General features: G+C 38.0%; 1 protein-coding gene across 1 annotated transcript; it reads right to left on the bottom strand.

The window, feature by feature from the left end:
- Nucleotides 1-1,985: 1,985 nt before the first annotated feature.
- LOC149259413 (uncharacterized) lies at nt 1,986-53,537 on the bottom strand. The gene is made up of 5 exons (XM_089454125.1): nt 51,017-53,537; nt 49,218-49,580; nt 42,959-43,055; nt 42,519-42,611; nt 1,986-4,257 (listed from the first exon to the last, which is right to left on the bottom strand). Exons 1-5 carry the CDS (start codon nt 53,024-53,026, stop codon nt 2,216-2,218), a joined length of 4,605 nt encoding a protein of 1,534 aa, XP_089310251.1. The 5' UTR covers nt 53,027-53,537; the 3' UTR covers nt 1,986-2,215.
- Between the last annotated feature and the right edge of the window lie 18,552 nt (nt 53,538-72,089).

The following is a 72,089-nucleotide window of genomic DNA, read 5'->3' on the forward strand; positions in this document are numbered from 1 at the left end:
ACTTTATATATATATATATTTTTTTTTTTGAAGAAAAGCAAGTATGCGATCTAAATTCATTTTAATCCAAATGTATTAGACACCAAGATGCATCGAATCCATCAAAATATTTTAATTTAATCGTGTAAAGAGTTAAGGGTTGATATTATTATTTTTTTTTTTATAAAATTAACATGATTTTTTTGGTAACTCTTTTTAGCTGCCATAAACTTTATACAATCTCCCCCATTCTGTGCTCTACAAATCGACGAACAGACATTACAATCTCCCCCACACCGGGACATAAAACGTGCCTCTCGGTGAAATAAGAAGTTTGAGACAGGGTGGATTGTGAAGAGAATTGTGCCATGGATCACATTCACTAGTGTCCTCACTCGTAGAGGCTCTAGAATCACTGAAAAATAACGCCTTCTTATTTCTTCCCATCAGACATCTGGTCGAAATTTTCCATAAAATGGACATAAAGACTAATGATCTCAACATTTGAAGCAGGCGGGGGACAGCCGCGAATTTTGTGGGAATTCCTTGGTTATGAAATACGACTGCAAGCGGACAATAGATTTAATTAATCTAATCAATCAATCATTGTGTGAATAGAACTTTTCTACACAAACAATGTAGGCAACATTTTAATTCAAATAACTAAACAAAGAGACTAACCTACGAAACATCCTACAAACAAAAATGAATAGCAATTATGATAAAAGAATAGTGATACAACATTTGACATGTAAGTAAACACAAAAAATAGCTGAATAAACCCCAAAAATTGGTTGTCAAACCAACGTAAATTTATACTAAGAAAATATCATTTAAATCAGCATATACAACAAAGCATTACATTCTTGGCATCCCTCATAATTTTCCCAAACTAAAGATGATAAATAGTGGATAAATAAGGAATATAATAAGTGCCATCTAAGCAATAACTAAAGATGATAAATAGTGGATAAATAAGGAATATAATAAGTGCCATCTAAGCAATATGGTAATAGTGAAAATACTAGTCTGTAATGTATCCTCGGTCAACATATAATCCAAGCTACCATGGTTCATCTAGCTGGAACCATAAGAAAAAGCCTATTTGCTTCAAATATTAAAAAGGAAAAATTTTGTATACCTGCATTATCATAATATCACTAAATGTTTGGAGAATATAATATATATCAAATTAAATGTATTTTTTTAATCAACATGTTATTTGTCAAGCTAATGGGACTGCCACTGTACTCCTAAATATAGAACACTGTACTCCTGAGCATAGAACAACCGCCTACAAACCCCACTAGACAAGTAAACCAATTTTCAAACCTGTATAGAGCCCCTATATTGGTTGGCAAATGCCCATTGCGGATATCCACCGTTCAACCAAACCCGACGGACTTTCAAACCAAATGCACTTATCCTATAATGGGGAGGTGGACTAGAGGCACTAAATATGTTTCTATGGTAGGTGTTATTATTATTTTGGTACCTTCTGCAATTTGGTGGCTAAGTGGTGGTGTTGTGTATTGTGCAACTACCTACATGGTACCTGAGACTTAACATTTTGCGATTCCTTTACTCCGAAGAACTGCTATTCCACTGTAATTTTGTACACTACTTCGTAGAATTAGGAGAAATAAGGTTGTCACTAAAAGGTGGTGTTATATGATGGAAATGGCAACTCTAGAATATACTAATATCATCCCCAGGGTTGATTCTTCCAATAATTTCAAAAGCATACACGAGATCTCTGGTTACTGCGCCATCCAAAACTATCAACATGATGCAGCCCCTTGCCAACAATACAAGGATGAACAAATGCCTAAGCTGATAGTAATATAAGCTTGTGCTTGGAGTTTCTTTTATTTAGCATAGCCAACAATGCTCAACAATACTCAAAGAGGGCCATCAACTGTTGACATGACACTAATGGTTGCCATCCCTCGCAACAATGTCTTGTCCAATATCCTTGAAGATTAACTTACCTTTCAAAGGACAGATTACCAGAGACTTTGATGTTCTGGATTATCGATATGTATTCTAAGGCAGGTAATTAATAACTGAAGGTAATTTCCATTTTCTCACATTGGGAACAAAGAATTTGTTCTTTAATCTCTTCCACACCACACCACACCATTCGCCATGAAATTTCATGCTGGAATATCCCAAGACACCTTCATCTCCCAAGACGGTCTGTTCAACTTTGTACAGAATTTTGCATCTACACACATCAGTTGTCTCCCACCAAAAAAACATGCACTTCTTTATTGACCTCAATCCAACTGCATCCAGGTATCTTTATTAGTTCTCTCTCTTTCATCAATTTTCTTACCTTCTCAAAGTCACCCCACCTGCCAGTTGCCGCATAGATGTTTGAGAGAAGCACATATGGGGTAGCATTATTAGGGTTCAGCTCAAAAATGCGTTCGGCAACATGTTCTCCTAACTCTACATTGTTGTGCAATCTACAAGCACCAAGCAAAGAATTCCATACAGATACATCAGGTTTTATTGGCATTTTCTTGATGAATTCTTCCGCTTCATCAAGATGTCCAGCTCGGCCAAGAAGGTCAACCATGCAACTATAGTGATCCATTGTGGGTGTGATGTGATAATGTTCACTCATGCAATTGAAGTGTCGTTGGCCCTCATCCACTAAACCGGCATGGCAGCATGCAGACAAAACACAAATTAAGGTGACCCAATTTGGGCTTATGCTAAACTCTTTCATTTGTTTGAACAGTTCAAGGGCCTCCTTGCCAAAGCCGTGCATGGCATATCCTGCAATCATTGATGTCCAAGACACAACATCTTCATGAGGCCTTCTGTTAAATAGTTCCCGAGCCTTTTCTAGGTTCCCACATTTTGCATACATGTCTATAAGGGCACTCACCACAAACACATCATATTCATACCCTCTTTTAATTATTTCTTCATGTATTTCCATACCCTGTTCCAGAGCTCCCAAGTTAGCACATGCAGGGAGAATGCTAGCAAAGCTTTTTTCATCGGGTTTCACCCCTGTGAGTTGCATTTGTTTGAAAAGCTCCAGAGCTTCCTCTGCAGACTCATTGCGCACATATCCTGCAATCATTGTTGTCCAGGAAAATACATCCGGTTCAGGCATTTTGTCAAACACATCACGAGCAGTCTCTATACTGCCACATTTTACATACATGTCTATGAGGGCATTTGCAACCAAGACATTAATATGAAACCCCCTTCTTGCTATTTCTTTGTGGATTTCAGCACCTTGTTCCAAAGATGCCAAGTTGCCACAAGCCGTGAGAACACCTGCAAAGGTGAACTGATTGGGTTGGATACCCTTTTGTTGCATTTGGTGGAAGAGAGTCAATGCCTCAGTTGGAAATCCATGCTTTGCATAACCTGCAATCATCACAGTCCAAGACCATACATCTCTTTCAGGCATTTTGGCAAAGATCTCCGAGGCATCAGCAATATGCCCTGCCTGTGCATATCCTGTTATCAACGCTGTCCATGACACCACATCTGGTTGCGAAATTTTGTCAAACACTTCGCGTGCCTTCTCTATATTCCCACATTTGGCATACATGTCTACAAGTGCATTTCCCACAAAGAGATCAGATTCATATCCGGTTCTTATTATCTCATCGTGGATCGCCATGCCCTCTTCCAGAGATCCCAAGCTCGAACATGCCGGAAGAACACTGGCAAAGGTGAACTGATTGGGTTGAACACCCATTCGTTGCATTTGATGAAAGACTATCAGTGCGTCCTGGGGAAACCCATTCTTTGCATAAGCTGAAATCATGAGAGTCCATGAACACATATCTCGCTCTGGCATTTGGTCGAATACTCTGCGAGCGTCTACCAGACTTCCGGACTTAGCATACATTTTGAGAAGCGTGTTTCCCAACACTCTTTCGAGAGCAAACCCAAATCCTCTCTCATTGATGTGGGCGTGGATTATTTTGCCGAGGGTTAAGGCTTTCTTCTTAATGCAAGCCTGCAAGAGGAACACATATGTGAAGGAGTCCACATGTTCATTTGCAATATGCAACAGCGCATCGTTCAAATGCCCTTGTTTACAGAGTGCTCGCACATAATCAAAACAGATGCCAGTGGCATGATCGGCAGTCGCATCTATTACATAGTGAATGTGGAACATTGAGTTAAGGAACAGGATCATCGTCTTCTTTTTCACATTAACGTTTGCAGCATTTCCATGGCTGAAAGCAAAGCTAAACATCAGTAGCAACAACTCAATGGAGATATGAAAGGTCGATAGCCCTTACTGAAGGTTGATTCTGACTGCAGCCATGGCCGACACTTGATTCGGTATATTTTGGTTGGAGATTTCTCCGACAACTTGGTACTTTTTGGAACACGGTGACTACTTGTAAATCATTCTAAACACTAAAATTTGGAGATTGTAAATCATTCTAAACACTAAAATTTGGAGATGGAAATTAGTGATGCGATTTGCTTTTAAAATTTCAAAAATCAAAATTGGTGATGAAACTTGCTTTCATATTGCTTATGTCTTGTTTATGTCTTCCTACACTATGGACTTATGGGTAAGATTTGAACAACAAAGGTGAGACTACTTGCAAATGGATTCCAAACACCAAAACTCAAGCTAAAACAACAAAGAGAAAACCTAAACTTCCCAATTTTTTTTTTTTTAACTTTTCCCTTTTTCCTTATCATTGTAACATAATATAGCTAGATAATCTTCAAGTTGTCTTTAGTGAGATTTTTTGGAAGTTTTCTCGTGGGGCTTTCGTGTTGAATTTCTTTAAAATTTGGCAAGAATTTATTGAAATCACAAGTTTGATGGTTAACTCGTGCACAATCAAAGTGCCCTATAAAATTTTCAGGTGCCGAATCCATATATAAAATAAAAAAACTAGGTTAAATAATAGAAATCAAGATTTATTTTCAACTGAATTCTAGCACCAGAAAATCCAAAAAATCACACTAAAAACAATTCCAATTCCAATAATCTTGATTATAATTTTAAATATAAAAATAAATTCCATTTTCTTCCCTGTATATTTGTTGCTATAATTAGGTTAACCAGAAGTGCAATGTTAATTTCTAATATTGCGATGTTAAATTCGACATTTTATATGGGTGTGTTTTTAATAATCCATGATTGAGGTTTAAATGGTTTGCATGAGACTTCACCTTTGAAATCCATGCACGCTTGGCGTTTTCCGGTCTTAGGTTTGATCATGACACTAATGGAGACCAATGCCAACTTGGGAAGAATAAAAATGTGATATATAATTAACTATGTTACTTTCAAGACATGATCCAAAAAGACTTGGTTCATATGAGGTTTAAATGGGTTGCATGAGACTTCACCTTTGAAATCTATGCACACTTGGCATTTTCCGGTCTTAGGTTTGATCATGACACTAATGGAGACCAATGCCAATTTGGGAAGAATAAAATGTGATATATAATTAACTATGTTACTTTCAAGACAATCCAAAAAGACTTGGGTCATATGATCCAAGGTAGATGAAAACTAATGACATTGGAAAGGTCATAATTTAGAGCTTCTATTAGAAGGGTGGTCTATATGATTCAAGGTAGATGAAAACTAATGACATGGCATTATAACGATATCTTTAGCGGAAATGTTACAATTTCGAGTTTCTATTAGGTTGGTGGTTTATTATTGTTCGAGTTGAAACTCGTCAATATAAGTTGCAAAGTTTAAAGTAGATTAAAACTAATGAAATGTCACTGCAAGGATATTTTTGGAAGAAAGGTCACAATCTAGGGCATTTACTACAAAGGTGGTACACTATTGGTCTTAGTTGTAAAGTTCAAGAAATTTAAAGATACAAATTTTAGACTCTCCAAAATACAACCATAAAAAACAATAATGGTTGAGGGCATTTCTGACTTTATATGAAGAGCTTCAAGATAGAGTAACCATGAAGAAAGTGGACAAGGCCAACCAATATATTTAAGTCCAACTGCAAGAGTGTGTGGACCCACCTTCTTGACATCATAGACTCTCCAAAATAAGACCATAAATAACAATAAAGGTTGAGGGGAATTTTGACTTTATATGAAGAGCTTCCAGATAGAGTAACCATGAAGAAAGTGGACAAAACCAACCAATATATTTAACTCCCACTGCAAGAGTGTGTGGCCCCACCTTCTTGACATCATGCTATATGACCCCTCAGACATTTGATTTCTATAAGATATAGGGGTTAAACCATTAAACATTGAAGAGCCATAGTGCCACCAAACACAAGACAATTATCCAACGCTCACAACATTGTTGTATGTAATGGACTTAAGAGGTTGAAAAGATTAAGGCCATGTGTCACACACACAATGGAAAAAACATGGTTGATTACGTAATGATATTGAAAACTAGGATAGTGTTATGAACCACGCCTCTTTAAAATAATAAGAAGTCAATAGTTCATTAATTCTGCTTTTCTAGCTTATGAGTATGCTTCTTGTTTACATAGATTTTTGGGAATTATACATGTTTTATGCAGAGCAAGTGCTTCAAGAGGAGACAAAGACTTCATAGCCAACAACCACCTTCCACTTCATCCACCATAGTCATTTTTTGTTTTCGCCATTACCTTCACTAGTTTTCATCATTTTTCATAGAAATTCTTCCAAGCACATAGAGCGAATCCAACCATCCTCTATCTTTGTTGTTGACTTTTGAGTGATCCTAGAACTTTCATCACTTCATTCCACCCATCTACCACCTTCCCTAAGCCTTTCATCACTCCCAACACCTTCCATTTTTCTCTCGGCTGTATCTTGTAGGTTTACAAGGAATCATGTAGGTTTTCTTGAAATGGCTTGTTTTAAGGTCGAATTGAGGGAAAACCTTTAGGAAGTCACCAAAAGCCTCCCAAGGGTCTCTCATACCATCCAACCATCTCCTAACCCTTCCAACCATCCTCCAACATCCTTAATTCACCTGCGACATCACCAAAAGAAATTAGTTTGCATACTTGATTTTGCATGAAAAGGAAAAAAGACAAAAACATATTTATTTCAGTCCCTTTACTTGCACATTAGTGATGTTTGATGCTTCTTACTTCCATGCCTAGATAGTAACATTTGGTTCATGTTAATTGAACATTATTGCAAAGCATAGTTTCTTGGCAGTTAATTAGGAAATTGTGTGATTTAGCATTGAATTTCGGTCTTTTTCATTATTGCAGTAGAGTAGCTCTCCCTTAGAGTAGATTTCTCTGTCTTCCATCAAGAAACCAAGCTTCTTCTGACTCCATAGAAGTCTGGCTTGAAAACCCCAGTGTTCTCTCGCTAGCTGAACTGTGACAAAAGACAAAACCATCACTTTTACTTGTGTATACAACACTGTCACCTCCAAGTTTGTATGAAACCCGGGTCAACAAAGACAAAACAATTTGTTCTCTCACACGTGGTAGCAGTCAACTCAGAAACAGAAAGGAGAAAGAAAAAAGCAGTTAAGGCTATGGAAGCATGAAGTGGGAGTTGATTACGAAGAAGTGGAGAATGATGAGGTGGTAGTGGGGACCAATGTTCCAAAAAAGGAAACCGTACATCGGCTACCAACACATCACCTCACCCCAAATGACAATAAGAGGAAATAATCATCGTCCCCATGCATTTATGCATTCACTTCCTTGAGGCTTGCTCTCACAAGTCACTCTCATACCCAGGCAACTTACAGTAAGGAAGACACCATCATTTTTCTGCATAGGAATTCCTACAGGATTGCACAGAAAATCCTACAGGATTGCACACAAGATTCTTACAGGATACACAGAGACAGTCTACAGGATACTCGGAGAGGAGTTTAAGAAGGGAAAACACGGGGATTGACCACAACAAACACTATGAAGAGGTAGGCTCTGTAATCACATCCCTCTTTCTAAGTAAATTGAACAAAAAATCCACTAGTTTGAGTGAATTTGGCAACCGTGCAAGAGAATTCTCCACACAGTCATCTCAATTTTTTTACTTCTGCATTTGAAAATTGTATCAACCATCTCATCTCATCAAACCTCACCAACCAAGATAACCGGAGGGTTTAATAGAAGGGAGCCCACTAACACTGTGAGAATCCAACAACACCCTCAGGTACTAGAAATCTTCACAAGGCATAATTAGGTGGGGTTTTTCGAAAAATTAAGGGGGTATGATGATGAGGTGGCTCGAGATTTTGCTCTCTCCCTCGTTCCACTTACCAGAGTCCATGTCACTGTTGTGGTAAGAGGCCTCTCCATAGAACTCACCCCTGAACTTATCATTAGAGTTACCACACTTCCCCTAGGAGTACCATGGAGGAAGGAAGACAAAGGATATAACCATGTTGCCAAAAGGAAATTCTTTTTAGAAGGGGAGGAACCCACTGAGGACAAAAATGGAGTAAGGAGAGCAAGTCTGCCATATCCCAGAAATGAAGTGAGCTACCAACTTATCAAATACATTTCATATGAGGGTAGGTATAATGTGGTCTATGGCTATCATTTTAGGCTCCTTGAAGAGTAGAGATTTGGAGTAGAAACACACCCTCACCATAGGCTCAGCATACCATACTTCCTGCTGCAATCACTGATAGACACAAGCATCAAGGTGCAAGAGGGAAATTCCCAACAGTTAGCTCACCATGGGTTAATTAGAATCCTTATAGAAGATTCCCTCCAAAACCTCAGAATTCCTATACAATGGTCAGTTTTCAGAGACATGTAGGTAGAGGAAGACATCAAAGCTCTCACATATGATGTTAGTCCTACTGTGAGTGGAGAGGAAGAGGAAGAGACTAAAGCAGAGGAAGAAGAAGAAACATAAGGAGATGAAGATGACATGGATGAAGAAGAAGATGAAACATAAGAAAATGAGGAAGATGAAGAAGAAGAGGAGAAAGAGAAGGATGATGATGAAGAAACAGAGGAGGATGTTAAGGAGGAAACTGATAAAGAAGATGAGGATCTACAAGAGGAAGAGACTGAAGCAGAGGAAGACGAAGTAAAGCAGGAAGAAGAAGAAACAGAAGGAGATGAAGATGAGATGGATGAAGAAGAAGATGAAACAAAAGAAAATGAGGAAGATGAAGAAGAAGAGGAGAAAGAGAAGGAGGATGATGAAGAAACAGAGAAGGATGTTAAGGAGGAAACTGATAAAGAGGATGAGGATCTACAAGAGGAAGAGACTGAAGCAGAGGAAGAAGAAGTAAAGCAAGAAGAAGAAGAAACAGAGGGAGATGAAGATGATATGGATGAAGAAGAAGATGAAATAGAAGAAAATTAGGAAGATGAAGAAGAAGAGGAGAAAGAGAAGGAGGATGATGAAGAAATAGAGGAGGATGTTAAGGAGGAAATTGATAAATAAGATGAGGATCTACAAGAGGAAGAAGAAAGGAAAGGCATAGGTGAAGAAATAAATGGAAAAGAAGGGGTAGAAGACAAGGAGGAGTCACCTAGGGTGTCTCCAGAACCCATTGAGAGAGAGGCAGTAGCTGCCCTCATTGCTCTTAGCACCCCCATCAAGAAAAAAGGAAAAAGACAGAGGCAAACCCCCTTATATTTCAAGACAAGGAAAAGCACAAGAATAAGGTAGGGGAAACCCCAAACACCAACCAAAATTCCCATTGTGATTGAAGACTCACCTAAGAAAAAGGAGAAAATGCCTTCCCCTAAGTCTCTTATCACCTATGTGAGAAGGCCTATGACTAGATCCACCTCCTCCAAGGGAAAATCAATCCTACAGGATACACAACAGAATCTACAAGAAGCAGAAGCAGTCCTACAGGATACTCTGTTGAACCTACAGGAGACACAAAAATTGGAAAAGGAGGTAGGCCAACAACAAGAAACTAAAGAAGAGGACCTAGAGTCAATAGAACCTAGCCCCCAACCTAACCTTGACTCCTACTAAAGGTTTATTGAAGGAGGCAAGGTCATTCCTCAAAAATTTGATATTCCATTGTTCTTCGAGCTTGAGAAGGAAAGAGCCAGAACTCACCGATGGATGCAGATCGACAAATCCAAAGGGGTGGAAGACATTGGGTACATGGAGGAGAAGCTCAAGGAGATGGGTAGAGAGCTAAGTAGCTTGAGAGACAAAGAGGCTATAATGAAAAATCAACTAGAAACAGAAAATGCATGGTTGAGAGGACAATTGCAAGAAAGAGAGAATCAATTGGCATGTATGGCCATTCTTTCTTTGGAAGCAATCCAGTTTAGGATGCCAGCTAAATCTTATGCCCTATACCTCAAGAAATAGTGGCTAGAGTGCCAGATCAAGACCCTGGCACAAAGAGGCACCATGCCATTTCAGGACTACAGGTAGTTCATTGATCTTTGTGATCATAGCACACTAGAAGATAGGGCCAAGATGTCTAAGTTTTATTTCCACAACATGGCCTTAATAGACATGAATGTATGGGACCCTAATGCTAAGCTAGGAGATTTACAGTTGATGGCTTTGGTATCATGGATGAACCATGAGGAATCAAGGAAGAGAGAAAACTGAACCTCTTATGATCAGAGCTGAATAGTCAGATCCTATGGCCCTCATCAGTACCCATAATTTGATTGCAAATGAACCTCATCTTGCACATAGATATCTTGTTGCCCAAGAGCGAGCAATTTCACATTTTGAGGACATGTTCAGGCTATTAGGGGATGATAGCATACATTCTTGCCTGAGGAGATGGAACACATTGCCATACATCTTAAAGATAAGAGAGTACCACTCTCCTTAAAGATTGAGAGAAGCACTAAACAGGACACCCATGCACAAGCAATTTATGCAAAGGCTGAAAGTCAATTGGATTGGCCTGAATCTCATTCCACCACTACTCTTAGGAACGCTAGAAGGAAGGAAGGAAGAATAAGAAAATAGGCAGTGGGAGGAGGTAGATAGGAAAGCAGGCTTCTATGAACAAGAAGAGGAAACCACAACAGAGGCATGGGATGTCAGGGAGGCCACTAGAGTTATGAAGGATATGGATATTGATTGAATTGCTTAGAGGATGAGCAACACTTTCAGTAGGGGGGTGATGATGAGCCTCATCATTGGGTAATTATATGGGCCTTAATTCACCTCCTAGCTTAGTCAAACCAATGTTTCTCACAACTTATTACATGTTTTTTATTTTATTTTGTTTATGAGATGAGTTAGAATTGGATATTATGCCTAGTGGACTAATATGCATTGAATGCAGGATTGAAGGACAAAATCAAGGAATTTTGGCAAATACTAAGGTTAAAACTTGAATGGGACAAGGGAGAGGGATTGTAGGAGGTAAATCCTCCTCATTTACTTCTCCCCCATTCGAATATTCCTCCATCCATCACACCAACTCAGAGTGAAAGTAGCCAAGCCATGAGGATTAGAAGGCAACCAAGCAAGTGAGAGACAAGGAGCTAGTTTATATTGAGTTTGGGAGACGAGACTCCCTAATTTTAAGGAAGTTGTTGGAAACTTCAGTTGCATAAGTAGAGAGGCCTAAAGCCTCATTAGGATTCGAATTTTTGTTGTAAAACTCTGTTGCACAAAATATTGTCACCATGACATTCTGCAATCGGTGTGAGTCTATCACCATTCATACTTTCCTCCTTTGCAAGTCTTAAACCTCAGTTCTTTATGTCAAGTCTTGAAAAATAAGAGAAAGCCCTTAAAAGTCTCTAAAACTCTGGTTCCTCACTTTCTCTTAGCATTACCTACGGTCCCGCACCTACTGGTCATGTCCCCTGCATACCTGACCGCTCTGTCTCTGTGTAATGGATGCGGACCCCTATAAAAGTCAAAAAGGCGCAAGTAAATTCTTAAAAACTCACTTTGAGTCATTTTTGGAAGCTTCTAGAAGGAATCTTGAGGTGGCAAGTTCGCTCCTTTAAGGTTCATGCATCCCATACCTTAAGGAGCTAACCCCTTGATGTGAGGAGCTTATCCTTTTGAAGGGGGACTCTATCCCTTCATAGGTGGACCTGTAACCTCCTTCCTTTGCACTATAAAATGAAGCATTGGGCTGGTTACTGAGGGGGTTGAAAGCTGAATATTTTTGAAGTGAAATGCTGTTGGAATTTAGTCTTCTTAATTGAGCTTGAGAGGAGGGATTACATACCTTTTTTGATCTCCTTGGGAAGAGTGTGAGGCTTGTCAAAGTAGAGGAGATTCTTGCTTGGACCCTGGGAGGAGCTTGTACAACATCAAGGCACCAAAGGTTGTAAATTTCTTTTATTCTTAAAGTTAATACAATCAAGTTTATTTTTCTCAATAAGCTGTGTTTTATGGTTTATTTCATGGATTCCCTGATCACCATGATGAATATGATTTATTATATTAGCTATGTAGGTGTTATTTGATGTGTACTTGTTTGTGATTGCAGGTTCTCAAAAGGAAACTCTTTCGGACGGTCGAAGCGTGGCTGCCACAAACTAGCTTTGGACTTAAGGTAGGGTCTAAAACACCTCTTGGTTTTTATTTATAAATCACAATATTTAGAGAAATGTAGATTTGCTTGTTCTGCTTGTCGCTAGATATCTGTTAATACTAGGGAGATCGGTCTTGTCTGCAAGAACAATTTATTCGGCCGACAAACTCTAAGCTATTTTTGAACTCCAGACTTGTGAAAGTGTTATTGATGTAATTTTATGTTTTGGTAATAAGAATGAGTTTTGTGTTGAGCCAACATTGAGTTAACTTAGAGGGCTGAAGCTCTTGGGTTAGGGCCCAACCCTAGCCGCCAAGGCTCCTCTTTATTGTATCTGTATGTTTAAATGAGTATCATAGCTTCATTGCTAAATTGCTTTTAGATGTGTTTTCATTGCAAGTAGTGTAGATTGAATTGGTTTATTAGTTTGCTTCCATTTGTACCTTACTTCAGTAGTAGGTTAGTAGGGATAAAAGGAGTACCACAAGGTTGTAAGTGGGTTTCTTGGCCTCATTTCCTCCCTTTGGGATCATGATTTGAGGAAGGGACCCTTATGCAGCCCCAAAAACACATATTTCTATTTCTTGCATAAGCTCTAGAGTTTACTGTATTTAAGTTAGCATTTGATCAGTTTTGCAAAGTAGGATTTCATTGCCATCTCTTCTACCTTCACTCTTGTAGTAGATCTCATCCATGCTTTCATTCCTTTCAACAACTTTCCTCATGCATAATGTAGGCAGTTAGTTCATTAATTCTGTTTTTTCTAGCTTATGAGAATGCTTCTTGTTTACATAACTTTTTGGGAATTATACATGTTTTATGCAGAGCAAGTGCTTCAGGAGGAGACAAAGACTTCATAGCCAACAACCACCTTCCACTCCATCCACCATAGTCATTCCTTGTTTTCACCATTGGCTTCACTAGTTTTCATAATTTTTCATAGAAATTCTTCCAAGCACATTGATCGAATCCAACCATCCTCTATCTTTTTTGTTGACTTCTGAGTGATCCTAGACCTTTCCTCACTTCAGTCCACCCATCCAACCATCTCCTAACCCTTCCAGCGATCCTCTAACATCCTTAATTCCCTACCACATCATGAAAATAAATTGGTTTGCAGATTTGATTTTGCATGAAAAGACAAAAAGACAAAAACAAATTTATTTCAGTGCCTTTACTTGCACATTAGTGATGTTTGATGCTTCTTACTTCCATGCTTATATAGTAGCATTTGGTTCATGTTAATTTATCATTATTGCAAAGCATAGTTTCTTGGCAGTTAATTAGGAAATGGTGTGATTTAGCATTGAATTTCGGTCTTTTCCATTATTGCAGTAGAGTAGCTCTCCCTTAAAGCAGATTTCCCTTTCTTCCATCAAGAAACCAACTGGTGCAGGTACCTGGTGAATTATTCTTCCCCTTTTTTTGTTCTTTGATGATTTTTTTGTGGTGCAGGTACCTAGTGTTGAATATGATCGTGTTGTTGCTGCTTTGGAGTCCCTTCTGCTCTTGGATCATCATGCTAGAAGCTTGCTGTTCTCATGATTTGTATTATGTCAGATACACTGCTACAAGATGTCCTGTAGATGCTTCTCCCTTAGAACTCTTAATCATACCTTCTGCTGGAAGTTTGAGGATGGTGACATGGATGGAGAGGGAGACTAGGAGTGTGGAGAATAAGGAATACTCAGGTGATGCTCCCTATTGCTTTTTGTTTCCTTCTTTTTCGAAGACTGTGATTTTTTTTTTTTAACTGATATTTTTTTTTAAGGTGAATGCAGGGGTGATGAAAGTGGATGGTCATGGAATGATGATGAGCATGATGTATCGACACTATATGTGCGACATATGATGTGTCCTTCCTTTTCTGTCATGATGTAATGGAGTGCATGTACTGAAGCCAAATCCTAAACTAATTGCAAAAAAAGAAATGTTCGAAATGAGACCTTAACCTATTGTAAGAAAGAAAATACAAGGAAATAGACTGAAATCAAATGCTAAAACACACCATTTTCTAACTAATTCTAAGAGGCTTTGCTTCAAAAGAATGCTAAGTTAATAGGTATGCAGTCCTACTGTCCTAAGCATGCAGATTCAAACCATCAACCTTCTACTGTTGTGCATGTAAATGAATAAAATAAATTTGTTTTTCTTTTTGTCTTTTTTCATGTGAGAGTGTGAAAGCTAATCTCTTTTGGTGATGTGGCAGGTGGCTTGGAGATGATGGTGGATGGTTGGAAGGCTTGGGAGACCCTTAGGTGACCTTGTGTGGCTTCCTGGAGGTTTTCCCTCAATTCGGCCTCAAAACAGGCCACTACAGGAAAACCTACAGGATGTACTAAAAACCTACAAGATCCCCTGAAAACCTACAGAATACATCCGGAAGCAAAATGATGGATGTTGAAGGTGATGGAAATCTTAGGGAAGGTGGTTTGTGGATTGAATGAAGCAAGGGAGTGCCTAGGACCACTTCAGAACTCAAAACCAAAGTTGGGAGATGGATGGATTTGCTCAAAAAGCTTGGAGAAGTTTCCTTGTGAAATGATGAAATTGGTGAGGGTTTAATGACCAAGAAAATCAAATCCAAATTGGATGGGACAAATTTTTTTATTAACTAGGATGTCTTAGGTCCCTATTCCAAGTGGAACCACTCAGAAAAACCTCTGTTAACCCATACAAAAAAAATAAAAAACATTACTAATCGAAAATATATAAATTCGAGAACTAGTGAGCTAGTAAATCTAAAAAATGCCTAACCAACTCAAGTGCAAATGCAATGGGGTAATTTTTGTTATGGAATAGAATGTTTTTTTGATCTAATGCAAGTGGAACTAACTCAATTGAATCTTGTTAGCATGCTCTAAAAATAAGCAGAAATTTATTGTTCTTTGATAAAAAGGAGGTCCAACAATCTAGATTTTGGAATAACAAGATTAATCCAAGCAGTTCAATGATTACTATGAACTTCCAAAGCTTTTCCAAGGATGAAATAATGCTTGTGATCATGCAAAAGAGCTTACACCAACTATTTAACTCAATCCTACTACAAGAAATCATTAATACTAAATGCATAAATAGAAAGAAATAAAAACTAGAGATGCATGTGAATAAGCAGTGAAAAGAAGGAAAGTTGCTGAAAGAAATGAAAACATGGATGAGATCTACTGTAAGAGTGAAGGTAGAAGAGATGGAAATGAAATCCTACTTTGCAAAACTGATCAAATCCTAGCTTAAATACAGTAAACTCTAGAGCTTATGCAAGAAATAGAAATCTGTGTTTTTGGGGCTGCATAAGGGTCCCTTCTGAAATCATGATCTCAAAGGGAGGAAATGAGGCCAAGACACCCATTGAGAACCTTGTGGTACTCCTTTTATCCCTGCTAACCTGCTACTGAAATGAGGCACAAATGGAAGCAAACTAATAAACAACCAATCCAATCTACACTACTTGCAATGAAAACACATCTAAAAGCAATTTAACAATGAAGCTATGAGACTCATTTAAACATACAGATACAAGAAATAGGAGCCTTGGCTGCTAGGGTTGGGCCTTAACCCAAGAGCTTCAACCCTCTCAGTTAACTCAGTGCTGACTCAAAACAAAACTCATTCTTATTACCAAAATAGAAAATTACATCAATAAAACTTTCACAAGTCTGGAGCTCGAAAATTGCTTAGAGTTTTACAACAAAAATTTGAATCCTAATGAGGCTATAGGCCTATCTACTTATACAACCGAAGTCCCCAACGATTTCCTTAAAATTAGGGAGGCTCGACTCCCAAACTCGAGATAAACTAGCTCTTTTTCTTTCACTTGCTCGACCAGCCTTTTGATCCTCATGGCTTGGCTGCTTGCACTCCAAGCTGGTGTGATGAATGGAGGAATATTCGAATGGGGGAGAAGTAAATGAGGAGGATTTACCTCTTACAATCCGTCTCCCTTGTCCCATTCGAGTTTTAACCTTAGTATTTGCCAAAATTCCTTGATTTTCTCCTTCAATCCTGCATTTAATGCATATTAGTCCACTAGGCATAATATCCAACTCTAACTCATCTCATAAAAAAATATAATAAAAAACATGTGATAAGTTGTGAGAAAAGTTGGTTTGACTAAGCTAAGAGGTGAATTAAGGCCCATATAATTACCCAATGATGAGGCTCATCATCATCCCCCTACTGAAAGTGTCGCTTTTCCTCTGAGCAACTCAATCAATATCCATATCCTTCATAGCTCTAGTGGCCTCCCTGACATCCCATGCCTCTGCTGTGGTTTCCTCTTCTTGTTCATAGAAGCCTGCTTTCCTTTCTACCTCCTCCCACTGCCTCTTTTCTTCTTCTTCCTTCCTTCCTTCTAGCATTCCTAAGAGTAGTGGTGGACTGAGTTTCAGGCCAATCCAATTGACTTTTAGCCTTTGCATAGATTGCTTGTACATGGGTGTCCTGTTTAGTGCTTCTCTCAATCTTTGAGGAGAGTGGTACTCTCTTATCTTTAAGTTGTATGGCAATGTGTTCCATCTCCTCAGGCAAGCATGTATGCTATCATCCCCTAACAACCTGAACATGTCCTCAAAATGTGAAATTGCTTGCTCTTGGGCAGCAAGATATCTAGGTGCAAGCTGAGGATCATTTGCAATCAAATTATGGGTACTGATGAGGGCCATGGGATCTGACTGTTTAGCTCTGATCATAAGAGGTTCAGTTTGCTCTCTTGCCAATATCTTCTTCATCTCTGCAGCCCTTGATTCCTCATGGTTCATCCATGATGCCAAAGCCATCAACTGTAAATCTCCTAGCTTGGCATTAGGGTCCCATACATTCATGTCTGTTAAGGCCATGTTGTGAAAATAAAACTCAGACATCTTGGCCCTATCTTCTAGTGTGCTCTGATCACAAAGATCAATGAATTGCCTGTAGTCCTGAAATGGCATGGTGCCTCTCTGTGCTAGGGTCTTGATCTGGAACTGCAACCACTATTCCTTGAGGTATAGGGCATAGGATTTAGCTGGCATCCTACATTGGATTGCTTCCAAAGAGAGACTGGCCATACATGCCAATTGATTCTCTCTTTCTTGCAGCTGTCCTCTCAACCACACATTTTTTGTTTCTAGTTGATTTTTCATTATATCCTCTCTGTCTCTCAAGATACTTAACTCTCTGCCCATCTCCTTGAGCTTCTCCTCCATGTGCCCAATGTCTTTCACCCCATTGGATTTGGTGATCTACATCCATCAATGAGTTTTGGCTCTTTCCTTCTCAAGCTCGAAGAACTATGGAATAACAAATTTTTGAGGAATGACCCTGCCTCCTTTAATAAACCTGTAGTAGGAGTCAAGGTTAGGTTGGGTGCTAGGTTCTATTGACTCTGGGTCCTCTTCTTTAGTTTCTTGCTGTTGGCCTACCTTCTTCTCCAATTTTTGCATCTCTTGTAAGTTCAACAGAGTATCCTGTAGGACTGCTTCTACTCCCTGTAGATTCTATTGTGTATCCTTTAGGATTGCTTTTCCCTTGGAGGAGGTGGATCTAGTCATAGGCCTTCTCACATAGGTGATAGGAGACTTAGCGGAAGGCATTTTCTCCTTTTGTTTAGGTGAGTCTTCAACCACAATGGGAATTTTGGTTGGTGTTTGGGGTTTCCCCTACTTTATTCTTGTGATTTTCCTCGTCCTGAAATATAAGGGGGTCTTCCTCTGTATTTTTCCTTTTTGCTTTATGGGGTGCTAAGAACAGTGAGGGCAGCTGTTGCCTCTCTCTCAGTGGGTTCTAGAGACACCCTAGGTGACTCCTCCTTGTCTTCTACCCCCTCCTTCCCATTGATTTCTTCACCTATGTATTTCCTTTATTCTTCCTCTTGTAGGTCCTCATCTTCTTTATTAGTTTCCTCCTTAACATCCTCCTTTGTTTCTTGATCATCCTCCTTCTCTTTCTCCTCTTATTCTTCATTTTCCTCATTTTCTTACGTTTCATCTTCTTCTTCATCCATCTCATCTTCTTCTCCTTCTGTTTCTTCTTCTTCCTCTACTTCAGTCTCTTCCCCTTCCTCTCCACTTACAGTAGGACTAACATCATATGTGAGAGCTTTGATGTCTTCCTCTACTTGCATGTCTATGAAAACTGACCATTGTATAGGAATTCTGAGGTTTTGGACGGCATCTTCTATAAGGATTCTAATTAAGCCATGGTGAGCTAACTGTTGGGAATTTCCCTCTTGCACCTTGATGCTTGTGTCTATCAGTGATTGCAGTAGGAAGTATGGTATGTTGAGCCTGTGGTGAGGGGTTGTTTCTGCTCCAAATATCAACTCTTCAAGGAGCTTAAATGATAGCCACAGACCACACTATACCTACCCTCACATGAAATGTATTTGATAAGTTGATAGCTCACCTCATTCCAGGGATATGGCAGACTTTCTCTCCTTACTCCAGTTTTGTCCTCAGTGGGTTCCTCCTCTTCTAAAAAGAATTTCCTCTTGGCAACCTGGGTATCTCCTTTGTTTTCCTTCCTCCATGGTACTCCTAGGGGAAGTGTGGTAACTCTATTGATGAGTTCAGGGGTGAGTTCTATGGAGAGGCCTCTTACCACAATAGTGGCATGGAATCTGGTAAGTGGAATGAGGGAGAGAGAAAAATCTCGAGCCACCTCATCATCATACCCCCTTAATTTTTCGAAAAACCCCATCCAATTATGCCTTGTGAAGATTTATAGTACCTGAGGGTGTTGTTGGATTCTCACAATGTTAGTGGGCTCCCTTCTATTAAACCCTCCTATCATCTTGGTTGGTGAGGTTTGAGGAGATGAGATGGTTGATACAATTTTCAAATGCAGAAGTAAAAAAATTGAGATGACTGTGTGGACAATTCTCTTGCACAACTACCAAATTCACTCAAACTAGTGGATTTTTTGTTCAATTTACTTGGAAAGAGGGATGTAATTACAGAGCCTAACTCTTCATAGTGTTTTTTGTGGTCAACCCTCGTGTTTTCCCCTCTTAAAATCCTCTTGGCCTATCCTGTAGAATGTCTCTGTGTATCCTGTAGGAATCCTCTGTGCAATCCTGTAGGATTTCCTATGCAATCTTGTAGGAATCCCTGTGTAGAAAAACAATGGTGTCTTCCTTGTTGTAGGTTGCCTGGGTATGAGAGCGACTTGTGAGAGCGAGCCTCGAGGAAGTGAATGCATAAATGCATGGGGACGACGATTATTTCCTCTTATGGTCATTTGAGGTGAGCTGGTGTGTTGGAAACCAAGGTACGATTTCCATTTTTGGACTGTTGGTTCCCACTAGCACCTCATCATTCCCCACTACCTTGTAATCAACTACCACTTCATGCTTCCGTAGACTTAACTACTTTTGTCCTTCTCCTTTCTATTTCTAAGTTGACTGCTGCCACGTATGAGAGGACAAATTGTTTTGTCTTTGTTGATTGATTGAAGGTGACCAAGTTAACTGGCCACCTTTCGCTTACAAACCAACTTACTCGTAACCTTTACATCTTTTGACTACATTATGCACATGAGAGAGTGAGTGGGATACTTACCTGTGGTGCTTAATACCTTGCTCTAGTGGTTGAAGACTGAAGGTGCTTGTTGTGTGTATTGGCTGCATGCTATTCTTCTTCCCCTTTTTTGTTGTTATCTGATGATTTTTTTGTGGTGCAGGTACCTGGTGTTGAAGATGATGGTGTTGTTGTTGCTTTGGAGTCCCTTATGCTCTTGGATCATCATGCTGGAAGCTTGCTGTTCTCATGATTTGTATTTTGTGGGATACGCTGTACAGGATGTCCTCTAGCTACTTCTCCCTTAGAAATTTTAATCATACCTTCTGCTAGGAGTTTGAGGATGGTGACATGGATGGAGAGGAAGACTAGGAGTGTGGAGAATGAGGAATACTCAGGTGATGCTCCCTATCGCTCTTTGTTTCCTTCTTTTTCGAAGACTGTGAATATTTTTTATTTTTTATTTTTTTAAACTGATATTTTTTTTCAATGGTGAATGCAGGGGTGATGAAGTTGGACATAGGTATGGTCATGGAATGATGATGTAGGGGTGCTATTTTATTGACATAGAAGCTCATTTTTCCTTTAGGTTTGCTTCTTGTAGGATTTCTGGGTCACTGTGATTCCTACAGGATCATCCTGTTTTTCAGGGGATCTTGTGGGTTTACAGGGGATCCTGTGGGTTTACAAGGGATCTTGTAGAAAACACAGTCCCCTTGTAATCTAAAGGAAAGGAGTGGAAAAAATGAAAGAAATGGTAGAGTGGTGAATGAAAATGAGTGGAAAAATAAAATGTGAGTGAAATAGGTCTCTTGGTGATCCTCCTTTGCTCTCTGATCATCCTTCTTTCTGACCTGCAAAATAAAATTTTCATGAATTTTCTCTTCTTTTTTTTTTAAAACAACTAGGTTGCCGCTGAGAGGTTTTCATCCTAGTTGTTTGTCCTGGGCATCTCAAAAGAGGTTTTCACCCAGAGATCTTTTTATTCTCATATATATATATATATATATATATATATATATATATTTGACACCATTGGGCCATCCCAAGAGGTTTTCAAACCAATAGTGGGAGTCAGGTGCCTCATGGAGGTTTTCACCTAAGTCTCTCTCTCTCTTTTTTTTTTTTTTCAGTGATTTGATGAGGTAGGAGCTGAAACTTTCTCCACTACCATCACTGTTTTATTGATATCATCAATGAACTCTTGTTTTGACAATGCTCTCTTGTAAATTTTTAGTCGGTGTCCATTAAAAAGTAAATGAATGGTCTCTTCATCTATGGTTCTGATCTGTACTGAACCATTATCATGGCATCTTTCAACAACATAAGGTCTTAGCCATCTTGCCCTTAACTTGCCCTTGAAATCTTTATACCTAGAATCATAAAACAAAGTCCAATCACCTTCAAGAAATTTCTTTTCCTTGATGTTCTTATCATGCCAGATCTTCCTCTGAAGTTGAATTACCTTTGTATGTAGGAGGGCCTGCATTTTGAACTCATCCAAACCATTCAACTAGAGCAATCTCTCTTTTTGTGCACTGTTGAGATCTAGATCTAGTTGTACTGCCATCCTTAATGTGTTATACTCAAATTCAATGGACAACAGGGCCTTTTTCCCATAGACCAGCTCATAGGGTGTGAATTCAGTGGTGGTCTTCCAGGTGGTATTATAGGCCCAGGTGGCCTCAACTAGTCTATCTGCCCAATCCTTCCTGCTGCTGCTTACCACTTTGGTCAAGATGCCCTCCAACACTTTATTGGTCACCTCTACTTGTCCATTAGCTTGTGGATGATAGGGAGTGGAGGTTCTATGCTTGATCTTGTGCTGGTTGAGCATGTCTTCAATCATGTTGGAGTTAAACTAGCTACCTTGGTCTGTGACCAGCTCTCTAAGGTACCCAAATTTGTAAAATACATTCTCCCTTAGGAACTCAACTACCTTCTCTTTTGTTGTTGCCTTAATTGCCTTGGTTTCATCCCACTTAGTCAAATAGTCAGTGCACACAATGATGTACTGCTTTTGTTTGGAAGGAGGGTCAATAGGTCCAATGAAGTCCATGCCCCACTTGTCAAATGGCTCGACAGTTACCTAAGGCTGTAGAGGCATTTCATCTCTTGAAGTAGGCCTTCCCATCCTTTGTCACCGATCACACTGACTAGTATATCTTTTCACATCCTAATGAAGAGTGGGCCAATAATAGCATGCTTGTAACACTTTGAATGATGTCCTCTTCAGTAGCAGGTTAGCAGGGATAAAAGGAGTACCACAAGGTTGTCAGTGGGTGTCTTGGCCTCATTTCCTCCCTTTGGGATCATGTTTTGAGGAAGGGACCCTTATGCAGCCCCAAAAACACAAATTTCTATTTCTTGCATAAGCTCTAGAGTTTACTGTATATAAGTTAGCGTTTGATCAGTTTTGCAAAGTAGGATTTCATTACCATCTCTTCTACCTTCACTCTTGCAGTAGATCTCATCCATGCTTTCATTCCTTTCAGCAACTTTCCTCATGCATCATGTAGGCAGTTAGTTCATTAATTCTACTTTTCTAGCTTATGAGAATGCTTCTTGTTTACATAGCTTTTTGGGAATTATACATGTTTTATGCAGAGAAGGTGCTTCAGGAGGAGACAAAGACTTCATAGCCAACAACCACCTTCCACTCCATTCACCATAGTCGTTCCTTGTTTTCACCATTGATTTCACTAGTTTTCATCATTTTTCATAGAAATTCTTCCAAGCACATTGAGCGAATCCAACCATCCTCTATCTTTGCTGTTGACTTCTGAGTGATCCTAGACCTTTCCTCACTTCATTCCACCCATCTACCACCTTCCCTAAGCCTTCCATCACCCCCAACACCTTCCATTTTTCTCTCAGCTGTATCCTGTAGGTTTACAGGGAATCCTGTATGTTTCTAGTACATCCTTTAGGTTTTCTTGAATTGTCATGTTTTAAGGCCGAATTGAGAGAAAACCTCTAGGAAGTCACCAAAAGCCTCCAAAGGGTCTCCCACACCATACAACCATCTCCTAACCCTTCCACCCATCCTCCAACATCCTTAATTCACTTGCCACATCACCAAAATAAATTAGTTTGCATACTTGATTTTGCATGAAAAGACAAAAAGACAAAAACAGATTTATTTCAGTCCCTTTATTTGCACATTAGTGATGTTTGATGCTTCTTATTTCCATGCTTAGATAGTAACATTTCGTTCATGTTAATTTAACATTATTGCAAAGCATAGTTTTTTAGCAGTTAATTAAGAAATGGTGTGATTTAGAATTGAATTTCGGTATTTTCCATTATTGATGTAGAGTAGCTCTCCCTTAGAGATGATTTCCCTTTCCTCCATCTAGAAACCAAGCTTCTTCTAACTCCATAAAAGTTTGGCTTGAAAACCATGGTCTCTCGCCAGCTGAACTGTGACAAAACGTAGAACCATCACTTTTACTTGTGTACACAACACTGCCACCTCCAAGTTTGTACAAACCCCGGATTGACAAAGTAAAGCTGGTAGCCCAGGAGTTGTAACATTCTTGCTGCAATATTGGCACTCATCACTTTTTGGAGCTGTTGCTGGGGAGGTGTCTAAGTAATATGTGAATACTGCTTCTTTCTTCTATTTTCTTGTCTCTAATATTTTGCCATTAGTTTATTTCTGCAAAAGTAATTTAGTTTCTTTCTTTTTCATTCTACATTTTCTGCTTTCCTTTCCATTTTTCAAGCAAGCTTTCAATTCAACAAGTAGTTTTTTTCACTCAGTCAGTGGTTTTTATTTAATCAACAATTTCAATTCTACAAAGTACTTTCCAAGTTTGGAAAGAAAAACATAAAACCAACCCAAAAACATTTTCTTTCATGCCTCGTAGGAATAGGGATAACCTAGGAAATGTTTGCCAAATAAACACACTACATCAAACAACCAACCTTCCCTCTTCTTCGGTGGCTGTGAACTGGAGGAATCCTTAGGTGAGAAACCTGACATATTTTAAGAACCTACAGGGGAAGAAAAAGAATAAGAACCCGTTCCTACTAAACCAATAGCTGAAAAAATAAATGACAGAGGGAATAGAGAGAGAGTTTATGGTGCTTTCCCCATCAAGGAAACCAATGGGGAAGCTAAGATGAAAAATATAAGCCCCTCTGCCCTACCTCATTTCTATGGCTTGACCACAGAAGAACCTGACACCTATTTGAGTTTGTTGTTATATGCCGAACCTATGACTATTCAGATGATGAGTAGAAGTTAAAACTATTTCCATCTACCCTCAAGGATGCAACATTGCGCTGGTTCATGGGTTTACCTAGGGATAACATCACAACTTGGGCTCAGATGCAACAAGCCTTTAACAAGTATTGAGACTACTGTCGGTCAAAGGATACTAAAGAGGAAATTTGTGTGATGACCATAGGCAATGATGAATCCCTAGAGGATTACGAAGAAAGATTCTGGCTTAGTTACAAAAGGGCCAGGTGCACACTTGACCTATAGTCACTAAAGCTGGTCTTGCTTAGGGGAGTAAGGGAAGATCTTCTGGATACCCTACACTTTTTAGCAGGAGGAGACATCTACCAATTACCCTATGAGGATATCAAGACTGTCTTTAGAAACCATTCTAGGGCAGTTAGGAAAAAGGGTAGGGGTAGTCAACCTATGGTCAGTACATCCTCTTCCAACTCATCCATCAAGGGTGAAATTGGAAACATACTGGGAGATTTCAAGAGTGAGATGCTGCAAACCCTTGCCTTGCAAATGGACACTATGCACATTAAGAGAAAGCAGAAGGAAGCAAAGAGAGCCTTGGCCATTTTTTGTCTTAGATGCACCAGGGGGTATCCTAGGAATGAATATCCATTGAATTCTATTGAAATTTGATCGGTCTATGAAGAAAACCACTCCACAGACAAGTGTCCTTCTTTGCCTAGACTCAAAGTTGTATATCAAGGAGCTGAAGGGGTCACTGAGTAGCTCTGCTACATAAACCAAATGATACCTCATGGGCCTAGACCATACCAGCAGGGCATGCAAGGGTCATCCCATGCATATTACAACCCCAACCAAACCACAACCATACCTTCTTAGGGACCCCTTGCTCATCCTTCCTTGTCTACACCCCCCCTTTGGTCCTTTGCATCTCAGTATCACTACCAACCAACCAGCCAGTCATTTCAACCATATGCTCCGCCACAACTTCAGTGGAATGCACCACACCAAGGCTAGAGGCCCCAATACAACAATTCTCTAACTTTATTGCCTCCACCACCTGCCCAATCACAACTGTTACACTCTGCTCCACCCAAGCAACCCCAGATGTCTGCCTAGCCAAATTCGAACCCGAACAACAGACAAGCTCAACAAGTATACAGTGGAGAGACATCATATCTAGCTTATGCTGTGGAAATCCAAGAGGTTAAATTGAGATCTGGGAGAGTTCCCTCGGCTAACCAACCTCCACCTCCACCTGGGAGGTTGAGGAAGAAAGAGAGGAAAACATTCTTAAACTGATTAACCCAACCACTCTAGCCTACCCCAGAAGAGACTGAACTTCTTGGAGAATTGAAAAATCTGTGTAAAGATTCCACTTCTTCAGGCAATAAAAGATGTTCCTATTTACAATAAGTTGATTAAGGAGAAGTGCTTCAAGCATCCATGGAGGCGAAGAAGAGATGCCCCTACCATTAATGTCATTAGACAGCTGTCCGACTTAATGCTGGGGCAAGTAATATGTCCAAAGTATTTGGATCCTTGAAGCTCTGTTTGTCCAAAGAGAAAAGCAAGATAGTGAGGAAGAACACCCCCTTCACTTGGATCGGGGGAAATCTCTTCAAACTTGGCCCAAATCAAATCTTGAGAAGGTGTGTCAGGGAGGAGGAATTCTTTGACATCCTTCTGACCTGTCATGATGGGCTTTGTGGAGGTCACTTTGTAGCAAAGATGACAACATTCAAAGTGTTACAAGTAGGCTATTATTGGCCCACTCTTCATCAGGATGTGAAAAGATATACTAGTCAGTGCGATCGGTGCCAAAGGATGGGAAGGCCTATTCTAAGAGATGAGATGCCTCTGCAGCCTCAAGTGATTGTCGAGCCATTTGACAAGTGGGGCATGGACTTCATTGGACCTATTGACCCTCATTCCAAACAAAAACAATACATCATTGTGTGCATGACGATATGACTAAGTGGGCTGAAACCAAGGCAATTAAGGAAAAAACAGAAGAGAAGGTAGCTGAGTTCTTAAGGGAGAATGTATTTTACAAATTTGGGTACCCTAGAGAGCTGGTCACAGACCAAGGCAACCAGTTTACCTCAAACATGATTGAAGACCTGCTCAGCCAGCACAAGATCAAGCATAGAACCTCCACTCCTTACCATCCACAAGCTAATGGACAAGTAGAGGTGACTAATAGAGTGATGGAGGGCATCTTGACCAAAGTGGTAAGCAACAACAAGAAGGATTGGGTAGATAGACTAGTTGAGGCCACCTGGGCTTATAATACCATTTGGAAGACCACCACTGGATTCACACCCTATGAGCTGGTTTATGGGAAAAGGCCCTGCTGTTCATTGAATTTGAGTATAACACATTAAGGATGGCAACCCAACTAGATCTAGATCTCAATAGTGCAAAAAATAGAGATTGCTCCAGTTGAATGGTTTGGATGAGTTCAGAATGCAGGCCCTCCTACATACAGAGGTAATTCAACTTTAGAGGAAGATTTGGCATGATAAGAACATCAAGGAAAAACAATTTCAAGAAGGTTATTGGGCTTTGTTATATGATTCTAGATATAAAGACTTCAAGGGAAAGTTAAGGACAAGATGGTTAGGACCTTATGTTGTGGAAAGATGCCATGATAATGGTTCAGTACAGATCAAAACCATAGATGAAGAGGCCATTCTTTTACTTGTTAATGGACACCCACTGAAAATTTACAAGAGACCATTGTCAAAACAAGAGTTAATTGATGATATCAATCAAACAATGATGGTAGTGGAGCAAGTTTCAGCGCCTACCTCATCAAATCACTAAGAGAAAATAAAAATAAAAAGAATAAGGACTGAGGTGAAAACCTCCAGGAGGTGTCTAAGTCCCACTATTGGGTTGAAAACCTCTTGGGGCAGCCCAATGGTGTCAATAAAAAAAAAGAGAAAAAATGAGAATAAAAAGATCCTTGGATGAAAACCTCTCTTGAAGTGCCCAGGGCAAACATCTAGGATGAAAACCTCTCAGAGGCAGCCTAGTTGTTTTCAAAAAAAAAAAGAGAAAAGAGAAAAATCATGAAAATTTCTATTTTGCAGGTCAGCAACAAGGATGATTAGAGAGCAAAGGAGGATCACCAAGAGATGTATTTCACTCACATTTTATTTTTCCACTCATTTTCATTCATCACTCTACCATTTCTTTCATTTTTTTCCACTCATTTCCTTCATAGTACAAGGGGACTGTGTTTTCTACAGGATCCCCTGAAAACCTACAGGATGATCCTGTAGGAATCACAGTGACCCAAAAATACTACAGGAAGCGACCCTAAAAGAAAAATGACCTGCTATGTCAATAAAATAACATCCCTACATCATCATTCCATGACCATACCTATGTCCACCTTCATCACCCCTGCATTCACCCTTAAAAAAAATATCAATTAAAAAAAATAAAAATAAAAAAATTCACAATCTTCGAAAAAGAAGGAAACAGAGAGTGATAGGGAGGATCAAATGAGTATTCCTCATTCTCTACACTCTTAGTCTCCCTCTCCATCCATGTCACCATCCTCCAACTCCCAGCAGAAGGTATGCTTAAGAGTTCTGAGGGAGAAGCAACTACAAGACATCATGTAGGAAATCCTGTAGTAGCCTATCCCACATAATAAAAATCATGAGAACAACAAGCTTCCAGCATGATGATCCAAGAGCATAAGGGACTCCAAAGTAGCAACAACACCATCATCTTCAACACCAGGTACCTGCACCACAAAAAAATCATCAGAGAACAACAAAAAAGGGGAAGAAGAATAGCATGCAGCCAATACACACAGCAAGCACCTCCGGTCTTCAACCACTGCAGCAAGGTATTAAGCACCACAGGTAAGTATCCCGCTCACTCTCTCATGTGCATAATGTAGTCAAAATATGTAAAGGTTACGAGTAAGTTGGTTTATAAGCAAAAGGTGGCCAGTTAACTTGGCCACCTTCAATCAATCAAAAAAGACAAAACAATTTGTCCTCTCACACGTGGTAGCAGTCAACTCAGAAACAGAAAGGAGAAGGACAAAAACAGTTAAGGCTACAAAAGCATGAAGTGGGAATTGATTACGAGGAAGTGGGGAATGATGAGGTGGTAGTGGGGACCAACGGTCCAAAAAAGGAAACTGTACCTCAGCTGCTAGCACACCACCTCACCCAAAATGACCATAAGAGGAAATAATTGTCGTTCCCATGCATTTATGCATTCACTTCCTCGAGGCTCACTCTCACAAGTTGCTCTCATACCCAGGCAACCTACAGCAAGGAAGACACCATCGTTTTTCTGCACAAGAATTCCTACAGGATTGCAAAGGAAATTTTACAGGATTGCACACAGGATTCCTACACGATACATAGAGACAGTCTATAGGATAGGCTGAGAGAATTTTAAGAGGGGAAAACATGGGGGTTGACCACAAAAAACACTATGAAGAGGTAGGGTTTGTAATCACATCCCTCTTTTCAAGTAAATTGAACAAAAAATCCACTAGTTTGAGTGAATTTGGCAGCTGTGCAAGAGAATTGTCCACACAATCATCTCAATTTTTTACTTCTCCATTTAAAAATTGTATCAACCATCCCATCTCCTAAAAAATCACCAACCAAGATGATAGGAGGGTTTAATAGAAGGGAACCCACTAACACAGTGAGAATCCAACAACACCCTCAAGTACTAGAAATCTTCACAAGGCATTATTGGATGGGGTTTTTCGAAAAATTAAGGGGGTATGATGATGAGGAAGGCTTGAGATTTTTCTCTCTCACTCATTCCAATTACCAGAGTCCATGTCACTGTTATGGTAAGAGGCCTCTCCATAGAACTCACCCCTGAACTCATCAACAGAGTTACCGCACTTCCCCTAAGAGTACCATGGAGGAAGGAAGAAAAAGGAGATAACCAGGTTGCCAAAAGGAAATTCTTTTTAGAAGGGGAGGAACCCACTGAGGACAAAAATGGAGTAAGGAGAGAAAGTCTGCCATATCCCTGGAATGAGGTGAGCTACCAACTTATCAAATACATTTCATGTGAGGGTAGGTATAGTGTGGTCTATGGCTATCATTTTAGGCTCCTTGAAGAGTTGAGATTTAGAGCAGAAACACCCCCTCACCACAGGTTCAACATACCATACTTCCTTCTACAATCACTGATAGACACAAGCATCAAGGTGCAAGAGGGAAATTCCCAACAGTTAGCTCACCATGGGTTAATTAGAATCCTTATAGAAGATGCCCTCCAAAACCTCAGAATTCCTATACAATGGTCAGTTTTCAGAGACATGCAGGCAGAGGAAGACATCAAAGCTCTCACATATGATGTTAGTCCTATTGTGAGTGGAGAGGAAGAGGAAGAGACTGAAGTAGAGGAAGAAGAAGTAAAGTAGGAAGAAAAAGAAACAGAAGGAGATGAAGATGAGAAGGTCGAAGAAGAATATGAAATAGAAGAAAATGAGGAAGATGAAGAAGAGGAGGAGAAAGAGAAGGAGGATAATGAAGAAACAAAGGAGGATGTTAAGGAGGAAACTGATAAAGAAGATGAGGATCTACAAGAGGAAGAAGAAAGGAAAGACATAGGTGAAGAAAGCAATGGGAAAGAGGGGGCAGAAGACAAGGAGGAGTCACCTAGGGTGTCTCCAAAACCCACTGAGAGAGTGGCAACAACTGCCCTCACTGCTCTTAGCACCCCCATCAAGAAAAAAGGCAAAAGACAGAGGCAAACCCCCTTATATTCCAGGACAAGGAAAAACACAAGAATAAGGCAGGGGAAACCTCAAACCCCAACCAAAATTCCCATTGTGATTGAAGACTCACTTAAACAAAAGGAGAAAATGTCTTCCCCTAAGTCTCCTATCAACTATGTGAGAAGGCCTATGACTAGATCCACCTCCTCCAAGGGAAAAGCAATCCTACAGGATACACAGCAGAATCTACAGGAAGAAGAAGTAGTCCTACAGGATACTCTGTTGAACCTACAAGAGACACAAAAATTGGAAAAGGAGGTAGGCCAACAATAAGAAACTAAAGAAGAGGACCCAAAGTCAATAGAACCTAGCCCCCAACCTAACATTGACTCCTACTACAGGTTTATTGAAGGAGGGAGGGTCATTCCTCAAACATTTTCTATTCCACTATTCTTCAAGTTTGAGAAGGAAAGAGCCAGAACTCACCGATGGATGCAGATCGCCAAATCCAAGGGAGTGGAAAACATTAGGCACATGGAGGAGAAACTCAAGGAGATGGGCATAGAGCTAAGTAGCTTGAGAGACAGAAAGACTATAATGAAAAATCAACTAGAAACAGAAAATGCATGGTTGAAAGGACAACTGCAAGAAAGAGAGAGTCAATTGGCATGTATGGCCAGTCTCTCTTTGGAAGCAATCCAATGTAGGATGCCAACTAATTCCTATGCCCTATACCTCAAGGTATAGTGGCTACAGTTTCAGATCAAGACCCTAGCACAGAGAGACACCATGCCATTTCAAGACTACATGCATTTCATTTATCTTTGTGATCATAGCACACTAGAAGATAGGGCCAAGATTGAGTTTTATTTTCACAACATGGTCTTAACAGACATGAATGTATGGGACCCTAATGCCAAGCTAGGATATTTATAGTGGATGGATTTTGCATCATGGATGAACCATGAGGAGTCAAGGGCTGCAGAGATGAAGAAGATATTGGCAAGAGAGAAAACTGAACTTCTTATGATCAAAGCTAAATAGTTAAATCCCATGGCCCTCATTAGTACCCATAATTTGATTGTAAATGATCCTCAGCTTGCACCTAGATATCTTGCTACCCAAGAGCGAGCAATTTCACATTTTGAGGACATGCTTAGGCTGTTAGGGGATGATAACATACATGCTTGCCTGAGGAGATAGAACACACTGCCATACAACTTAGAGATAAGAGATTACCACTCTCCTCAAAGATTGAGAGAAGCACTAATAGGACACCCATATACAAGCAATCTATGTAAAGGTTGAAAGTCAATTGGATTGGCCCAAAACTCAATCCATCATTACTCTTAAGAATTCTAGAAGGAAGGAAGGAAGGAAGAAGAAAAGAGACAATGGGTGGAGGTAGAAAGGAAAGCATGCTTCTATGAACAAGAAGAGGAAACCACAACAGAGGCATGGGATGTCAGAGAGGCCACTAGAGCTATGAAGGATATGGATATTGATTGAGTTGCTCAGAGGATGAGCAACACTTTCAGTAGGGGTTGATGATGAGCCTTATTATTGGGTAATTATATGGGCCTTAATTCACCTCCTAGCGCAGTGAAACCAACTTTTATCACAACTTATTACATGTTTTTGATTATATTTTGTTTATGAGATGAGTTAGAGTTGGATATTATGCCTAGTGGATTAATATGCATTGAATGCAGGATTGAATGAGAAAATCAATTAATTTTGGGAAATACTAAGGTTAAAACTCGAATGGGACAAGGGAGAGGGACAGTAGGAGGTAAATACTCTTCATTTACTTCTCCCCCATTCAAATATTCCTCCATCCATCACACCAGATCGGAGTGCAAGCAGCCAAGCCATGAGGATTAGAAGGCAGCCGAGCAAGTGAGAGACAAAGAGCTAGTTCATCTCGAGTTTGGGAGCCGAGCCTCCCTAATTTTAAGGAAATCATTGGGGATTTCAGTTGTATAAGTAGAGAGGCCTAGAGCCTCATTAGGATTCAATTTTTTTTTGTAAAACTTTAAGCTATTTTTGAGCTCCAGACTTGTGAACAAAGACAAAACTCTAAGCTATTTTTGCAGCTCCATTGTATTTTCTTGCAAAGATGTAATTGTTTTGATGAAAATAATGAAGATTGGTGTCATGTTCAGTTTCTAAATCTTGTTCTCCTCCATAGGTCTCTGAGTTTCCTTGGGCTTGGCCATCCCAAGATCCTCAGAGCCATTTTGTATCATTTTCTTTCCTTTTTTTCACTGTTTATTCACATGCATCTCTAGTTTTTATTTATTTTTGTTTCTGCATTTAGTATTAATGATTTCTTGTTGTAGGATTGAGTTAAATGGTTGATGTAAGTTTTGTAGGATCACAAGTATTATTTCATCCTTTGAAAAACTTTGGAAGTTCATAGTAATCATTGAGTTGCTTGGATTAGTCTTCTTGTTCCCAAATCTAGATTGTTGGACCTCTTTTTTAGCAAAGAACAATAAATTTTTGCTATTTTTTAGAGCATGCTAACAAGCTTCAATCGAATTGGTTCCACTTGCATTAGATCACAAAAACATTCTAGTTCATAACAAAAATTATCCCATTGTATTTGCACTTGATTTGGTTAGGCATTTTTTTTTATTTACTAGCTCCCTAGTTCTCAAATTTCTAGATTTTCGACTAGTAATGTTTTATATTTTTTTTTGCGTGGATTAACCAAGGTCTTTTTGAGTGATTCCACTTGGAATATGAACCCAAGACATCCTAGTTAATAACAAAATTTGTCCCATCCAATTTGGATTTGATTTTCTTGGTCATTAAACCCTCACCAATCTCATCATTTCACGAGGAAACTTCTCCAAGATTTTTGAGCAAATCCATCCATCTCCCAACTTTAGTTTTGAGTTCTGAAGTGGTCCTAGGCACTCCCTTGCCTCATTCCATCCACCAACCACCTTCCCTAAGATTTCCATCACCTTCAACATCCATCATTTTTCTCTCGGTTGTATCCTGTAGGTTTTCAACGGATCCTGTAGGATTTTAGTACATCCTGTAGGTTTTCCTGTAGTGGCCTGTTTTGAGTCTGAATTGAGGGAAAACCTTTAAGAAGCCACACAAGGTCACCTAAGGGTATCCTAAGCCTTCCAACCATCCACCATCATCTCCAAGCCACCTACCACATCACCAAAAGAGATTAGCTTTCACACTCTCACATGAAAAAATACAAAAAGGAAAACATATTTATTTTATTCATTTACATGCACAACAGTAGAAGGTTTGATGGTTTGAATCTGCATGCTTATGACAGTAGGATTGTATACCTATTAACGTAGCATTATTTTGAAGCAAAGCCTCTTCGCAGTTAGTTAGAAAATGGTGTGTTTTAGCATTTTATTTCAGTCTCTTTCCTTATACTTTCTTTCTTGCAATAGGTTAAGGTTAGATTTTGAACATTTCATTTTCTGCAATTCGTTTAAGATTTGGCTTCAGTACATGCATTCCATTACATCATGACAACAAATGAATGACACATTGTATGCCGCACATATAGTGTCGATACCTCTTAAGTTTGTACGAACCCTGAGTTAGTACATCCCATGTCACCATCATCATCATTCCATGACCATACCTATGTCCACTTTCATCACCCCTGCATTCACCCTTAAAAAAAAATCAGTTTCAAAGGGAAAAAAAAAAAAAATTTCACCGTCTTCGAAAAAGAAGGAAACAAAAAGCAACATGGAGCATCACCTGAGTATTCCTCATTCTCCACACTCCTAGTCTCCCTCTCCATCCATGTCACCATCCTCAAACTCCCAGCAGAAGGTATGATTAAGAGTTCTGAGGGAGAAGCAGCTACATGAAATCCTGTAGCAGCCTATCCCACATAATACAAATCATGAGAACAAAAAGCTTCCAACATGATGATTTAAGAGCAGAAGGGACTCCAAAGCAGCAACAACACCATCATCTTCAACACTAGGTACTTACACCACACAAAAAATCATCAGAGAACACCAAAGGAGAAACCCACTCACTGCCAGAGATAGGGTAAATGAATCCTGCATCTAGTAGTTTTTGTAGTTCTTGTTTGACTATATCTTTAAGAGCTGGATTCATCCTCCTTTGGGGCTACCAAACTGGATTGCAACCTTCTTTGATGTATATGTGGTGAGTACACACTGAGGGGTGTAATCCCTTTATTTCTTTGTAACTCCAAGCGAAGGCATCTAGATGTTCCTTTAGCATGTTGCGTAACTTCCCTTCTTGGAGAGCATAAAGAGATGGATTGATTTTCAAGGTTCTCTCATAGACGAATTCTATGGTTTTGACATTGAGGGGGTTGGAATCAGTGAAGCGTAGGTTAATTGGATGATTGTTCTAGGTTTCCTTTACTACATCTTCTAAGGGCGATGTACTGGGAGTTAGTTACAGTCTACTTCGAGGGGGGAACCTCCTTTTACAATTAATACAATGTATGAGACACTATTTTATGATCTTGAGACTAGGTCTCCTTTCTATATATATATATGAGAGAGAAAGGTACTATTAAAATGAAATGGTGCAACAAAAGGCTCTAGCTGACATAACAATATAACAAAATAAATGTAATAACTCATTGTTTAGGGCTCAATAAGGGGTTTTAGGGTTAACGTGGGTTTTATATAGAGCTTAACATGCTCTTTCCCTTCAAACAAGTGTTTTCCTCAACACTTGACTGATTGCAGGTATTTCTACATGAACAACTCATCTTCCCATGTCACCTCTTCTACTAGCATGTTCTTCCATTTGAAGAGATACTCAATAATTGCTTGATTTCTTAATTGCTTAATCCCCATTTCCAAGATTTTTTCTAGTTATATTGTGTTTTTTCCTTCTTCATTGATGGTATGGATTGGATCATTGTTATGCAACCAGCTCACTGAAAAGATAAATCGACGACTTAAAATTTGTCCTCTTCGAGGGGGAAACCTCATTTACATTACATAAATGAACAATTCTTGGATGATACAAATGACAATAACTCCTTTATATATATAGGAGTCTAAGGGGTCACAATATAATTAGAGCCTACATAACAATAATAATGTAAGGGCACAACAATAACAATAATGGGCTTCTATGGGGCACAACAATGACAATACGAGAGCTACATGGGCACAACAATAACAATAAGGGGGATACAATAGTATAATAGGGACCTAAAATGCCCCTCTCCTTCAAAAAAGTGTTTTCCTCAACGCTTGAGTAGTTTTTGATGCTTTTGTATAAAATTTTCATCCTCCCATGTGGAATTTTCAGCGGATAAGTTTTTCCACTTAATGAGATATTCTGAGATTAATCGATTCTGTAATTGTTGGGTTCTTGTTTCTGTCACTGCTTCAGGCTCAAATATGATTTTTCCTTCTTCTTCAAGTTCCAGAAACATTGTTTGAACTGGAAGCTTGTCACCGATAACTTTCTTTAAGCATGAAACATGGAAAACTGGGTGTTCTCGGGAAAATGCAGGCAACTGCTATTTGTAGTACAAATCTTTTGCAACACCTTGTAAGGACCGTAGTACTTGGGTGATAATTTATTATCCTTCTTAGCTTGCTTGAGAGACATTTGTTTGTATGGTTGTAGCCGTAAAAATACCCAGTCACCTACATCAAAATTTCTTTCATTGCAGGGAAACCAGGAAAGATAATCAGACCTAATGGCATGACAAAGCTTCTGAAGAAAGAAGAGCAGGGTGTAATTGCATAATTATGCTCACTAGGTGTTCAAACATCGAAATCATTATTTCTCCATATCTCCAAAAAGTCTTGGACAATCATTCCAAGGTGTTTGAGACTCCTAATGGCCACCCACCTATTCATGATCATGATAATGTGATTCACTTGATTCCAGGAAGTGTTAATCTAAACAACAGACCTTACAGATATCCTTATGCCCAAAAGAGTGAAATTGAACATATGGTTGCAAAAATGCTAGAGACTAGTATAATTCAACCTAGTCAAAGTTATTTCTCTTCTTCAGTAGGATTGGTGCACAAGAAAGATGGATCATGGTGCATGTGTCTGGATTATAGGGAGCTCAACAAACTCACTATTAAAGGTAAATTTCTCATTCATGCCATTGTCGAATTATTGGATGAATTGCATGGAGCAATTTACTTCACCAAGTTGGATTTTCATTAAGGATATCATCAGATAAGAATGAAGACTGAAGATATTCCAAAAATAACATTTAGAACTCATGAGGGTTATTATGAATTTTTGGCCATGCCTTTTGGCCTTATCAATGCACCTTCTACATTTCAAGGTTTGATGAATTCCATTTTCAAACCCTTCCTTAGGAAATTTGTGTTAATATTTTTTGATGATATGCTAATCTACAACAAGTCTTGGAAGATCATGTTCAACATGTGGATAGGGTGCTCAAACTATTGGAGGAGAAACAATTATATGCAAAAACCTCCAAATGTTTCTTTGGAGTACATGAGGTGGAATATCTGGGTCATATTGTATCTCATGAGAGTGTTAAGGTAGACCCTAACAAAATTAAAGCCATTAAGGAAAGGAAAATCCCGACATCTATAAAGCAGCTGCGAGGATTTCTCAGGTTGACAGGGTATTATCGCAAGTTTGTTAATAATTATGGGAGAATAACAACACCTTTAACAACATTACTGAAGAAAGATGAATTTTCTTAGACTCTAGAAGAAACTAAGGTCTTTGAAAATCTTAAAGAGACAATGTGCCAATCACTGGTCTTAGCTACACCAGACTTTACAAAAACCTTTATTGTGGAATGTGATGCCTCAGGAAATGGAATTGGTGTTGTTTTAATGCAAGAAAGAAGACCCATTACTTTTGAAAGTCATTCAATCAAAGGAAAGTATTTACACAAAGATATTTATAAGAAGGAAATGTTGGCAATACTACATGCACTTAAGAAATGATGATCTTACCTAATGGGAAGACACTTCAAGGTAAAAACATATCATTATAGTCTTAAATACTTTTCAGAACAAAAACTATATTTGAGAATTGTAACAAAAATGAGTCACAAAGATGTTGGGTTACGACTTATTATCATTTACAAAAAAGGGAAGAAAAATGTTGTTGCATGTGGACTCTCAAGAGAGGATGAGGATGTGAAAACATTGCTTTGGGTCATTTCTATTATCCAACGAGACTAGATAACCAAAGCAAAGGATGAATGAAAAATAATGAAGAAGTGTGGGCACTCATTCAAAAGTTGTAGCAAGATCCAAGTACATCTGATACATTTAATTGGAAAAATGATTCATTATGGTACAAAGATTGCTTATACCTTTGTAAGAATTCCCAACTCAAACAAAAGATTCTTCTTGAATTGCACACCTCTCCCTTAGGAGGGCACTCGGGATTTTTAAAAACTTACCATATGGTTAAGAAGGAATTTTTTTGAGATTGCCTTAAATTTAATATTTAAAAGTTTGTGGCAGAATGTTTGGTTTGCCGACAAAATAAAGTTGAAACAATTAAGACCCCGGGCCTGTTACAATCTTTATCCATTCCAAGTGGGAGGAGGTTTCAATGGATTTTATCACATGTTTACCCAAGTCCGAAGGAAAGAGTGTTATCATGGTGGTAGTTGATAGACTTACCAAGTATGCACACTTTTGTGCATTATCTCATCCATTTAAAGTCGGTACAATTGCTATTGCATTTATGGAAACAATTCAAAAACTACATAGAAACCCAAAGATTATTGTAAGCGACAGAGATCCCATTTTCACTAGAAATTTTTGGATGGAATTATTTATTCTCTGGGTACTTAATTAGCTCATAGCTCATCTTATCATCCTCAATCTGATGGGAAAACTAAGACAATGAACAAATGTTTGGAATGATATTTTAGTTTATTTCTATCTGATAAATAGACACAATGGGTCAAGTGGTTTCCTTTGGCTGAATGGTGGTATAACAATTCCTTCCATACTGTAGCAAAAATGACCCCATTTATGACAATTTATGGATATCATCCACCATCCATCACATCGTCTTTAAGAGAAAATTCTAAGGTTCAAGTAGTGGAAGATCACATTGAGCATCAACAAGAAGTTCTCCAACTCTTAAAAGATAACTTCACTTTGGCACAAAATGGAATGAAACAACAGGCAGATCAACATTGTGGCGAAAGAAGTTTTGATGTAGGCGATTGGACATTTTTACGACTACAACCATTCAAACAAATGTCCCTCAAGAAAGCTAAGAAGAATAATAAATTATCCCCAGAGTATTATGGTCCTTACAAGGTGTTGCAAAAGATTGGTACTATGACGTACAAATTGGAGCTTCCTAAATCTTCCCGAGTGCTCCTAGTTTTCCATGTTTCATGTTTAAATAAGGTTATAGGTGATAAGCTCCTAGTTCAAACAATATTGTCAGAACTTGACAAAGAAGGAAAAATCATATGGGAACTTGATGCAATCACAAAAACAAGAAGTCGACAACTACGAAATCGATTAATTTCAGAGTATCTCATCAAGTGGAAGAACTTACTCGTTGGAGATTCCACATGGGAGGATGAGAATTTTATACAGAAGCATCTAGAACTACTCAAGCCCCCTTATTGTTATTTTTAGTATAGCCCTAGTTCCCATATTGTTATTATTGTGCCCCATATAAACCCACTATTGTTATTGTTGTGCCCTTACATTATTATTGTTATGTCGACTTTCATTATATTGTGACCCCTTAGACTCTTATATATAGAAAATTGATTTTAATCATTTCAATCATCAAAGAATTGTTCATTTATGTAATGTAAAAGAGGTTTTCCCTCAAAGAGAATCATTTTTAAGTCGTTGATCTATTTATTTGTGAGCTCGTTGCATAACATAACTCTTACCAAAACATAGTTACCGATCAAACGAGAGTGAACTGGTACCCATTTTTTTGAGGTAGCAAAAAATTCCCCGATTTTGAAAAGTGGTGATGCGAGAATACACTTTTTTTAAGCATATTTTTGACACTTTAAATTTTCTTATGTATCAAGTATGAACATTTTTTTCGATGTTAATGATTTTCATGCTGATTTTGAAAAGTGTTGATGCAACATCAACACATTTTTTTAAATGATAGTGATTTTTATGCTGATTTTGAAAAGTGTTGATGTAGCATCAACACATTTTTTTAGAGGGCTTATTTTTGACTCTTTAAATTTTTTTATGTATCAAGTGTGAACATTTTTTTTGTTAGTGATTTTCATTTTGATTTTGAAAAGCGCTGATAAACATCAATCTTTTTTGTTTAAAGGGCTTAGTTTTTACACTTTAAATTTTCTAATGAATTAAGTGTGGATATTTTTTTTTTTAAATGTTGATGATTTTCATGTTAGTTAAAAAAAAAAAAAAAAAAAAAACATGACAAAAAAATCAAATACTATATATATATATATATATATAGATATAAAAAACAAAAAACTATAAAAATGTAAAAAAAAAAACAAAATTCTCTCATAAAAATAAAAAAATTAAATAAAAAATTAACAGAAAACAACAACAAAAAAAATATAAAAAAATTAAATTAAAATTAAAAAAATATATATAATTTAAAGAAAAACAAATTAAACTTAAAAAGAAAATTTAAAAACAATTTTTAAGTTAAAAAACGACAAATAAAAATTAAAAACCTCGAAACGCGTCGACAAATGACATCTCATGTGATTTTCGCCGAAAAATCTCTCGTAAACTTAATATGGATCACAGAAGCCTCATCTCTACAATTAAAAACCTCATTAAAAATTAAGAAAAAAAAAAATAAAAAAAAAAATCAATTAAAATAAAATTAAAAAATACTTAAATTAAATAATTTAAATAAACAAAATAAAATAAATATTTAAGAATTGTTTTTTTGAAATTAAAATTATAAAAATAAATAAATAACCTGAAATTAAATTAAAAGAAAATAACAAAAATAAAAAAATTTAATTATAAAAATTTAAAAACAAAACTTAAAATATAAAAGCCATTAAAAAAAACAAAATTAAGAAGTAACATAAAAAAAAAACCACAAAAAAAGAATAATTGAAAAAAAAATGACACTTCGCTTTGCCCAACCCCATCCTGCTCGCACTCCCCCACCTCAGCGCCCCTCCTCGCCTCCCCACAACCAAACAAAAAAAGATCATCTAAAGCATCTCAAATTAGTTTTGAGCACCCTGCGATAAGAGAAGAACTTGATAAATTTAAAGAAATGCAGCTTCATGAAGAATGAGTTGGTATTCCTGGGATTTGTGATTTCGGAAGAAGGATTGAAGATGGATTCAAATAAAGTGAAGGAAATCATTAACTGGCCTATTCCAAGAAATGTGTTTTGAGGTAAGAAGCTTTCACGACCTTGCAAGTTTCTACCGAAAGTTTATAAAGAATTTCAGCAGTTTGTGTGCACCCATTGTTGACACAATCAAGGAGAATAAGCAACCATTTAAATGGACTGTAGCAGCTGATAGAAATTTTAAATTACTAAAGCAAAGGATAACTTAACAATTTGTACTCGCCTTACCAGATTTGAACAAATGTTTTCAAGTTGAGACTGATGCTAGTAGAGTTGCTATTGGAGTAGTCCTAGGTCAAGAAAGAAGGGTGATTGCATATTTTAGTGAAAAATTAAATGAAACAAATCAAAAGTATTCCTCTTATGATAAAGAGTTTTATGTTATAGTTAAGGCTTTAGAAAAATGAAGGCATTATCTCATGCCCAATGAGTTTGTTCTTTATACTGATAACCATGCTCTACAGTTTATCAACATGCCAAATTGAATCAGAGGCATACTAAATGGGTGGAGTTCTTGTGAAATTTCACATTTGTCATCAAACATACAAGTGGTAAATAAATAAGGTCATTGATGCATTAAGTAGAGTAAATTTGATTTTGCATGAGTTTCAAATCAACACTTTAGGATTTGATGAAATGAAAGAGATGTATAAGGAAGATGTCGATTTTAAAGATGCATATGTTGCTGGTAAAAATCCATTTAGTGGGGATAGAACTCCGTGGTTGAGTTTTATGTTGCATGAAGGCTTGCTATTTAAAGATAGTAGATTGTGCATACCCAAATGTTCTATAAGAAAAAATCTTATCAGGAAAAAACATAGCGGAGGGTTATTAAGACATTTTGGGCAAGATATTTAACTTTTGCTCAATTGAATGTTTTTTTATTTTTGGCCAGGCATGCAGGAATTGCAAGAAAGAGTTAAACAACAATTACAAGAAAACAACAACAAATACAAACAAAGGGTTGATTCAAAGAGAATGTAACAAAACTTCGAGATTGATGATTTAGTCATGGTACATTTGAGGAAAGAAAGATCTCCTAAAGGGAGTTACAACAAGCTAAAACTCAAGAAGTTCGGACTTTATAAAATTTCAAGGAAATTTTCCTCAAATACTTATGAAGTGGATCTTCCAAACAATGTTGGTATTTCCCTAATTTTTAATGTTTCTAATTTGTATTCCTTTTAGGGAACAATACAAGTTCCAAATGATGAGTCTTCCAATGAAGTAGATTAGATTGTTGAATGGAAGCAGTGACTGCGCAAATCAACTCCAAAGGAAATGGAAGGGCTATTAGATCGAAAAGTGGTGAAGAAACTAGAGGAAAATAATATTTTCAGTATTTGGTGAAGTGGAAAAATCACCCATTAGAGGATGCTACTTGGATGACTGCTCCATAGATGTCCAAGCATTACATAAATGTTCAAGAGATCATGGACAATTTATTTCCCCGAGAGTCTAACGCAGGGGCATCTGATGCAGGAGCATCCAATTAGGAAGGCGATAGCTGGACAAGCTGTTAAAATTAAATTCACTTTTAGTTTAATTTTATTTTACGTTTAAAAGAAGGTTGTCACAACCAATGTTTTCCTTTAATTTGAACAGTAGTTAGATTAGAAATTAGTTTTAAATAAGTTAGAAAACAAACTGCCAGAAACTTGAATGTAACTACATTGTAATTGTAGGTAGTTCCTCAACAAAATGAGGCTACCAACAACTTAAATAGGCAACCCAAAGACAAAGGTGGGGTCGCTGCCATCCAGAATAAAAGAGACCAGAGAGCTTAGCTCTGAAATATATTTTTACAAAGTAACTTGAAGCTTATAGGTATCCATGATTGTTTTCCATAAATGAAAAGAATTATGTACTGTGCATAGAAATTAATGACATAATTGAATGACTGTTAATCAAATTGTGCATCAAACTGAAGGAGCCAAACACAACAGAAGAAACCATCCAGGTATTTCACAAAAGCATGCTATTGATTTAACAGTGAAAATTTACAATATATATATATGTGTGTGTGTGTGTGTAAACATTTGTCAAAGTCCACGGTAGCACAAAAAGATAACATTCTGTAACCCCACGCAGGTCCGAGGCACAAAGCCTTCAAAAACCATCCATAACAGTCCTCATACAATCAACACAGGCCAAGGAGGGTTCCACACAACCCAAAACAAACCAAACTGAGCAGAGATCGAAGCATTACCAACAACCAGAGACGGGATACATAAAATTTTTCCCAAATTCATAAACAAAAGTTACAGCAGAGGACACGGTGCACAAGAGGCCACCTATCAACAAACCAACTAAGACCAAGAACAAACAGAGGCATAGCCTAACTGCTACCAACAAAATATATATGACCGCATAGTGTAAACAGGAAGGACCCTACCCGGTTTGCGTAAAGCCGGACCAGAAGGACGAAGACCCCAGCATTTTCCCCAAAGACCAAACCCTTGCAACCACCGTGACGAGGGCCGAGTACCTGCACAGACAAACAGAGAATTAGTGAGGCAGCATAACCATAAACCCATGATAAAGAACAGAGAGAGGGTAGGATGAATACCCACAACGGATACCTGAAGAGGAGGCCGAGCTCCATAGCCGAGCCACAAAACTGAGACCAACAGAGCATAGCCAACGACACCAGAGCCAAGGAAAGCCGAGACACAACAAAGCGCAACCAACGGCTAGAGGGCCAAGAAAATACCAAGACCCAACATAACATAAACCATGGCCACAGAGCCATAAGACCACCGTCTGCTCACCAAGAGCAAAGCTGTCAGTGAAAGTAAAGGAAACGAAGAATTGAAACCGGAGCAGAGGAATTACCTCGAGTAGAAGCTGTCAAACCATTGCCGAGAGAGTTGGGCAGAGGGCCTGGTAAAACAATGCAACCACTGAAACACTTAAAAACAATGCCATCAACCTGGTAAAATCAAATATCTGCGAACAAATACAGAGAAGCCAAGGCATACCCAGGGCGACCACAGAGCCCAAAACCTCCTCAAAAAACCATGCAAGAAGCAACCACCAGGTCCAACGAAACACCATCACACAGTTAACAAAATGACAGAGGACCAGACTCGAAAAAGGACCCAGAAGACAGCAAGAAGCAGAGCACCATCCTTTCCTTGCAAAACGAACCAGGTAAGAACGTAGGGGAGCAAAACCAAAACTGGCGGAAACATAACCAACTCAACCACAACAGACCGCGCCATAGAGCCGTGTCACACAGACTGAGACCACCTCGGGACGGAGGAGAATTAATTGCCCATTAAAACCTTACCTAAAACCCCAAGCAAATATGAGCACGGGAAAAGTTGAACGCAGGCCAATCGCCACGTAGGCTTGCCACTTCGGCGTCTTAGGAATTGTCACCAAATTTTGGTATCAGAGCAAGTTCTTTCCTTAAGGAAGAAAAAATATGGAAGTAGGAAGAAGAGGTCGAGGTAGAGCTATTCGGAGAGTAGCCAACGAAGGATTACATGAAGAAATCAGGATCCTAAGTGCCAGATTGGCAGCAGTAGAAGCAGGGATCCAGAAGGTGGCGACGATAGTGAAGAAGAAATTGCAGCTACGACGGATGGATCCGATGAGGAAGGGCCAGAGATAAAATTATTGAGGTCTGTTTTGTTAGCAAGCAACAAACCGAAGCCAGAGCTTTCGAACTATAATGGCAGTTTATCTACAGAAGTATTGTTGGACTGGATTAGTGAGTTGGATAAATACTTCGAATGTGAAGAAATCAGTGAGGATAAGAAGGTCAGGTTTGCAGCCACCAAACTAAAGGGACATGCAACACTATGGTGGGACAGTGTGCAAGCAGAAAGGAGAAGGTCAAATAAGCCACCAATTAAAAAATGGAACAGGATGATCGCCAAGATGAAAAGTAAGTTTTTACCCAAAGACTATCAGATTTCTCTATATAGACAGGTACAAAACTTGAAACAAAGGGCAATGACTGTGAAGGAATATACAGAAGAATTCTACAGAGTGAATCTATGAGCGGGTTATGTCGAAGATACCCCAGAAAAGACAGCGAGGTTTGTGAATGGATTACGAATGGAGATACTAGATGAGATTAGTATTCTCTCCCCCAAGTCCATAGAGGAAGCCTATCAAAGTGCTTTAAAAGCAGAAGAGAAGATCACCAGGAAGCAGAATGCCAGAAGAGGACATGGATCTGGCCGAGGAAGAGGACAGTGTTTTGGCAGAGGTAGAACTGCCAACAACAATGAAGAAGGTAGCAGTTCAAAAACTACAGGACCAACTGATAAAGAAGGTAACACTAGAGGAGGAAGGCCTTACCAACGAGGAAGAGGTAATGGAAGAGGCAGAGGAAATGCCTATCAATGTTACAAGTGTCACAAGTGGGGACACCGGTCTTTTGAATGTCCTGAAAGTGATCAAGCAGGACAAAGAGGAGCATGTGTTGCTCAACCGGAGGAAGTTGAGGCACCACCTCAAGAAGTGGAGAACATGCCTGAGACAGGAGAGGCCTTGGTGTTGAACAAGGTATTGTTGAAAACAGCTAAAAAATTAGCTGGCCAGACACAACAGAAAGCACTGTTCCGAACTGTGTGTAAATCACATGGGAAATGTTGTAAATTGATTATTGATAGCGGAAGCACTAACAACCTAGTAGCCACTGAAATGGTAGAGAAACTGGGTTTAAAAATATTGAAGCACCCAACCCCATACCGAGTGTCTTGGTTACAAAAAGGACATCAACTGCTGGTTGATGAGCAGTGCGAAGTGGAGTTTCATATTGGTAGGTATAAGGATAAGGTAACTTGTGATATTATGCCGATGGATGTGTGCCATATACTACTGGGTAGACCATGGCAGTATGACAGGAAAGTAGTCCATGATGGGAAGACAAACTGTTATAAGTTTGCGAAAGATGGGATCAAGCATACGTTGGTAGCCAAGAGAGAGGAGGATACAACAGAAAACAGTGGAACAAAAACGTTATTGTTAGGAGGAAAAGAGTTCCTACAACAGATTGGAGATGATGAAATAAAGTTTGCAATTGTGCGAAGGCCAAGAGTAGTGTTAATCCACACTAAGATTACTGATTTGCCTGAGGAGATACAAGATATGCTACAAGAGTTTAGCGACATTGTAGTGGATGATTTACCGAATAAATTACCACCAAGGAGGAGTATCAATCACCATATTGATTTCATTCCAGGAGCTAGTTTACCAAACAAAGCTGCTTACCAAATGAGTCCAAAGGACAATGAGGAGATCAGGAAGCAGGTACAGGAGTTGTTGGACAAAGGGTTGATTCGAGAGAGTTTAAGTCCTTGTGTGGTTCCAACAGTCTTAGCTCCCAAGAAAGGAGGAGAGTGGCGGATGTGTACTGATTCTTGAGCAATAAATAAGATTACCATCAAGTACAGGTTTCCCTTACCACAGATGGATGATATGATAGACTATTTGAGTGGAGAGGCATATTTTTCGAAGATTGATTTAAAAAGCAGATATTATCAGATTCGGATTCGAGAAGATGACAAGTGGAAGACCGCTTTCAAGACCAATGAAGGCCTGTATGAATGGCTGGTCATGCCATTTGGATTGAGCAACGCACCCAACACATTCATGCACTTGATGAACGAGATGCTGAAGGAATATATTGGAAAGTTTGTGATTGTGTATTTAGATGATATCCTTATTTTCAGTAAGACAAGGGAAGAACATTTCCGACACGTCAGGTGTGTCTTGGAAAAATTGCAGCAGAATAAGTTGCTATTAAATTTGAAAAAGTGTACGTTTTTTAAGGAGTTAATTTATTTGGGGTTTGTGATTTCAGAAAACGAATTAAAGATGGATCCGGAAAAGGTTGCAGCCATAGTTAGCTGGCCATCCCCCAAGAGTTTGTTTGAAGTACGGAGTTTTCATGGGTTGGCGAGTTTTTATTGGAAATTTATAAAAGATTTCAGTGGGATTTGTGCACCCATGGTGGATACCATTAAAAAAGCAAATCAACCTTTTCATTGGACGGAGTCAGCTGAAAAGAGTTTTCAACTGCTGAAAAAGAAGATCACCGAAAGACCCATTTTGAGGTTACCAAATTTCAACAAACTTTTTCAAGTTCATTGCGATGCCAGTGGGACAACCATTGGAGCAGTACTCAGCCAAGAGGACAAACCAGTGGCCTATTTCAGCGAGAAGTTGAATGAGAGTAGACAGAAATATACGTCCTACGACAAGGAGTTTTATGCAGTGGTACAAGCACTGAAACATTGGAGACATTACTTAATGGGAAATGAATTTGTTATGTTTTCAGACAATTCCGCTTTGCAATATGTCATGCAACAGCATAAGCTGAACCATAAACATGCGAAGTGGGTGGAATACCTCCAAAGTTTTACGTTTGTGCTGAAACACATCAGTGGACAAGCCAACAAAGTGGCAGATGCGTTAAGCAAGAGGAGTTTGATTTTACAAGAAAGCAGAGTGCAGGTGTTAGGCTTTGAGCATCTCAAGGATCTGTATGAAATAGATGTAGACTTTAAGGAAGCATACGAAGCTTGCCAGAATCCGTTGTTGAGGGACAACAGTTCGTGGCTAGACTATAATATACAGGAAGGATTGTTGTTCAGGGGAGGACAATTGTGTATCCCAGAATGTTCAATGAGGGAAAACTTAATTCAGGAGAAACATAGTGGGGGTCTAGCTGGACATTTTGGCATAGACAAGACTTTGGACCAAGTAAGTCACTTCTATTATTGGCCGAAGATGCGGCGAGACGTACAGAGATATGTGGCTAGATGTAAGATGTGTCAACTGGCAAAGGGACACAGTCAAAATACGGGATTGTATATGCCCCTACCTATTCTAGACAGACCATGGGACTCAGTCAGTTTAGACTTTGTCTTAGGCTTGCCAAGGACACAGAAGGGGTACGATTCAATCATGGTAGTAGTGGATCGCTTTACTAAGATGGTGCATTTTATTCCTTGTAAAAATACCAGCGATGCCATGCATGTAGCCCACTTGTTCTTCACAGAAATTGTCAGACTACATGGCTTGCCAAAGTCTATTATTTCAGATAGGGATGTGAAGTTCACGGGTCATTTTTGGCGGACTTTGTGGAAGAAGTTAGATACTAAATTAAATTTCAGCTCAGCTTATCATCCACAGACTGATGGGTAGACTGAGGTAGTGAACCGAAGTCTGGGGAATCTGTTACGTAGTCTGGTTGGTGAAAATTCACGACAGTGGGATCGTGTACTCGCACAAGCAGAGTTCGCTTATAACGATTCACCCAACAGGAGTACGGGAAGAAGTCCTTTCCAGATCCTATATGGAATGCACCCCCGTGGTGTGCACGAGTTGCGGATTTGGGTCGGTTGGAACGAAGGAGTGCTGATGGTGAAGATTTCGCAAAGGTGATCAACGAACTTCATGAACAGGTGAAAACCAAATTGCAGGACAACAGCCAAAGATATAAACAGAAGGCAGACTTAAAACGACGGGAAGTGCAATTCAATGTAGGAGACCTGGTATTGGCACATCTACGGAAAGAGAGGTTTCCTAAAGGGGAATATAACAAGCTCAAACTGAAAAAAATAGGGCCTTGCCGGATACTACAAAAGTTCTCTGCCAACGCATATGAACTACAACTACCCCCGGGTATCGGGATCTCGCCCATTTTCAATGTGGCAGACCTGTACCCTTACATTACTGCTAATGTGGAGGACAGTTCAACAGAATACACACGGGACACCCAGGGAGAAGGAGAGACAAAGACATGGGTCAGACAGATGCCCCCAGCCAAGCCTCTAGAGATCGAACAAATATTGGATACTCAGGTAGCTAGGCGGACACGACAGAAGGAGTACTTACAGTACCTGGTTAAATGGAAGAACTGTCCAATTGAGGACAGTTCCTAGTTGGATGCTGGACAGATTCAAAGCGCCAGGTATTCGATTGAAGAGCTCATGGATAGGAGCCATGAGATTCATTCACCCTGGGAGCCTGATGCAAGAGCATCCAATTAGGGAGGCGACAACTGGACAAGCTGTTAAAATTAAATTCACTTTTAGTTTAATTTTATTTTATGTTTAAAAGAAGGCTATCACAACCAATGTTTTCCTTTAATTTGAACAGTAGTTAGATTAGAAATTAGTTTTAAATAAGTTAGGAAACAAACTGCCAGAAATTGGAATGTAACTACATTGTAACTGTAGGTAGTTCCTCAACAGAATGAGGCTACCAACAACTTAAATAGGCAACCCAAAGACAAAGGTGGGGTTGCTGCCATCCAAAAGAAAAGAGACCAGAGAGCGTAGCTCTGAAATATATTTTTAAAAAGTAAATTGAAGCTTACAGGTATCCATTATTGTTTTCCATAAATGACAAGAATTATGTATTGTGCATAGAAATTAATGACAGAATTGAATGATTGTTAATCAAATTGCGCATCAAACTGAAGGAGCCAAACACAGCAGAAGAAACCATCCAGGTATTTCACAAAAGCATGCTATTGATTTAACAATGAAAATTTACAATATATATATATGTGTGTGTGTGTGTGTGTGTATAAACATTTGTCAAAGTCCATGGTAGCACAAAAAGATAGCATTCTGTAACCCCACGCAGGTCCGAGGCACAGAGCCTTCAAAAACCATCCATAACAGTCCTCATACAATTGACACAGGCCAAGGAGGGTTCCACACAACCCAGAACAAACCAAACTGAGCAGAGACCGAAGCATTACCAATAGCCAGAGACGGGATACATAAACTTTTTCCCAAATTCATAAACAAAAGTTACAGCAGAGGACATAGTGCACAGGAGGCCACCTATCGACAGACCAACTAAGACCGAGAACAGACAGAGGCATAGCCTAACTGCTACCAACAAAATATATATGACCGCATAGCATAAACAAGAAGGACCCTACCCGGTTTGTGTAAAGCCGGACCAGAAGGACGAAGACCCCAACATTTTCCCCAAAGACCAAACCCTTGCAACCACCGTGACGAGGGACGAGTACTTGTACAGACAAACAAAGAATTAGTGAGGTAGCATAACCATAAACCCATGTTAAAAAATAGATAGAGGGTAGGATGAATACCCACAGCGGATACCTAAAGAGGAAGCCAGGCTCCATAGCCGAGCCACAAAACTGAGACCAACAGAGCATAGCCAACGGCACCAGAGCCAAGGAAAGCCGAGACACAACAGAGTGCAACCAACGGCTAGAGGGCCAGCAAATACTGAGACCCAACAGAGCATAAACCACGGCCACAGAGCCATAAGACCACCGTCTGCTCACCAGGAGCAAAGCTGTTAGTGAAAGTAAAAGGAAATGGAGAATTGAAACCAGAGCAGAGGAATTACCTCGAGTAGAAGCCGTCAAGCCATCGCCGGGAGAGTCGGGCAGAGGGCCTGGTAAAACAATGCAACCACTGAAACAATTAAAAACAGTGCCGTCAACCTGGTAAAATCAAATATCTGTGAACAAATACAGAGAAGCCAAGGCGTACCCAGGGCGACCATAGAGCCCAAAACCTCCTCGAAAAACCATGCAAGAAGCAACCACCAGGTCCAACGAAACACCATCACACAGTTAACAAAACGATAGAGGACTAGAGCCGAAGAAGGACCCAGAAGACAACGGGAGGCAGAGCGCCATCCTTTCCTTGCAGAACGAACCAGGTAAGAACGCAGGGGAGCATAACCAAAACCGATGGAAACATAACCAACTCAACCACAACAGACCGCGCCATAGAGCCGTGTCACACAAACCGAGACCACCTTGGGACGAAGGAGAATAAATTGCCCATTAAAAAGCTTACCTAAAACCCCAAGCAAATACGAGTGCGGGAAAAGTTGAACACAGGCCAACCGCCACATAGGCTTGCCACCTCAACGTCTCGGGGATTGTCACCAGCATCTTACTCATGAAATTGGAAAAAAACAAATGAAATGTGAAAGGAATTAGATTCATTTATTTTATTAGTAAATTAGTTTTGTTTTAGTTGAACGATTAGAAAGTTTGGATATGAATGATGTTAGAAAAAATAAGAAATCTTATCCACTTTTGTAGATATAGATGGAAGTAGTTTTTTATTAAGTTTAATAAAATAAACTAGATTTATAGAAGGAAAAATTTGAAGAAAGCTTAGACTCTGTAAAAAAAAAATAGAGAGATTGGATTCTTTTCGAGAAATTCCAAGGTTGTGGTTCACAGACACCTTGGTCAACGGGTGGTGCTACGTCCACGGAAAAATCTGGGTTGATTGACCCCGAAGGGAATCTAGCTCCACGGCCCACTAGCAAGGCTTGACCCCAAGGGCTTTGGGGAGATTGGACCCTGTGACCTCCCGATGGCGAGGCACTGATTTTGACCAACTGAGCTAACCCTTGGGGTTTAACTCATCCAAATTCTAGTAATAATAGAGGAAGAATTAAATATATATTTATCTATAGATATATGTACACAGTTTTTGCAATTTAGAAGAAAATTAAAATATATGTTGGTAATTTGTTGGACATTTTGTTGATTGGAAATTTAATTAGAACTTGTAAGTAAATGGTGTTGGCACATTCCAACTATTATTCTTGTTGCAGTTTAGGCAAGATCTGACATCAGAAACCCTTGATATCCTTGATTTCATTAGTTCGATCATGTATATGATGAAGACTAGTCTCAAAGTATTAAATCCAGATCATTCATAACTTTTTAAAAAAGCTAGATCATTCATAACATTTTTGTTTTTTAAAGATTGGAAATTCTGAGAGGCCTATTCTGAAATAGACCACACCTATCGACATAATGAGATGTCCATTTCTTTACAAGAGCCCTATTCTGAAATAGACCACACCTATCGACATAATGAGATGTCCATTTCTTTACAAGAGCCTTCAAATTTGATCGGTGACTATAAATTGTGACCTATGCCCAGTGAGGAAAGCATGCACCTGTTTATTAACCTCAATCCAACTGCAACCAGGTGACTTTTTCAGACCTCTGTCTTTCATTGTTTTCCTTACCCTTTCAATGTCATCCCTCCTGCCAACGGCAGCATACATGTTTGAAATAAGAACATAAGGCGCATCATTGACAGGGTTTAACTCAAGAAGGCGATCTGCCACATATTCTCCTAGCTTTAAATCATTATGTACTTTACAAGCACTGAGTAAGGATGTCCAAACTCTATCGTCGGATTGTATCGGCATATTATTGATGAAGTTTTGCGCTTCATACAAACGTCCAGCACGGCAAAGAAGGTCAACCATGCAGCTATAGTGCTCCATTGCAGGTGTGATGTGATGATGTTCACTCATGCAATTGAAGTGTTCATATCCCTCATCCACTAGACCTGCGTGGCTGCAAGCAGACAAAACACAAAGATAGGTAACATGGTCTGGAATGAAGCAAGAGCGTTTCATTTGTTCAAAGAGTTGCAGGGCCTCATTGCCACAGCTATGCATAGCATATCCTGCAATCATAGCTGTCCAGGATACAACATTTCGCGGATGCATTTTGTCAAATAAATCGCGTGCATTCTCTATGCTCCCACATTTTGAGTACATGTCTATCAGGGCGTTCACCACCGTGACATCTGAGTGAACACCACTTTTAATTATCTTTCCATGGATCTCCATACCCTGTTCCAGAGCTGCCAGGTTGGCACATGCCGGGAGAATACTGGCAAAGGCTTGAGAGTCTGGCATTAAACCTGCTAATTGCATTCGTTCAAAAAGTTTCAGAGCCTCCCCTGCTAACCCAATCTGTACATGCCCTGCAATCATAATACTCCAGGAAAGGACATCCCGATTGCGCATTTTATTGAACAGTTCACGGGCTCTCTCTATGTTCCCACATTTTGCATACATATTTACAAGGGCACTCACCACAAAGACACTGGACTGAAATCCACTTTTAATTACTTCTCCATGGATCTGTATGCCCAGCTCAATAGCGACCGAATCGGCACATGCTGGAAGAACACTGGCGAAGGTTTTTGCATCTGGCCTAATCCCTGACAATAGCATTTTACCAAAAAGCCTCAACGCATCCTCCACCCATCCATTTTGTGCATACCCTGCAATCATCGCCGTCCACGAGAACACGTCCCTGTGAGGCATTTTCTGAAAAAGCTTCGCTGCCTCGTCAATATCCCCTTTCTGTGCATATCCTGCAATCAGCGCTGTCCAGGAGACAACATTTGGTTCAGACATTTTGTCAAACACAATGCGTGCAGTCTCAACCCTATCACATTTAGCATACATGTCTACCAGGGCATTCGCTACGAAAGCATTGGATTCGAACCCACGGCTTTTTATTTCTTCGTGGATCTTCACGCCCTGATCCAAAGATGCCAATTGGGCACAAGCAGGAAGAACACTGGCAAAGGTAAAATGATTGGGTTTAACTCCTGTCCCTGACATTTGCTGGAAAAGTTTTAGTGCCTCCTCGGGAAATCCATGTTTTGAGTAAGCTGCGATCATGACAGTCCATGAGCAGACATCTCGCTCAGGCATTTGGTCGAAAGCTCTGCGAGCGTCCACCAGACTCCCACATTTGACATACATATTAACAAGCGTATTGTGTAACATTACGTCGCCCCTGAATCCTGTCTGATTCATGCGAGAACAGATGAGTTTGCCATGTGGTAAGTCATTTTTCTTAATACAAGCATGAAGGAGGGCTGTATATGTAAGGGAATCTGCTTGGTTGTCTGTAAAATGCAAATTGTCCACCGCCTCCTTCAAACAGCCGAGTTTAACTTTACAGGGTTTTCGAATATCATCCAAAGGTATGCCAGAATAAGTATTGGATTGTGATTTGGGAATTGTAGCTAATATACACTGAGAATGCTGCCGTGCTGGTTGAAAAAGCAAGGTTTCCACTAGTTGCTGTCTTCTCATTGTCATTTAATGGGTTTACCATTTGAATTGCTGCTGATACCAAACCGATATAACCACCGGCGAAATAATGGGTTCACCATTTGAATTGCTGCTAACACCAAACCGATAAAACCACCGGCAAAATAACACCTGCGATATAATATATGGCGTTTAAGAGTGTTCTGTTCTGATTCAAACAGCTTTCTGTGGGTGGTTTGCAAATTTAAAGAACACTGAACGCAAAGTAAAGCATTTGGGATGTCGATGCAATTTACAAATTTAAATTTTTACTATCAGTTCGTCGGTGATGACCGGCTATGCCGCAGAAGCCAGGCGGGGCAGCTATAATTTGTTCACAATTTGTGAGTATTGCTTCGCCAAATACAACTACAAAGCACAGGTACAGACCTGTGAACTTATCTCGATTGTGGAGTTTGTGAGTTTTTCTTGCTTCACCAAATACAACTACAGAGCTCATATACAAACCTGTAAACTTATCTCCTGGTTCATGTCCGTATATGTTCATAGATTTCAAAATATCTGTAATCAATACACCTGTAATATCAATTTGGTCAAATTCCAAAAGAAATAAGTAAAATTATAAAAAATAAAAAATAAAAAGTTTTTCTTATGTGAAATGAAGGTTTTTATTAAAAAATATACCTATATTATTATAAGTTTTAAATTTATAATTGTATAGGGTTTTATGGGGAGATTTTATAATTTTTAATATTTTGATTTAGTTAAATAAAATAAAATTAAATTAAATTAAAAATAAAAGAAAAAATATAAAAGTTTCAATTTTTTTCCAAAATATTTTTAACCATCGTTTTTTTTAATGGCATTTTTTTTAATGTGGATTATTTAAAGGTTAATAATTAAACCAGTCTACATCAAATCTCAAATCTTTATTGAAGTGCAAGCCTTTAAAAAAAAGATTTGATCACTCTCAAAACTTGGTACATGCCAGTTGAGATGGATCTAAACTAGGTTATATATTATTTATTGTAAAAATGTAAAAAAATAAAATAAAATAATACATGATACAAATTGGTGTAACCCTCTCTTTTCTTTTCTCTTTTTTTAAGAAAGAAAAAACCAAAATGCTTTGCATTAAAAAAACTATTTACATATGACTATAATATTCAAATTTCACCATATATGATGTCTTTACTGTAGTATAAAAGAAATCACATATTCTAGATTTTGAAATTTTGTCCTGGTAGAAGTCTCACAAAAAACATATAATAATAAATACATATCAAATGTGTATGACTTTATCTAAACATGTAATCTTGTAGATCATCATCAATTAAGTGTGAAACTCATGTAAACAAGATTTTTCCAATCCTTTCAAGTTTGCCATTATTGTATGTGGAGAAGTTGATCTCCCCACATTGATATCTATGTCCCATATTTTAAAGAGCATCAACTATACTATTTTATTCCATGTGTATATGACAAATAGTTACCCCATTGAATTGTCCAATCAACACCCTAATTCTATTAATCTAATTTATGAGCATTAGAGGATCGAAAGTAGATTTTTCATTTGGCCAGTCAATAACAACTTTTGTATCCCCATAGATATCCAATGTCTCAATGGCTAGCCATTTTGCACAATATAAAACTCCCCAAAGAGTAATGATCTTAGCTTGAGTATTTGTACCTAAACCGTTGTTCCAAAAGAAATGTTAAATTTGACTTGGTTTTAAGGCAATGTATGCCCCACTACCACACATGTTATGATTTCTAGCCCCATCAAAAAATCCCATGGGTTATCTACTCTAGATCTTCACTCGTTGATTGCATCTCAATGTTCACTTATGTGCCACAAGTCAATCTCATTAAAATATGCACATACTTTTACACAAATTCTGCTAATGTTCAATGGAATATTTTAAAAAATGTATGCATTTGTGCTCCTCCATATGCCCCAGAAAATATAAAATGGAAGAATTCTAAATTCCTTGTATTCTGACTTCCAATCCTTCAGATATACTGCCATTGATGAAGAATCCCAACAAGCATTGATGTTTAAAATGTTTAACACACTGATCCAAAAGGAAACCACATAGGGACACTTGAGAAAAAGGTGACAAACATCCTCATTATCAACCTTGCAACATAACACATCTACCAAAACCTATGGAACCTCTCCTACAAAAAAATTCCCAAGTTAATATCTTATTCTGCCATACCAACTACCCAAAAGTCTTGGGGGAAATTTCCATTTCCATATTTTCCTGAACCACCATCTTTCCCCATACCTCTAGCATGATAGTGTAATATACCTGTAGCCTTAGTCTATTCCTTTTACATTTTGGCTTTTATGGTAGTCATTTTTTTTTAACTCTCTTGGGCCCCTCCACCCATCTCCATCTTGCTCCGACATTGGTCGATCGAGTGAAATTAATGCACATTGCCCTCACATGTTGCTCTTGCTCCCCACGAAATTCAAATTTCCTCACTTGTACTTAGTTCCCCTATCTCGCAGTTGGATCATCTTCGATATTATCTGCAGAACACACCAACTAAGGCCAATTCCAGTGCAAGGGTTCCCTCTAAATTGTATTGGATGTCATGCATTTTCACTTAGAAATCATCTTATTTTTTTTATATTAAACATATAGATAGTGCCATTGGAATCTATTGTATTTCTATGTTTTTCCTTACAATAAATTCGACCTCATAGATGTGATTTTCTCAATGTAAATAGGTGGATCTGTTCTACCTAATAGCTTCAATAGTGGGAACAATTCACTTTTGTTTAATAAGTATTTCTTATGGTAGGTCGTGATTGTGGTTTTCTCCATTGAATAATTCAATTTCTTTTGTGAATGCAATTGAGGTTGTTTCTGCCATAGGTGAATTGACTTCAAACCATGACTATTGAAACCCTTAAAAAAATAATCAGATTTATGATTATGCATTAGAAACTGCATATAGGTTTAGAATGGGTGGACCCATTATTGATTCTATGAATGATACGTAGGGGAGAACATGGGATAGTGACAACAAATGACTATTTGTGATTTGTTGCTCAAATTTTTAGGGTTCATCCTGATACCATCAAGTATTATAATTCTAATATTTCCTTGAAATTGTACCCAATTCAAACCCCGGGGGGCAACTTAATTAGAAAGTGTCGTGAAAATGAAGTGATATGTACCAAAAGGTTCAACATTCAAATCCCCCTGACTTACCCTTATTTGCAAAAGGGGCATACATAGCCACCTAAAGGTTACCGTGGTAGTGGTTAGAATCGACCCTGTGTCATGTGAGTATGAAACCAACCCAATTATTGTATAGTCACAAAAAATAAAAATAAAAGATGTTGCACCCAATTAAGTTTAAAATATAACCTAAATGATGAGAAATGCCAAGGTCTTAGACCTGAATTTTAATGTTACTTGGGTTTTCCCTATGGATCCATCTTTCATACACATCATTAGGATGCATTTTTGTGATATTGTGTGCATTGCAATGAATCAAATTTACTTCAATGTATGCATAAACATCTAGGTTGCAAACTTGAATTTTTATTTGTTAAGTTTGGCATCACATTTAAAAGTTCCATACTACAAGGATTTGTGGGAAATGCTTTTGTCGGGTTTGAGTTGCCTTATATCAAAATTGCCACTAGTGATTTGAGTATTTTTCCTATCAATGCCATCCCCATTGGTTTGTAGATAATGAAGATGAGCTAGAAAGTTGGGCGATTTAATAAGGGTTATTCTATAGTTGGGCTAGTTCTTATAGTAGGAGGTTTAGATAAAACTAGTTGTCAGTTGTGATTGTTGGGTCCATTTTAGGAAGCATTGCTAGAATGATGGAGTTGGATTTTTGAGAATAGACTATTCTTTTTTTTTCCACAACAAAATATGTTCAAAGAAAAATTATGTATGATGGTTGCCTTTATCTTTGTATGGCTTCCACTGATAGGAACAATTCTACATGAACTCCTAAAAGTGGTAGTAGGATATTATTCCTTAGTTTCTTCGTGTCTAGCTCAGTGCTTCACATTTGCTTAGATACTAGAGGCTACAAATAATTTTGATGAGAGTTTAATATTGGGTCTTGGAAGTTTTGGAAAAGTTTGTTCAGGGTAGCTTGAGGATAGAACTAAAGTAACTATGAAACAAGGTAATTCCAACTCTCAACAAGGTCTTGTAGAATTTTAGATGAAAAATCGAATTTTATCAAAGCTTCGACACCTCCATTTGGTTTCTTTGATTGGATATTGTGAAGAGCAATCAAAGACGATTCTAGTCTATGAATGCAAGGCCAATGAGCCCCCACAAAGTAATTTATATGGGGTTGGTCTACCTATCCTATCATGGGAAATGAGGCTTCAAATATTGTTCGGGGTTGATAGAGGTCTCCATTATCTTCATATTTGTGCAACACAGGGAAATATACACTAAAATATGAAGATATCGAAAATTTTGTTGGATGATAAACTTGTTGCTAAGGTTTCAGATTATGGATTTTCAAAGACTAGGCCTACTTTGGATTAGACTCATATGTGTCTGCAATAGAGGGTAGCTTTGTATAACTAGATCCTAAATACTTAATAATGCAATAAATGACAAAGAAATATAATGTATTCATTTGGCATTGTGATGATGGAGGTACTATGTGCTAGGCCACCCATCAATCCTTATCTTCCAAAAGATTAAGTTATTATAGTAGAGTGGGCAATCCAATGGAAAAAGAAGGGTATGCTTCATCAAATTACCAATCCTTATTTGATTGGCATCATCAACCCTGGATCTTTGAGAAAGTTTAGAGACATAACTGAAAGGTGTTTAATAGATCAAGGTGAAGATAGGCCTACCATGGGAGATGTGCTATGGAACTTGGAGTGTATCTTCCAACATCAAGAGACTTGAGTCAGTGTTGTACATGTAAATATTGGTCGCGGTGAAAGATCAAATGGATGCATTGGTTGTTATTTTTGTATGACGCCTTGATCAGTCTATTGTTTTCCTTATCCATTTGGCTGATTAATCTATTGTTATGTTAGTTTTTGCATTAGTGTTGTATCACTTTCACTGGTGTGGGTGATAGTTTTGGTCTTATTAATGTTACATCTTCTTTGGTTATTTTCATTAATTGAGGTAGTTCACATTATGTTTGACAAGCTCTATCTATATATTCAATGAAATATCTTTCTTGTAATTTCATCATTTAATCATGACTACCAGTCAAATGTTTTTCTTTTTCTTTGGTTGTTACATTCGATGGATGGTGCATCTGTGAGATCCTACATATGTAAGATTATATTGTCATCGTCAGTTACTTGGTTTTATTCAGTTTGGGGTATTCCAATATGCTTTTACATTTCTTGATTTTATAGTTGAAGCCACACTAAATAGGGTTCAAGGTATATGTGCAAATGTTGATGGAGGAATTCTCTTACCCTAAGACATGCTTCATCTAGGATTGAGACTCTATGCAATGTGGGGCTTGCCTCATCCACATCTATACTTTAAAAGGTTTCTATTAGTTGAAGGGTGCCAATGTCATCATGTACCAACTGTAGGCCTCCATTCGACTTAGGAATCATCGGGGTTACTATTGCCACATCGAGATAGTCATTGCCAATCACATAAAAGTATAGCACTCCAATGACTTGTTACTCCTAAAGATTCTTCCTTGTCAATTGATGTGGGCCCTCACATCTCACATCTCTTCTATTTTCTTATCTTTTATCCATTTCATTTTTTTGAATGTCAACCAATTGTTTGTGGTACTTCATTATTTGTGAGATCCTTTTCTTTATTTGTTTGTCTAATATATATTATCTTTGTTTTTTTAATTATCAAATTCCTCCCTTTTGATGGCATGATTTCTCTTTGGTGCAAGTCGGCTAGATCAACTCAAGTTCAAGCATTTCAATAATGACTACCCCACCATTGCCAACCCCATCTTACTCTTAGTTGATGACAACACTATTGTTCGCCATGTTTATTTTTTAAGGAATAAGTTGTAAGATTCTTTGGTGTCATTGTATTTGGTGTTTATAATTTTCTCCTACTCTTCTTGTTTCCATTCTTGTTGAAATTTTTTGGGGTTACAAGAGCAATTATATACTCCATAATGTGGCTAATGCACTTATTGAATATAAATTTATGCAGTAGTGTAGGTACAAGGTAGAGGAGTCACCATATAATCATAATTTCATGTCACTAATGGATGTATGCTCTTCGATTGCTTACTAATCTTCACAAAATTCACCAATGATTTTCTTTTGAAAACTCATAAATTCTCTCATCCCCCATTGATCAATTTGGACATCAACTATTCATCGATGAAAAAGTTATTCACGTGCGATGTCATTGATGTAATTTTTTTATTTATTCAAGCATTGTTTCAAGGAACTTCTCACACGTTTCATTGAATAATTGAGATTTTGCTTGTGGAATTGTTAATTGATTTCTTCTTGCATAATTTTTTCGAGTAGTTATGAAGTTTTCTCTACCACCATTCATGAATTTCCAAACTCAACATATATCTATGCATAAACTATCATACAATCTTAGATCAGGTACTACCAACAATAGAACCAATGTTGTAATATAAGGGATTGCATAAGGTATTTACTAGTATAACTTCGCACAAAAAAATGTACAAAGATAATTATACAATGGTATACACAAGCACACATAGAAGAAGAGAAGGAAGAGAGAAGTAATGATGAGACCAACACCAATTATCTTTATATTATGATCAATACCACATTGCGTTTAATTCACAATCTCATGTGTTTATACTTTACTTTGGTTAGTTAAGTAGTTAAACCATTATGTAACTATCTTGGTTAGTCCACCCAACCCATTAGTAAACTAACTCAACTACATTGGTTGACTAGCCCCTCCAACACTAACCATCAAATGAATGCAATCAAGGCCTCAATCAAAACAAATTTTTGTATTTTAACAATTGATCAATTTCCATTCTAAAAATAAATCAACAATAACATTCATGTAATTAAATCACGAGTCACAAAGAAAATCCCCTAATGCTCTTAATAAATTTTGGAAAGAAAAATAGAATGCACAATTTATTATGGATTTGCTTTTATCATTGCTAGATTGTCCTTATATACTAGACATTGGCAATATACAATGTGAATGTGTCCATTTCATAACACAAAACCCACATAATGCATAACCTATGCACCTTTATATGAGTTTATATAAACATTAGGCACTACTCATTATGTTCAAAGTGTACAAGTTACATTTCATATATATTTCTATATAATTCTTATTGGGTAGATATTTGTTATATAATTTTTTCATATTTATATATAATTATTGTACGTTTATCTTACAACTTCTTTGTAAAATATTAAATTGTCACGTCCTTATCATATTAACTTACAAGTTATAGTTCAAAGAAATAACTTGTTATAGTTAAGTAGTCCAAATTACCTTCTTTCTTCTTACAAGTCATGTTAATAAGACCATGTAACACATGTTGTATATAAATTTTTTTAGAAGGCCCTACATTTGTTTGTGTTTTTTATTTTTATTTTTGGTCCAATATGCGTGTGATTATTAAAAATATTCATTTTTCCTCTTCAAGTCCTTGTATGCATGTGATCAATGAGAAGATTGTAGTAAAGTTTCTAGAGTTGAACTCTATTAGAGTTTATAAATATTTTTAACATTTTAAGTGGACACTCCACCCATCATTAAGAGATCCAATTGAGACTTTTATTTTGTGATCTCACAAAAGAAGAACTTAGTTTGGATCTCCTAATGATGGGTGGAGTGTCCAATGGAAATGTTGGAAACACTTATAAATTCTAATAGAGTTCAATTCCATATTTCAAGTGGACACTCTACCCATCATTAAGTGATATAGAAAAGTTGTGTGGATCCCTTGATGATGGGTGAAGTGTCCAATAAAAATGTTGGGAATGATTTTAAACTCTAAGACAGGTCAATTCCAAAGAGTTAGCAACAATTATGACTCCTCTGGAAGTCTACATACACAAATAATGAGAAAATATATAATGCTCCATTGGGGTTTGTTCAAATAAATAGAGATAAATTCAAACCACAAACATATCATAGGGTTGAATTGGACTAGAATGTTAATACGTTACTATAAAATCCATGTACAATTGTGAAAATATATAATTCTCCATTGCAGTTTGATCAAAGAATAAGAGACCGAGTCAAACCACAAACATGCCATTGGGTTGAATTGGAATACAAGGCCAATATTTTAGTGGAAAATCCATGTATAATTGTTGTCAAGGCTACAACAACAAAAGAAGACACAAACAACAAAAATTTCAAGAGAATAATGTCCCTTTGCATGAAGTTCAACTACCACAAAGTCGTGCATATTTAAGTTTCAGTCCTTAATGAAGAGGAGATTCCAAAGTATACAATGCCTCGAGGCCCATGTCCTGAAGTAATTAAAATCAAAGGAACCCCACACACACACATATTCTAGTTTTCAACAAATAGCTAGATTGATATTACCAACATTTTTAACATGTTTTACCTTATCTCAATTGTATATGTAAATATAAACATGATATTTTTCTAGTAAAAAAAATACAACAATGTAAATATTAGAAATATAACATTATCATAACATCATGGGTTAACCAGGGCTAACAAAAAATTCATGTATCATAAAGTAAAGGCTTCATGTATCATAAAGTATGAGATGTGGAACTTTGTAAGAAAATTAAAATCATTGCATTACATAACAACAAATAACATAATCAATATTTATCCTCTTAGTGTTCAAATGAACAAAATCACTTATAGTGATGATGTGAATTTGATATAGAGATGATTTGTACACCCAACTCTTTGTCTCTTTGTTGGATGATGATCACCATGAAAAGTGAAAGTATTGGAGTGAGATTTTTACCAAGATAGGTTGACTATAATGCAAGGCCCGACTGAAATTTATTCATTTTGATTGTTAAGAAATGGCATGCCATCCGTTCAATGATAAACATACACCCAAGCATTCTCCAATATCACCTAAAGACTACTTCAAAAGTAGTGAAATTTGTTGTGTAGGATATATATATATATATATATATATGAGAATCAAATTCAACATAGACAATAAATGTCTAATTCCCACAATAGGCAAGTTACAAGAATTGCAAGGAGTTGCAAAATCATGAGCCTACACCAAATAATATAGTGAAATGTTAAGCAAATCACAAGAGGTTAGAAAAAATTAGTAAGCTTTGACTAACATGGATTGGGATCATTTTGTACGAGAACACAAGCAATGGAAAATATGAAAGAGTCTTCCTCTGCTTTTTTTTAGTAAAATGATAGAATTTTCATCAAATATAATTCAATGCAAGACAAGAAGCAAATATAATTGGAGGGAGAGGAGAATCCAAAGGCCATTGCATAATCTGCATAGTGACTTACAAGAAAAACTTGTCATCGAAGAAAATTACCTTCCAGGAGGATTCACCAATTGTGCAAATATTACACTTGGTATTGCAGTTTTGGAACCCTCATCTAGTGTGCTACTACTATTGTCAATGGTGGTATTGTCCGAGGGTCCAGGTTGAGCGAAAAGTAAGGGAACATCCACTATGTGATTAGTACTACTTTACTCTATGTCAGTTTTTATGGAAGCATCCTCTGTGACAATTTTCATGGAAGTCTCATGATGTTGGAGGATACACTCCAAGTTCCATACCCTATCTCCCACGGTAGGCCTATCTTTACACCGATCTGTTAAACACCTTTCAACTATCTCACAAAACTTTACAAAAGATATAGCATTGATGGTGTTAATAATATAAGCATTCATATTTTGACTAAGCATACCCTTCTTTTTCCAATGGATTTCCCACTCCACTATATTAAATCTCTTTCGGAAGAGAAGGATTGATGGTTGGCTTAGCACAAAGTACCTCCATAATCACAACGCTAGATGAACACATCATATTTTTCTATCTATTATTTCATTTTAAATAATTCAGGGTCCAGATATCCAAAGCTACCCTTTACTACAGTACTCACATGAGTCTGATCCAAACCAGGCCCAGTCTTTGAAAGTCCAAAATATGAGGCCTTATCCACACTGTTATTATCTAGCAAACTGTTTTATGTCTTCATATGTCATTGTATAATTCCCTATGCTATTCCAGTAGGAAGATAATGGAGACCTCTAGCATCCCCTAATAATATTTGGAAACTTGTTTTCCATGACAAGATAGGAAGCCTTACCACATACAAATGACTTCGAAGAGGACTACTGACCATGTATTCACGGGCTAGAATCATCTCAAATTTATCTTCATAATACCCAATCAAAGAAACCAAATGGCGATGTCATAGCTTAGATAACGTTTGAATTTATATCTAAAATTCTACAAGGCCTTACTGAGAATTCAAATTACCTTGTTTCACAACTAATTTAGTTCCATCCTTGAGCTTCTCTTGATAGAATTTTCCAAAACTTCCAACACCCAACATCAAACTCTCATCAAAAGTATTTTCAACTTCCAATGTGAGCTAGACAATAATAAACTAAGGAATAATATCCCATTATGCCACTTCTCAGAGATCCTATACCATTTTTGGGAGTTCCCATAGAATTTTTCATGTCGATGACAAAAGACTTTCCCCCACACAAAGATAAAGGCAACCGTGAAACATAATTATGCTTTGCACATCTTTAGTTGTAGAAAAACTTACAATATCATATTCCCAACAATCTTATTCTAACATTTCTTCCTAAAATGGACCCAACAATCACAACTTCACTAGTTTTATCAAAACCTCCTACTCTAGAATAGACCAACTACAAAATAACCTCTATTAAATCACCTAACCTTATAAATCATCTTCATTATCTCCAAACCATTGACGATGGAATTTACAGGAAAATTACTCAAATCACTAGGGCCAGTTTTCCTATAAAGCGCCTCATACCCAACAAAAGCATTTCCCAGAAAATCCTTGTAGTATGAAACTTCCAAACCTGATGTCAAACTAGACAAATCAAAATTCAAGATTATGACCCAGTGGTTAATGTATAAATTTAAGTACATTTGATTCATGGAAATGCACACAATATAACATAAATTCATCCTAATGAAATAAATGAAAGATGTATCCATAGGGAAAACCCAAGTAAAATTAAAATTCAGGTTTGAGACCTTGGCATCTCCCATCACTTAGGATGTAACATAAACTAAATTGGGTGCAATATCAGGCCAAACCTTAGAATTTGTTGACACTGTGATCACCACCCTCCAATTTTTTTCCCCTATTGAGGATCCTACGATATGGCGTTCCATGGTCGATTGATGTTTCATAAAGTTTTTAAGTCTTCTTCCAAGTTCAAACTGTCAAGTCACTTACACTCACATGTGACATTTTTAATGATTTCATGAGAACACTTCCTTTATGCAATCTTGAACATGCATAGCACCATCCACAAGGATAGTTCCTGTGTGATGTTCAACTCATGTCAACAATCAATGCATATGTTTACTAATATTCCCCCTCACTTTTTTGTGTTTGTACTTCTATTTTGGTGAGTTTTCTCAACTGTCACTTTTGCGCACTTTCGCTTTCATGAGTGTCACTTTCACATTCGCTATTGTTTCTTTTGCTTGTTTTCACTTTAATAAGTGGTGTTTTCATGTTATCTTGACTTTGGAATGTGTCACTTTCAAGGTCGTTGACATTTTGCAAGTGTCGTCTTATGTTTTCCTCATGTCGTAAATGTCACTTTTATGATTTTCACTCCTACATATGTCACATCTTTGCACATTAGTAAAGTTAGTTATGTAGTGTTATTCTACATTAGATGGTCTTACATATCACTAGATTATGTACTAGACACATTCCTATATCTTAGCACACCATTTGGTCATCGTCCGCATAGTTGTCATAACTTGCATTCTAAGTGTTGTAATGTGTCATATCAACTGTCGCACTTAGACATAAGTGCCAATTTGCTATCATTTAGAGGTGTGATTGTCATTGATGAGTCTTGTGTATTATTTTCGCTTGTATTGATGGTTTTATGTGTGTTATCCAAGATTGATTCATATTGGGATGAATTTTCTTGTTTTACTTTGTTGATCCCACACTTAGCCATTTTGAAGCCCTTTTTGGTCCTTTAACCCAGTGCAAGTTGTGAAGCCTTCATCCCTCTTATTGAGTGTTGATCTCAATCTATCCATAGGCCTCAATTATGCAATCCTACTCCCAAAGGTTGGTGCAATAAGTCCCTCTCAAGATTACCCTAAATCTGTTGCACATTATGATCCTCCCAAGGGCAGTCATTTGACCCTTCTTGCTCATACTGACTCACTTCACTAAGTTTTGGTCACCTATGCATTACATGACACATAGAACCCTCCTAGCTAGTAGAATGGACATATTTCACCCTTTTTTCAGAGGAAATAAATGCAATGTAAAGATTCTCCTATCCTCCTAGTGCAGTGAAAACCCTCCTAGGCTAAGTGGCTTCATCCCTATGGCCTCCCTTAATGAAAAGTGCACTCCAAATGGTCAATCACCCATTGTTGGTTCAAACCACACTAGCCTAGGATGAAAAGTGCACCAAAATGCAACAGTGACCCCTTATTGAAGAAAAATGTGCTTTCTCTCAAGCCTCTTCTTTCTTTTAGCACATGGTGCACTCCCAAAGGCTGAAGCCTCACCCTTCCCTCCTTCCTAATGCGCTCATGTGCCCAAGACTTCATAGAATTTCCCTCTAGAGTGCATGGCGCAGTAGGGAAGGCTAAAGGAAGCCTACTCTCTACCTTTGACCAGTCAAAATGTGCTCTCCTTAAAGTCTTCCCCTTTGAACTCATAACACAGTCCTAAAGGTTGAAACTTTCACCTTCCCTCCTTCCCAATGCCCTCATGCACCCTAATAATTCCTTTGGCCCTTCCTTTGACCGCATGGCATAGTAGGGAAGGTTGAAGGATGCCTCCCCTCACCCTTGACTAGTAAAACTACACTTTTAAACTTTCCTTTTTTTGGAGCACATGGTGCAACCTTGAAGCATGAAGCCTTCCACCTTATCCCTTCGGCTTCCCCAAATGCGCTGACCAAGGAGAGATCTTCCTCATATTGAATGGTGCAGTAAATGAACATTGGAGCCCTCCTAAGCCACTAATTAGTTTGATTGTACCCTTTTAATCAAGCCTTCTTATTTTAACCCTATCACAAGGCTATCATAAGAAGATCATTCCATGAGCTAGGTAGTGATAAAATAGGTGTTTTCTAAGGCTGATCTTGCCTCGTCATGAATTATTTGCATTGGCAGGATTACCTTCCAAGAATGACAAAGAGAAAATAGTACGGAGAAAGCACGAAGAAACACCTGTAGAGAAGAAGCACTAAGAGAGCTATCATGAGGACATGAAACAAACCATGGATCGAGACAAACAAAATACATTGCATGACGATTCATAGGATTCCGATATTGATCAAAGACCATTTGGAGGGTGAAGATGAGAAACAAAGTGGATCTTTTGTGAAGATGAAGCATATATTAGATCTATCATCAATAATGCAAGATGAAGTAATAAGGAAGACAACTTGGAATTGCCACCTCATCATGAAGTCCATGTGTCCATGTGTCCATGTTCCACATATGAAGTATCCAAATTTTTTCCTCGTTAACCTTACTAGAGTTGGGGGCCTTATAAGAGTCACGAGAATATCACATAACCATCAATGGAAGTTGAAATGCCTCGACTACCTGGTGAGTCTCGAGACTTTCAAGAATTGTACAATTGCATTTTGAGGATTAAACCATATTATGCATGATGTGTGGAGGGCTACCATCAATATTTTCAACTAAATTACTACTATCCAGATGGTAACCATCTACATCACTGATTTGGTTATAACTTACATCTTCAACAAACAGATTACCCAAGTCATAAGGTTCTTCCAATTTCACATCCAAAGATGGATAGATTGAACAAATATCATGAGTAACCTGAATAGAAGAATTTTCTTCATGCAAAATTAAAAATGATAAGGGATGGAAATGATACTCAATGGTTTCTTTACTTTCCTCTTCATCATGAATGATCTCACCACCATTTTTCAATTTTAAATCCGACTCATTAGATGGAGTATCTCCATCACAAGTTAATGCATTACAAAATGTGGGACATAAGGGATAGTGCGTTGATGAGGGAGTTCCAATAAGATCATCTTCTTTAACCGAGTTATAATATTTTGAAAAAAAGTTCTCTTGAGAAACTGAAAGATAAAAAGGTGCACTAGGGAAACCATCATTATATACAATAACGTAGTCAAAATCAACAAAATGAATGTTGTCCAAGAATTCATATTACTTAGGAAAATCATATTCTTTTAATACATCAATGAGATTACTAGATTCAAAATCAATTAAAGATGGGAGATCATTATCTTGACATGAAGGATTCTGAAAAAGAGAGGAAAGATCAAAAGATTCCTCATCTTGTTGCTCCTTTACTTATGAAATGTGACTACCTTGCAACTTACCACTATTTGGATTTGGAATAGGTTGATCAATCAAATAAAGGGGCGAGGGATCATGAGAAAGAGATGGTACAGGAGGACAAGAATCAAAATCAGATTCAAGACTAGAGTTATGAGTGTTAATATCATCTTGAGGAATGGAAGGATTAACCTTTACATGAGGCTTCATGAACCATTCCAAGGTTTCCTCCATTGGATCTGAATCATGGAAAGTGGAAGAAGATTGAGGAGATGGATTAGGTATTCGATTTATAGATTCCATGACTTCAACATTATCACAAGGAGGCACCCAAATAGGTACTGGAAAAGGAGGAGGACAAGGAACAAAAGTAAGAATAGGCTTCTCCTTTAAGATTTGGGGTGTCTCATAATTTACTAAAGTTTGGAAAACATGAACATCTGGGGGCTTAGATTCACATTGATTCAAAGAGATATGAACCAAATGTTCAAAATTTTTCTTAAATAAATCCCAATCCATATCTTCTTCAGGAAACTCATAACATAAGTGAAGGAATATGTTAGCAAAATCCTCAATTGATTCATTAGGCTCCATTCTAATTCGATTAATTCTTTTATAAACATCTCGATAATCATACCTATCAAAATCTTGATGAAGCTCCTTGAGAAATTGACAAAAAGAATGAATGGAAGCAGATGGTAAGGTATGAAACCATTGATTAACATGACCTTCAAGAGTGAGGGTGAATATAATACACATAACGTCTTCATCACCGACTTCAAGAGATTTACAAAACCCAATAAAATCAGATATGTGTTTGGACAAAACCATACCACTTTTTCCATCAAACCTGAATTGAGACAAGACATGAAAAATTTCTGTTGAGATTGAAAGTTTACCAAGAGATAGGTTAGAAAAACACTTTAGGATTATGATTTGAGAATGAGCCATTAGAGATAAGACATGCAACACAGAATCAAAGGGCACAAATTGTCATATATACCTCCTTCTAGTGTCCATGTGTCCATGTGTCCATGTGTCCATGTGTCATGCCAAAGGGCCAAAGGAATTATTAGGGTGCATGAGGGCATTGGAAAGGAGGGAAGGTGAAAGTTTCAACCTTCAAGACTGTGTTATGAGCTCAAAGGGGAAGACTTTAAGGAGAGCACATTTTGACTGGTCAAAGGTAGAGAGTAGGCTTCCTTTAGCCTTCCCTACTATGCCATGCACTCTAGAGGGAAATTCTATGAAATCTTGGGCGCATGAGCGCATTGGGAAGGAGGGAAGGGTGAGGCTTCAGCCTTCGAGAGTGCACCATGTGCTCAAAGGAAGAAGAGGCTTGAGAGAAAGCACAATTTTCTTCAACAAGGGGTCACTGTTGCATTTTGGTGCACTTTTCATCCTAGGCTAGTGTGGTTTGAACCAACAATGGGTGATTGACCATTTGGAGTGCACTTTTCATTAAGGGAGGACATAGGGATGAAGCCATTTAGCCTAGGAGGGTTTTCGCTGCACTAGGAGGATAGGAGAATCTTTACATTGCATGTATTTCCTCTGAAAAAGGGTGAAATATGTCCATTCTACTAGCTAGGAGGGTTCTATGTGTCATGTAATGCATAGGTGACCAAAACCCAGCGAAGTGAGTTAGTATGAGCAAGAAGGGTCAAGTGACTGCCCTTGGGAGGATCATAATGTGCAACAGATTTGGGGTAATCTTGAGAGGGACTTATTGCACCAACATTTGGGAGTAGGATTGCATAATTGAGGCCTATGGATAGGTTGAGATCCACACTCAATAAGAGGGATAAAGGCTTCACAACTTGCACTGGGTTAAAGGACCAAGAAGGGCTTCGAAATGGCTAAGTGTGGGATCGACAAAGTAAAACAAGAAAATTCATCCCAATATGAATCAATCTTGGATAACACACATAAAACCATCAATACAAGCGAAAATAATACATAGGAATCATGAATGACAATCACACCTCTAAATGACAGCAAAGCGACACTTATGTCTAAGTGCGATAGTTGAAAGGACACATTACAACACTTAGAACGCAAGTTATGACAACTATGCGGACGATGACCAAATGGTGTGCTAAGATGTAGGAATGTGTCTAGAACATAATCTAATGATATGTAAGACCATATAATGCAAAATAACACTCCATAACTAACTTTACTGATGTGCAAAGGTGTGACATATGCATGAGTGAAAATAATAAAAGTGACATTTGCGACATGAGGAAAACATAAGACGACACTTGCAAAATGTCAACGACCTTGAAAGTGACATATGCCAGAGTCAAGATAACATGAAAAAACCACTTATTAAAGTGAAAACAAGCAAAATAAACAATAGCGAATGTGAAAGTGACACTCGTGAAAGCGAAAGTGCGCAAAAGTGATAGTTGAGAAAACTCACCAAAATAGAAGTACAAACAAAAAAAAGTGACGGGGACTGTTAATAAACATATGCATTGATTGTCGACATGAGTTGAAAATAGCATAGGAACTATCCTTGTGGATGGTGCTATGCCTGTTCAAGCTTGCATAAAGGAAGTGTTCTCATGAAATCATTAAAAATGTCACATGTGAGTGTAAGTGACTTAACAGTTTGAACTTGGAAGAAGACTTAAACACTTTACGAAACATCAATCGACCATGGAACGACATATCGTAGGATCCTAAATAGGGGAAAAAAATTGGACGGTGTTGATCACAGTGTCAACAAATTCTAATGTTTGGCCTGATATTGCACCCAATTTAGTTTATGTTGCATCCTAAGTGCTGGGAGATGCCAAGGTCTCAAACCTGAATTTTAATTTTACTTGGGTTTTCCCTATGGATACATCTTTCATTTATTTCATTAGGATGAATTTATGTTATATTGTGTGCATTTCCATGAATCAAATGTACTTAAATGTATAAATTAACCACTGGGTCATAATGTTGAATTTTGATTTGTCTAGTTTGACATCAGGTTTGGAAGTTTCATACTACAAGGATTTTCTGGGAAATGCTTTTGTTGGGTATGAGGCGCTTTATAGAAAAATTGGCCCCAACGATTTGAGTAATTTTCCTATAAATTCCATCCTCAATAGTTTGGAGATAATGAAGATGAGATATAAGGTTGGGTGATTTAATAGAGGTTATTTTGTAGTTGGGCTATTCTAGAGTAGGAGGTTTTGATAAAACTAGTGAAGTTGTGATTGTTGGGTCCATTTTAGGAAGCAATGTTAGAATAAGATTGTTGGGAATATGATATTGTTTGTTTTTCTACAACTAAAGATGTGGAGAGCATCATTATGTTTCACAGTTACCTTTATCTTTGTGTGGGGGAAAGTCTTTTGTCATTGACATGAAAATTCTATGGGAACTCCCAAAAATGGTATAAGATCTCTGAGAAGTGGCATAATGGGATATTATTCCTTAGTTTATTCTTGTGTATCTCACATTGGAAGTTGAAAATACTTTTGATGGGAGTTTGACGTTGGGTGTTGGAAGTTTTGGAAAATTCTATGAAGAGAAGCCCAAGGATGGAACTAAAGTAGTTGTGAAACAAGGTAATTTGAATTCTCAGGAAGGCCTTGTAGAATTTTAGATATAAATTCAAATGTTATCTAAGTTATGACATCGCCATTTGGTTTCTTTGATTGGGTATTATGAAGATAAATTGGAGATGATTCTAGTCCACGAATACATGGTCAGTAGTCCTCTTCGAAGTCATTTGTATGTGGTAAGGCTTCCTATCTTGTCATGGAAAACAAGTTTCTAGATATTAGGGGATGTTAGAGGTTTCCATTATCTTCATACTAGAATAACATAGGGAATTATACACTGACATATGAAGACATAAAACATTTTGCTAGCTAATAATCGGGGGCCTTACTAGAGTCGCGAGAATCTCACATAACCATCAATGGAAGTTGAAATGTCTCGACTACCTGGTGAGTCTCGCCTCATTAACCCACCTATAATTTCTTGCCTGATGTGAATATTGATCGTATGATGCGACAATTCTGCACTATTAGTTCCATCAGGTGAATTGCGTACCGTAAACATTTGTACTAGTTTCCAACTAATGTGGATTGTGGGTTGTTGATGAAGAAGGAATCATGATAGTTAGATCCATTGAGTGAATGGATCATTGTAAACCCTTGCACATGTTTCATCATGATGCAGATCTAGGCCATCAGATCATGGAGATCTCAAATGTCAAATCCATCGCATGCGAAACTCATTGTAAACTCTTGTGCATGTTTTAGCACAATGTAGATATGGGTCATCGAATCAAGGGATCTCAACCATTATATACATAAGGGTTGAAACTCCTCATAAAACTATTGTGCATGTTCTAGATCGATATGAATATGGATCATTGATCTACCTCAAGATCAACTATCAGATCCATGAGGGAGAAACTCATCGGTTATGTGGAAAAGTAGAAAATGGACCCCAGATGAAGTTGTCTCCAATTAAAAATTGCCATGTGGAAGGTCTTGTGGGAATAATGGGGCTTAGGTGGGGTCCGACATGAAAAATGTGGTGTTGCATGCATGTCAAGTATCAAGGGAGGTGACACAGGGAAGTTCAAGTCTAATGAGAACT

This window comes from Pinus tabuliformis, chromosome 6, assembly GCF_031772625.1.
Source record: "Pinus tabuliformis cultivar Carrire ecotype Pingquan chromosome 6, CPIR1, whole genome shotgun sequence".
NCBI classification, from domain to species: domain Eukaryota; kingdom Viridiplantae; phylum Streptophyta; class Pinopsida; order Pinales; family Pinaceae; genus Pinus; species Pinus tabuliformis.

Coding starts and splice junctions, on each gene's coding strand:
- LOC149259413 (XM_089454125.1), bottom strand. CDS start 53,026: ATGACAATGAGAAGACAGCAACTAGTGGAAACCTTGCTTTTTCAACCA. Junction 43,056..49,217: donor TCTTTAGGTATCCGCTGTGG/GTATTCATCCTA, acceptor TGATTTTACCAG/GTTGATGGCATTGTTTTTAA. Junction 42,612..42,958: donor TTTGACAGCTTCTACTCGAG/GTAATTCCTCTG, acceptor TTGTCTGTGCAG/GTACTCGGCCCTCGTCACGG.